Source organism: Lathyrus oleraceus, chromosome 2, assembly GCF_024323335.1.
Source record: "Lathyrus oleraceus cultivar Zhongwan6 chromosome 2, CAAS_Psat_ZW6_1.0, whole genome shotgun sequence".
NCBI lineage: Eukaryota > Viridiplantae > Streptophyta > Magnoliopsida > Fabales > Fabaceae > Lathyrus > Lathyrus oleraceus.
In genome coordinates, this window is record NC_066580.1 from 474,942,498 (window position 1) to 475,014,586 (window position 72,089).

General features: G+C 38.4%; 5 protein-coding genes across 7 annotated transcripts; 2 read left to right on the plus strand and 3 right to left on the minus strand.

The window, feature by feature from the left end:
- Positions 1 to 3,517: 3,517 nt before the first annotated feature.
- LOC127120537 (protein NRT1/ PTR FAMILY 7.3) lies at positions 3,518 to 7,894 on the plus strand. Its single transcript, XM_051050999.1, has 5 exons — positions 3,518 to 3,676; positions 3,874 to 3,994; positions 5,604 to 5,821; positions 5,921 to 6,483; positions 6,694 to 7,894. Exons 1-5 carry the CDS (start codon positions 3,644 to 3,646, stop codon positions 7,562 to 7,564), a joined length of 1,806 nt encoding a protein of 601 aa, XP_050906956.1. The 5' UTR covers positions 3,518 to 3,643; the 3' UTR covers positions 7,565 to 7,894.
- LOC127120538 (pyruvate kinase isozyme G, chloroplastic) lies at positions 7,851 to 13,346 on the minus strand. Of its 3 annotated transcripts, none has more exons than XM_051051002.1 (12): positions 12,800 to 13,346; positions 12,554 to 12,719; positions 12,331 to 12,465; positions 12,096 to 12,206; positions 11,933 to 12,021; positions 10,750 to 10,812; positions 9,740 to 9,915; positions 9,267 to 9,369; positions 8,961 to 9,109; positions 8,603 to 8,711; positions 8,372 to 8,518; positions 7,851 to 7,997 (listed from the first exon to the last, which is right to left on the minus strand). In XM_051051002.1, exons 1-11 carry the CDS (start codon positions 13,226 to 13,228, stop codon positions 8,405 to 8,407), a joined length of 1,644 nt encoding a protein of 547 aa, XP_050906959.1. In that variant the 5' UTR covers positions 13,229 to 13,346; the 3' UTR covers positions 7,851 to 7,997; positions 8,372 to 8,404. The 3 variants fall into 3 exon arrangements, with proteins under 3 accessions (XP_050906959.1, XP_050906958.1, XP_050906957.1); XM_051051001.1 differs by having other exon boundaries at positions 7,863 to 8,010; XM_051051000.1 differs by lacking the exon at positions 7,851 to 7,997 and having other exon boundaries at positions 8,186 to 8,518.
- Positions 13,347 to 27,306: 13,960 nt separating this feature from the next.
- Positions 27,307 to 28,861, plus strand: LOC127120541 (uncharacterized). The gene has a single exon (XM_051051004.1). The coding sequence runs from the start codon at positions 27,497 to 27,499 to the stop codon at positions 28,664 to 28,666; it is 1,170 nt and encodes a 389-aa protein (XP_050906961.1). The 5' UTR covers positions 27,307 to 27,496; the 3' UTR covers positions 28,667 to 28,861.
- A 21-nt stretch (positions 28,862 to 28,882) lies between these two features.
- LOC127120542 (peroxidase 20) lies at positions 28,883 to 30,465 on the minus strand. The gene is made up of 4 exons (XM_051051005.1): positions 30,080 to 30,465; positions 29,771 to 29,962; positions 29,386 to 29,551; positions 28,883 to 29,316 (listed from the first exon to the last, which is right to left on the minus strand). The coding sequence occupies exons 1-4, from the start codon at positions 30,290 to 30,292 to the stop codon at positions 28,883 to 28,885; spliced, it is 1,005 nt and encodes a 334-aa protein (XP_050906962.1). The 5' UTR covers positions 30,293 to 30,465.
- Positions 30,466 to 30,555: 90 nt separating this feature from the next.
- LOC127120540 (type I inositol polyphosphate 5-phosphatase 2) lies at positions 30,556 to 33,806 on the minus strand. The gene is made up of 9 exons (XM_051051003.1): positions 33,557 to 33,806; positions 33,370 to 33,475; positions 33,185 to 33,283; positions 32,909 to 33,104; positions 32,011 to 32,827; positions 31,659 to 31,843; positions 31,457 to 31,565; positions 31,096 to 31,244; positions 30,556 to 31,005 (listed from the first exon to the last, which is right to left on the minus strand). Exons 1-9 carry the CDS (start codon positions 33,584 to 33,586, stop codon positions 30,789 to 30,791), a joined length of 1,908 nt encoding a protein of 635 aa, XP_050906960.1. The 5' UTR covers positions 33,587 to 33,806; the 3' UTR covers positions 30,556 to 30,788.
- Between the last annotated feature and the right edge of the window lie 38,283 nt (positions 33,807 to 72,089).

The window sequence follows — 72,089 nt, forward strand, 5'->3', positions numbered from 1 at the left end:
GTTATGTTCTTCCCGCAAGTGCTTATCAGCAATGCACTCTCACTTTGTTCCATTACAAGTCTTTCTTCTTCCTGAACACACATGGTCATTAATTCATTGATTGATCATTTTTCTTTATGTGTGTTGTAGGAGATCTTGAAAGGCCCATACTCAGACGGAAGAGAGTTCAGAATATAGTGCACCAGGAAGGAGTCAGACATATCAACCTCAAGTTTCTTAAGTTGAGCTGAAATGTCACGCATTTTCATTATGTGCTCACGCACATCTTTCACACTAGTGAGTCGGTAGGAGGAAATTTTCATAATTAATGTGCTTGCCAAAGCCTTTTCAGAAGTGACGAACTGATCGTCAATGGCTTTCAGCAAATCACAAACATTCTCATGCTGATCGACAGAACCACACATTCCACCTGTGACCTTAGTCTTAATGAACATCACACTGAGTCGGTTGGATCTCTCCCACCGCTCATATAGTGTGATTGCAGCTGGAGTACTTTCATCTGTAATTGCAGGTGGTTCGTATTTCCTAATAGCATAATCTATGTCCATCCATCCTAGATGGAGGAGAATTCTTTCCTTCCACACCTTATAGTTATCTCCTCTGAACTCGGGAATATCACATCGGATATCAGAAAAATTAGCAGGTTGAGAAGCTAAAAAGATAAACAAAATTGATGTCAAAATTTGAGACATAAATATTATCCAAATTGTATGTATTATCAATATAAACATACCATAAAATAAATCTTGCAACATAAAAATTACCTGTGGACTAAATTTTAATGTAATAAGATTTTAAAAAAAAAAATTGCGATAGATTTTTCAAACCTCACACTTTACGTGCATAATATTATTTTGTTTTTCTATCCAAAATTAATACTTTATGATAAAACTATCAAATTATGTACCAATTCATAATTCCTGTGGGCAAGTTATGAAAATATTTTGACATTTTATCCTAATTAATCATACAGATATAATAAAAATTCATGTAGGATAAAATTCATTATACCACGTATAATTAATTACAATTTTATGTCTAATAATTTATGTGATCTCCAAACTTTAAAAAAATAATCTCAATTAATTTAAGGATGTTGTGGCTAATCCAAATTAATCAAAATTATAACGATCACTAGACATAGTAACTCAATTATATGAGAGAACAAAATTAAATAAATAAGATCTCTTATACAATTGCTTAACAAAATAATAACATTATAAATCAATTTTAATTTATGCACAAATTTAATTCAAAGATTAAATAATAAGGCATAATGATCAGTAAAAATGAAATCATATGGATATGAACAGAACTAAAATACATGTTTAACAAAGCAACTCAATGGTAATACTCATGAATGTTATGGATTAGGATTTGGGTTCAGTACCCAGTTATAGCAAAAACAAACAATTAATCTTAGAATTCATCAACACGACATGATATTTTATAATAGTATAAAATTCAACAAGACACGTTATTTTCATAAAATACATAAGTTGAAAATGATACAAAAGAAAATAAGAAATAACATTTAATCTTAGAATTACGTAAATTTATTGGTCTAGTAGTATTATTGATGGAGAATAATTTTTTTTGAAAAAATTATGGTTATTAGTGAGATATTAATTTTATATTTTTATTTAAAATAATAATAAGAAATTACTAAAGTCACATCAATGAGTTTGGTCAACGGGTTCGCGGGTTGCAAAACTCAAATCCGATACCCGAACCAAAATTGTACGGATTGTTATAGGTTGGGTTGAGTATATCCGCAAATGAATGAGTTCGGATAATTTATGAATTATGATAGTTTGGATAAGTGGGTTCGTGAATAGATGAACACCCCTATTTTTCACAATGGAAAAAGACAATTTTAATCATAAATTTATTAAATTTAAAATATTTAGATTAATTATCTGTTACCGATTAATTATCTGTTACCCCTAGATAACTTGTTGAATTTTTATTCAAAAATTAATTGTTCTTCATCTTCATCAATTGTAGTATTCTTCATGATTTTCAACTTTCTTTATTATACTGTTCATCATCTCCACCTTTTTTTTTAAAAAAATGTTCCTATCTAAATAACTAAGCAAAAATTAAATCTAAAAACTCATTGTGCTAATATTGAAACTTTTAGTTCATGTTAAAGTTGTTCATCACTCACAACCCAAAACCCAATTGTTATGGGATTGCATCACATTGACTTAAATTACATGAACAAACTTTCATCTTTAGTCCATGAGTTGCATTTTCATCTTTGTTGTCTTTAAAAAAAATCATATTTGGATAACCACAAAAAAAATCCAGATTTGGATAATCACAAAAAAAAATCTAAAAAAAAATTTATCTTAAAAGAAACAGAAATCAATTGATATTGTAGTTTTAGTTCAACCGAATTCGTTGTTGGTGTAGTTTTCATATCCAAAATCGATTGTCGTATATCGGATTTGTTGTTATTGTGGACTTTAAATTTAAATTTTTTATAAAAAAAATTGATTAAGATGAAGAACATTAATTGATGAACATGAATAAAAACACATAGAATCCAACCGGATTTGGATTTGTTATTGTTGTAGTTTTTCAGATCTAAAATCAATTGTTACATATCAGATTTATTGTTGTTGTAGTTTTCAAATTCAATTTTTTTTAACAAGAAAAATTGATTAATATGAAGATGAAGAAAGATGATGAAAAACAAGAAAGAATGCAAAATGAAGAGAGAACTTTGATTTTTGATTTTTTTGAAAAAATCAGCAAGTTAAAAAGGACTCAATAAAAATCAAACTTTCCTAGGGTGGTAAATTATTATGCTTTTCCATATTAAACACCACCTTTAATATACAAAAATTTATTATAAAAAAATCTTTTAAACTTTTTTAGATTTAAATGTCAGAATTTTATTTCTTAAAAATAAATAATTAAAAAGATTAATTAATAATATTGTCGTTATAAATAATTTTACGTCATCACTTTTGTGATTAATAAATACTACGTACATTGATTATTAAATGAATAATCAATATATATAAAAAAAAAATTAATTTTTAAATTCATTGAATAATTAATATATTTAGTTCAATTTATGGATTATATATTGATTATTAAATGAAACTAAAAATAATGTGTAATTGTCTTTTATATAATTGAATGGGAGTAGCATTTTAGATGTCATTAAAAAAAATTAAATACAAATAAAAATAAAAAATGGATAAGATTAATTAACCATATATTATCACTATATATCAATCAAATTCTTAATTAAAATATTATAAATTTTTAAAAAAGAAATACAATTAAATATTTGTATACATTTTCAACTGAACTACCTTAACAAAATACATTAATCTTATCTATATAAAATCTCCCTAGTTTTAAACACAAGCTCTAAGATATTTTTCCATTGAACCTAAGGTGATGATATTTTATAAATTTTGCATTGTGATGCAATTTAGGTACTTTTGGATGATAATGCCATGTGGACCCTAAAATCTCCACCGTTGATGCCACACACTCTTCCTCTATTTATACAATATCACTCCCACTCTCCTCCTTAACATTTATTTCTCCTTCCCTTTCCTCTCCTACAGGACACTACCCTCTCTGCATTTTCCTACCATCCCACTATTTCACTTCAACAATGTCTTGCTTAGAGTTAGAACTCTCTAAAGAGGTTGGTATAAAAAATATATATAAAAATTCCATTTCCAAATAAACATTCTTAAAAACATCATACTACTTGTTCCTTGTCGTATATATTTGAATTGGAACATCCTTTGTTGTTTTTGTTACTATATGCATTTTTGGAACATGCATAAATAAGTGTCATCAACAATGGATGTAACTTTTTGTTGAAAAATCTCTTTGCAGAACGAGTTCAAACAAGACTCAGAATCCCAAGAGTTGACTCTTGATGGAAGTGTTGATTTCTATAACCGTCCGGCAATCAGAGCCAAGTCTGGAAGATGGAGTGCTGCAACCATCATACTCTGTAAGATTTTTTTAAACATTTTTTATCTTACTATTTTAGATTTATTTGTGAGATATTACAGATTCGAACCATATCAGATGTATAACTGCGGTATTTCTTAGTCTTATAATTCAGTTTAAAAAAATCTAGATAATGCAAATGATAGATATATAAGCACATCACATGCTCATTTTTCTTTGAAAAACAATTGAATCTTCATCAACAAGATATATACAATAGTACAATAAATTGTGAATAATCTTTTTCTACAAGCTTATTGATTCCCCAGAATTTGAGGAAAAGAGTACACATGCAAATACATATATGTATATCATGCGTATACGTATAGTTTATGATAGCTGGAGAGAGAGAGAGAGAGAGGGGCATTGGTGTTGGTGCCGTAGAAGTTTGAGAAACCTTGTTAGTTAGTTATAAAGAAATTACCTTGTTTGCGTATATAAAATTTTAGATAGCTTATCATAAAGAGTGGTAAATGAAAGTTGAAGTTGCTTTTTGTGTTATGTTGTTGAAACTTTTCTAGCTTATCATTTTTATAGATAAAAGGAAAAAAAAACGACAAGTTTCCATACAAATTCCCATGTGACATTTTTTGTCAGCTTTGTTGCATGCAAAATTGTATGGAGGAAGATTGTGCAAGTGCCACCGAATTCACCTGCTTAAACATTACTCTTTTTTATCATCACTTATTTTATAAGTAGTTAATATTTTGTAATAAAAAAAGAAAGAAAGGGAGAAGAGTGTGTGAATGTTGAAAGGGGGTTTTGGCTGGGTGTGAACTGTAAAAGACAAGAGGCCTGAAATTTTGGTAACTTAGAAAAAGACAAATTGAAGAAATGAAGCATGCAATTCATAGAAATATGTTTATGACACGTAATGAGTGATAAGATTTTGCACTACTTTGGTGGATGACATGTGTCATGGACAATAGACATGTAAACAATCTAATATATTAATCCTGAAATGGAAGAGTAAATTTTTTTACTTTTAGTATTTACTTCCTTAAAAAGGATAACGATAGGTAAGTATATATGCTTATAAGTTAAAACTACCTAGTTATTGAGGAAAAAAGTAGTTAAGCTTATAGAATAATTTCTTTCCGCAAAACTTGCTTTTCACAAGTGTTATATCACCTATGAAACCATTAATAAGAGGTTGTTCATACCTAAGCATACCTAACAATATATTATAAAATAAACTTGTTTTAACATCTTGTGTGTTAATATTATAATATGAATATGATTATTGTTTTTCCAACACTCAGCAAAGACATGAAAACAAATGCATATATTTTTTATACTATATAGTATTTGAAAAGGAACTTAAGTAAATGATGTTAATTCTTAACTGATACTATTTGCTTCCTTGTGTAGAAGTCTTTCATTCTGCATAAAAACAGAATCCAAAACAACATAAACACAAGACTGAAAAAAGAACATAACCTCATCATACATGAATACTTGAACATGAAAACAGAACACTAATTCAGCAGTATGCGTCTCTGCGCTTGGCAAAATGCGTGCAGACGTATTTAATTCGCTCGATTCATTATAGTATTAAGAACATGTTGCTAATGCTGTTCGTTTTGTTATTCATTGTATCTATTTATCAGTGAACCAATGCCTGGCAACTCTGGCATTCTTTGGGATTGGAGTGAACCTGGTGGTATTCCTGACAAGGGTGGTAGGACAAAGTAATGCAGAAGCCGCAAACAATGTGAGCAAATGGACTGGAACGGTTTACATCTTTTCTCTTGTGGGAGCTTTCCTTAGTGACTCTTATTGGGGAAGATATAAAACATGTGCCGTCTTTCAAGTCATTTTTGTAATAGTAAGTAGTTTCTCAGATTTTCTCTCATTTTTCATCTCCATACTCTCTTTTATTTCTAGATGATACATTATTTCCTTGACTGATCGATATACATGACAGGGTCTAATGTCCTTATCACTGTCATCATACCTCTTCTTGATTAAACCAAGAGGCTGTGGAAATGAATCGATTCCGTGTGGAAAACATTCAAGTTTGGAGATGGGGATGTTCAACCTCTCAATCTATCTCATTGCCTTAGGGAATGGAGGTTATCAACCAAATATTGCCACATTCGGTGCTGATCAGTTTGACGAGGAGCATTCGAGAGAGGGTCACAATAAAGTGGCCTTCTTCAGCTACTTCTACCTAGCTTTGAACTTTGGGCAACTCTTTTCAAACACCATTCTGGTGTATTTTGAAGATGAAGGAATGTGGGCTCTTGGTTTCTGGCTGTCTGCAGGCTCTGCCTTTGCTGCACTGATACTGTTTCTAGTAGGCACCCCAAGGTATCGACATTTCAAGCCTAGTGGCAACCCTCTCGCCAGGTTTTGCCAAGTTCTTGTGGCCGCGTCAAGGAAAGTGAAAGTTCAAATGCCGTCAAACGGAGAGGATTTGTATAACATGGATACAAAGGAGTCTTCCGCCAATATGAACAGAAAAATCCTCCATACTCACGGGTTCAAGTAAGTAGTAGAAGCTACCTTCAGCAGCAACAACAATACTTTCATATGCAGCTGATGTGTATTTCCGTGGCTGCGAGCATGAACTGCTCCTCCCTTATTATTTGCTAACTTTGTTACTTTGTAAACAAAATTGATTTTTCAGCATTACTTGTCATTCTTGATTCTAGTAAACTATAACGAGTTGATCAATTTTCCTTCTTTTTTGTGAAGGTTCTTGGATAGGGCAGCGTTTATATCTTCAAGAGATTTTGATAACCAGAAATGCGCAAGTTATAGTCCATGGCGTCTCTGTCCTGTAAGTCAAGTTGAAGAAGTGAAGTGCATACTGAGACTTCTTCCGATTTGGCTCTGCACCATAATATACTCGGTGGTTTTCACACAAATGGCATCTCTTTTTGTGGAGCAAGGTGCTGCCATGAAAACTACTGTTTCCAATTTCAAAGTGCCACCAGCTAGCATGTCTAGCTTTGATATTATCAGTGTGGCTGTCTTCATTTTCTTTTACCGTCGAATTCTTGATCCATTTGTGGGAAAGCTTAAAAAATCAGATTCTAAGGGTCTTACCGAGCTTCAGAGAATGGGAGTTGGACTTGTTATAGCTGTGATAGCAATGCTTTCAGCTGGAATAGTTGAATGCTATAGGCTTAAGCATGCAAACCAAACATGCACCCACTGCAAAGAGTCGAGTACTTTGAGCATCTTCTGGCAAATCCCTCAGTACACATTTATAGGAGCTTCTGAGGTGTTTATGTATGTAGGGCAGTTAGAGTTCTTCAATGCTCAGACACCAGATGGCTTAAAGAGCTTCGGAAGTGCACTTTGCATGACATCCATTTCCCTTGGCAACTATGTAAGTAGCTTACTTGTCAGTATAGTTATGAAGATATCTACCGAGGATCACATGCCAGGGTGGATCCCAGGAAACCTCAATAAAGGCCACCTGGATAGGTTTTACTTCCTCTTAGCAGCCTTGACATCGATGGACTTGATCGCCTATATTGCATGTGCAAAGTGGTACAAGAGTATACAGCTGGGCGAGAAACCCAAAGAAAATGATGACCCAAGTAGCTTCACAGTCTAATTTGCATGAGGCATAACTCAAAGGCAATGCTAATAAGAGAAAGAAGGAGCAACTGGTAGAAATAATCTTGATTATATATTCCATTGGAAGAAACGCTTTGCAGGTTTGCAGAAAGAGAAACCCTTCTTACACAAGTCTCTGATTCTCTTCCATCTTTAACCTGTATTTAGGACACATCCGGATTTTCAGTTTATGTTCTTCAAGCCCAGTTGTGTAAACTAAACCTCAATGAGACAATGACTGTTTTAGGGTCCCAAGAAACCTTCCTTCTTTCCCATTTGTAAGTTCCATTGATAAATAATGAGTTAAATATGTTGTTTGGATTTCCAACTGTGATGTCTTCTTAATATCTTGGACAATCAACCAATGCAAATCTGAATTGTTAGCAGCATACCAAAGTCATTCCTACAGTATTGTGGACTGGCAACGAATCCTGCATAAGATCACTTAGGAAGAACAAAGTAAGGCATTAATTAAATTATACTGCTTGCAGTATATTTGATAGAATAACTTCTGTATAAGATCACTTACAAAAAGGATAACATAAACATGTGATTTAAGAAATTTACTAAATGCACTCAAAGGTTCCAACAATTCCCCCAGAGCAAAACAACATAGGAATTTATAGTACTAAACAGAGGACTTAACATGCAATATTTAGTGAAAGTTTGCTCCACAAATCATTATTTGCGTTACAGAAGCTTCTAAACTATTCAACTAGCTTTTTCAAATATAGAACAATAAAAATTACAATTAATAGCAAGACTTAGGTACAAGTGAGCGAGAAAAGAAAAGGCTATTGCATACTCGAGAGAAAGAAAGACCCTTTACAGAAGAATTTTATCCATGAACCTCGCGAACTTGGATATGATGAATGGATTCGTTGCGCCAGATTGGTTGTGCTCCACTTTGAACAAGAGTAACATATTGCCCCTCTTGTAAATGACCTTTACTCTGTAGCATGAAGTCTTTCAGAAACATTTAAAAAATATTCATAAAAAAAGGATGATGTGTGCAATTGATCGAGATATCACTCACCAATAGTAGCTTGAGGGCTCTAGCAAAGGTCTCCTCTGAATCATTTGAAAATTGCATGTATATAGGCAGAACACCATGATAAAGTCCCATCCTTTGCTTAATCCTACCTCTGTAATAGTAAAATAAAACATTATAGATGCAAAAGAATGCTGACTTAAGTAACCTATTACCTCAAGATAATAAACAAAAGGATCAAGCCTGGAAATTTTGATATTCATTTTCAAAACCATAACAAGTTCTGTTCATCTTAAAAACATAGCAAGCATAAGTTCATCAACTAAACTTTATTTTTCTGGTTCGGTGCAGATAAGATCGATATAAAAACATAACATGAAACATACATACTGCTACTACTCACTCATTTGTGAATGCAAATATTGTTGAGTGGGGTCTATAATGGCTCAAAAGAATAGCCATGGATCCAGTTCTGGTGAACACGATAATAGGAGTATTTAGAGTGTTGGACATAGTTGTTGCATGGAAAGCAAACATTTCTCCCATATGACTCTGCCAAAATGTAAACACAGATCAATTAGGTTCTAGGATATTATCAGTCAAATCCATGGCAGTAAATTTTCTACACTCTTTTGGGCATGAAACAAAACTTCATAACTGGATATGTAACGAAGTAAGTCACAAGGAGGCTTATTTCCAAACTAAGTACCTTGTGGAAACTCAAATGATTTGGATAGGCAACACTTCTAAAAACACTGGATTCATTCCTCAGAGCCACCGCATGCATAACTTTAACAGATTTCAGTGGATATCTGAAGCAGTTGTAATCCTTTTAAAATAAATTTACTAATTTAAAAATATATGAAAAGAAATACATCAAATGCAGAACTCATCGCACTGTTAAATGAACGGCATACATTGTAAATGAAAGCAGTTATATAGTGAAGGAATGGCATGCATCTTCAAATGAAAGCAGTTATATAGTGAAGGAATGGCATATATCTTCAAATGAAAGGGAATGAACCACCCAAGAAAAAATGGGGTAAATAGTTTAATAAAAAAAAGGAGGGGTTAAAAGTAGTATCTCTTATGCATTACAAACTGTAAATTTGAAGTTTAAGAGAAGGTTTGAACTGATAAAATGAAAAAGGAACCAAGGTCACCAAGGAGCAGCAAACACACTTTCCATGTGCAGTTTCTCCTGAAAGCATGACAGCATCGGCACCTTGTCTTACTGCAATTGCAATGTCTGAGACTTCCGCTCTAGTTGGTGTGGGATGAATAATCATGCTTTCAAGCATATTTGTAGCCACAATAACTGGCTTTTGCATTCTGTTACATCTTCTAATGATGTCCTCCTGTTTTATTAAAAATGGGAATGAACTACATAGAACATGGAGTTAAGCACAATTCTACTTCCTATATATCAGTGAAATGATATATTAAAGAACAACTAAATGAACACAGCTCATTTATGCAGACTAGGAGAAACAGAAAATATAAGTTTCATGTAAAATTTTACATGGATTCTAAACAACCAAAGACATCCAATTTCATACACAACCTTTACTGTTTCAAAGTTAGAAAAGCCATCACTTACACACAAACACAGACAGGCCATAGTTAGTTCACTGCATTCTAGAACATCATCAAATTTTGTAGTGTGACAGCTATACAAGTAGTAGAGAAGGGTTTTCCCCAAATCAATATGATACTCCATCAGTCTCGTTATTATAAGTGCTCTATTTGGAATATTTCTCTGTCTCAAATTCTTAGTTACTTCAGAACACCAAGACAATATTTCTTATCTTCTGCAATACCTCATTTATCTATCCACCTATCTACTCCTACTCTAAAAAAACTCCATTTTATGTAATGTTTTTTTACTCCTTTATAAAGGTATTTTAATCAACATATTTTACTATAGAAATCAACATAACTAATCATTTTCTTAACAAGTGTGTTACCTTAAACAACACTTATGAGAGGGAGGGAAACTACAAATGAATTTTAGAACAGGTACCTAAATTACTATTTTATTAGATTTTTCCCTGACAGGCACAAAGATATTGAATCCATAAACAAATGTACAAAAACATTGTTTATCAAACATTTTTTTGTAGATTGTCTAATGAAAGAACCTATATACATGTCACTATGGCATACATATCATGTTCTGAGAATCAGATTACCTGCAATAAAGGAACATCTTCTATCGGAAGTTCAGCTCCAAGGTCCCCACGAGCAACCATGGCCTGCAAAATAAAACGAACTCAAACAATGACCTAGATGCTACACACGGATAAATATCATACTTTGATCCATACAATTGCATAACTTTTAATGATTGCTCCAAAATATAGACTATGAGAGAGTTGAAAAACCTATCAACAGGTTCAAACCAGTTCAGGTATACCAAGTGTCAAATCAGCCATAAGAGGGAGTTTTCAGCAAAACTTGGTTAAAAGGTGTGCAATAGATTTTCCTAATTTAGCCTTTTCCAAAAAGATTGATTTTCATACATTATCAAGTCTATCAGAATCTACTACAAAGCCTGCACAGAGAATGTGATTATGTTTGGATATCTGTAAGCGCAAGGTTAACTAGTCTATGACTGTTAGAGTTGAAAGCACATCAGCATACTTTCCAAAACATAATAGTATCTTCAATCTACCTAGTAAGCTTGTATTTTGATATTGTAAGAAAACAAGGAAATTATCAACCACCAATAGTGCAGAAACAAACAAGCACCAAACCCACCATCGTTCCATTATTTGACCTGAAGGCTAAAACTATGCATGTAGTGTATATGTTATTATCAGACAATAGCTACCATAACATGTTTGCATGAAATGACAACCTAAATTAAGAGAGATAGAGATCATAATCCATGAAATGCACACAGTTTGATGCAGAGCAGATATCATGAATGCACAACACTAAGAGGAGGGGAAAACTATAGCTTCTAGTCATCAGCTAGAGGTGAAGTTATCTTCTTTTTAAGTCCTGTGAAGAATACAAGCCTTACTTCAAATTTGAAAAATAAATCTACAAAAACGGCAAACATATTCTATTTGTGTGTATATAAGGTCAACCATATTTGTATCTTGAAAAGTTCCACTTTTTGTTTTTTACTTTCTCTTTCAGGAACTATGTTCACAGGCTTCCCATTGAAGTATAGAACTGTTAATCATAGTAAATACTTTTCCTCCCTAAATAAAATTAGTTCCAGTTTTTATATGTTCAATGGTAATATGGACCGAAAGAAAGAGGAAAAAAAAGGCGTCCAAAATAGCATAAGTTTCGATAGTTTTAACAAAAGGTGTTAAAATATGTAATATCTATAATACATAATCTGAACGGTAAGGAACTAACCCCGTCTGAAGCTGAAAGTATAGAGTGAAGATTTGGTATGGAATCAGCACTTTCAATTTTTACAATGACATGTATATCAGCATTGTGTTCTGCAGAAAAAATGTACAATTAGCGTGTTCCTCAACAAGCACAAAAAAGAAATTAGACAGCAAGAAAAAATTACTTTTGAGGTATTCTTTTAACCCGTAAACCACTCTAGCATCCTTGACAAATGACACAGCATAGAAGTCTACTTGATTATCCACCCCAAACTTAATATCTTCCCAGTCCTTCTCTATGAAGTTAAACACATTGCAAAGTAGAATAAAACTGTCAACTACATTAGCATACTAACAGTAGCCGAAAAACCTATTGCCTCCCTGCAACGGGGATCCACAACAAATACAAAAGAATTATACCAGTTATAGAAGGAAGTGTTGCACTTTTTCCACGAACATTCAAATGACGCCTAGATTTCAGTTCTCCCCCGTCAATAACTTCACATTTAACCATGTCTTTTGTCTTTGACTTAACAACAAGTGACATCATTCCTCCTAAAATAACAATGGGGAACAGAAAATCAAACTAGGTGATTATGCAACAATTGAACAATTAAATACAGATTGTATCCTACATACACACCGTCAACGAGAAGTACGTCTCCATCGTCGACATCATTGATAAAATCATCATAATTGACACTAACAGTATCTTGAGTGCAAACCCCTCTGATAATAGTGAAATTGAAAGTTTGTCCCTCTTTGAGCAATATTGGTTGGGGCACATCCCCACTTCTAACTTCAGGACCCTGCGAAGAAAATCAGTGAATGGCGCGCAATGTGATTATATTCAGTGTTGATGATTAGAGATGAAGGGGAATGAATTGACCTTGGTGTCAAGCATGATGGAAATAACTCTGTCTTGAAATAGAGAATTGTATTGTTTAACGAAATCGATAGTTTTCTGGTGCGATGCGTGATCTCCATGTGACATGTTCAAACGCGCAACATTCATTCCGGTTTGGGCGAGTTTTGAAATCATGTGAGGTGAGCTGGTGGAAGGACCGATTGTACAGACGATTTTAGTTTTGGTGCGTTGTTGATGTGATCCTTCTGGTGTTGGTTCCATGGGGTAATAAGGCGAAGAAGAGTTAGTGTGAGAGGCGGTGGAGGAGGTTACGGTGGGTGAGCGTTTGGTTGGGGGGTTAGAATGGAATGGTAGTTGAGAGACGGAAATGGAGGAAGAGAGATTGAGATTGAGATTGAGATTGTTGGATTTGAAGAGAGACGTAGGGGGAGAAAAATGAACAGTTGCCATGATGAATGATGAGTGATGTGTATGACACAAGCAAACAACTCGTAGAGCTGTTGAGAGTTGAGAGTTAGCAGGTGCCACAAGAATATCCTGTTATACTTCTAGTGGTCAAGTTGGGGGGAGTTTTGGAGCTTAGCGGCTTAAGTAGTAAATACGTTTTCAGGATAGCCTTTATTTAGTGAAATGTACATTGGGCATTACTTTTTCCACATCTACGGGTGCGTCAAAAGTAGTTTTTCTAATGCATTCAATTCAAGCGCTTTTCAACCTCCATTCAATCCAATTTATTTCATTTTCTTTGCACATTTACTAGGTGTTTCAGTCCAAAAAAAATTATTTTCTAGACATGCATTAAGAAATAGGAATATTAGATGATGCAATCTATGTTACTACATAGTTACATGCACTCTATTTTGTCCCATTGTAATTTGTCGTATTTTCGTTTCCTGCGTTTTTGTCATTTTTGTTTATGTCGTTTTTATTCTTTTGTATTTGTTCGGAATTTGGTTTTTCAGGATTATGAAAGTGCATTTCTGTATTTTGTTGTCTGCATTATTTGATTTGATTTTGAATGTCTCTCATCTCAGTTTGACTTTTCTATTTTGTCTAGTTTAATTATAGGTAATATGATTGACAACCAAGAACGAATGGGGCTTGGTAGAGTGTCCCAACATGTATATGTTCAAAGGGAAAGAGCCTGACCCTCGCGGCCACTGATCGATGTCAATTCATTTGACGCGAAAGCGTCAATTTTTAGAATTCAGGTGTCTCTAACTTCGTCTTCTCAAAGGTCGGTGTCGCCTCCTGAGGAATTCAGAGGAGGTCTGTGTGACACATCATTGTTGCCTTTGTATGAAGACCATGTTGCTAGGTACGTGTGGGATGGAGATGTAACATTTATCTGTATTTATTCTTTGAAACACATGTGTTATAATATTTGAACTATCTGATGATGATGTACTTTTTACAGTACTATGATGCTTTAAAATGCATCAACCATGATGGGAAGATTCTGAGGCTACATCATCTTGACGAGCAATAGTTTCATGATGCCATGCAACTATCTAGGTTGCGGAATTTATACATGACTGGTTATACTACTATTAACCATGGTGTGTTGTCAACGTTCATTGAGAGATGACACTTTAATATATCATATTTTCATCTTCCGCATGGTGAGATCCCATCACATTGGATGATGTGTCATTCTGCTACATCTTTCAATCAGGAGAAGATAATTATACCACTCTAGGATGACTAGAACTAATGCACTGGAGATAATTGTGAACTATTTGGGAGCTAACTTAGAGGATGTCCTAAAGGAGATAGAAGACACTAGAGGGTGTCGTGCTAGATTTGGATTCAAATAGAAGTTATATGTACACCAACTGCGACAGTGGATGTCGATGGTAATGATGCACAAGTTATGCATCATAGAGCATGTGCATTAAGGTCATACCTCATGTACTTGGTTGGCACGTCTAAATTTGTGGACAAGAGTGCCTATTACGTCTATGTGGTTTACCTTAGATACTTCATTGATTTGGAGTGAATTCATGAGTACAACTGAGGGATCACTTATTTTGTTTACGTATACTCCAAGTTAGATGGATATTATCTTTGGAAGACCAAATAGATGACAGCTAGTTGCATGCTGTTTACGGTAATATATTTGCGTCATTTATTGTTATCGTACCATTTTCATAACACTTGTGCTACGCCATTACTAATAATTCATTTGTACCATTTTTAGGCATGGATCCTTCAACACTTTTCACGCATCTTCGATTAGTCATTTGTTGATGACTACACTGAGGATCAGCCACATGCTTGTGAATTCGTCCCGCTTAGAGGGAATCAGTCGAACGAGCCATTTAAAGTGTTTCTTAACCGCACTGCACCAAATGATATACGTTTCTGGTCGTACGAAAATCACTGTCAGATGCGTCCCTTGGATGACATAACCTTCTACTTTATATGGTTAGCTTGTGGGTCATGTATGATGTATCATTATCTTCTTAAGTGAGTCTTGCGCCAATTCATGTATCTACAGGTTGTTCCAAGAGAACCCTTTGTATTTGGTCCTCTCGCTATGGTCCGCAAAGATGTTGATGTGATGTATGATAATTTCTATAATTATCTGGTACTGGATGAAGCATAGAGTGTGGTAGTTTCTCGCGATTGGAGTAGTGTCACTACTACAAAAAGCACATTTTGTAACCATTTCTAACCACGACCACATAATCAACCGAGGTAATATATGTTCATTAGGCGTCTTTCATATTTTTTAATTACATATAACCACAATCACAATTAACAATTGTTGTGATATGTTAAGAGTGACACGCTTCGAAACCCAACACTTGTATTTTTTGTGTTTTTCGTTAATAAAATGGTGTATTCCCTTAATTTCTAATTTCAAATAAAAATTAAAAACTTATCACCATGGTCCAGATTAATAACCGTGGTGAAATATTAGGACAAATCACCACAATTATTTTTAACAACCGTTGTGAAATATATTGCCTATATATGCTAACTTAATTCACTTCATAATAGATTGTGTTGTAAGTGTGAAACCCTAACTTCTCTCGCCTTGACATAATCTCTCAAAACTCTATCCTAACTTTTCAAAACTCTAACATAACTTCTCAAACTAGTATGAATCAAGGGAAAGTGTCACGAAACAAGTAGCAAGCTCATATCTTTGTTTTCATTTTTCATAATTTTTTTAAGTAAAAGTGTATATGTGAATTGTTTTATGAGATATGATATCATATTATTCTTGTTGCTCAAAATATAAGTCTTATTTTTATTATTTTTATTGTTCAAAAGCTACGTCAAACATCTGTCTTTGTCCAAAATAGGGTATATTCTTCTATTGATATTAAGATGAAATTATAGGTTTAAATTGTTGAGGTATGTAAATTGTTTAAGTTATTGTTGAGGTATGATGTTGTTTTGTTAAAGTATTTTGTTGTTTATGTTAAGGTTACTTTATGATGGTTTTGTTTATAAATATTGTTGTTGAGGTATGTTTGATAAATGTGTTGTTGTTTATGTTAAGGTTAGTTTATGTTTTTTTCATAAATGTTGTTGTTTGTATTATTTGTTTGTAAATGATTTTATTTTGTTCATAAGTTTATGATTTAGTTTACATATTTTTTGTTGAAGTATGTTGATGTTTTTGTTAGGCATGTTGAGAAATGTTGTTGTTCAGGTATGTTTGATAAATGTGTTGTTGTTTATGTTAAGGTTAGTTTATGATTTTGTTTATGTTAAGGTTAGTTTATGATTTTGTTTATAAATGTTGTTGTTTATGTTTTTTCTTCATAAATAATTTTATTTTGTTCATAAGTTTATGATTTAGTTTACATATTTTTTGTTGAGCATGTTGATGTTTCTTGTTAGGTATGTTAAATGTTTTTGTTTAGGTAGGTTTGATAAATATGTTATCGTTTATGTTAAGGTTAGTTTATGATTTTGTTCATAAATGTTGTTGTTTATTCATAAATGATTTTGTTTTATTCATAAGTTTATGATTTAGTTTATGTTGGGGGAGTTTTTCACTAGGAAGCATTGAACATTGTGGGACATCTTCTTCTAGAGCAACACCTTTGTGAGAGAAACACCACATATTCACCCAAAACCTTAAGGTGATATGTGGGTGGATTATGTAACTTACAAATTCTCAAGTCTCCATATTTCCAACCAATATGGGACTATTACTCACAATACTCACACTTTCTACATTCTCAACACTCCCCCTCAAGTGTGAGTCAACAATGTCTCCCTCAAGTGGAAACTCTTTTGATCACATACACTTGTATCACCGTTGACACCTCTTTCTGGACATTTCGATACACCTCTTCCTAGGCATTTCGATTTAAACGGGACACCTCTTCCTATGCATTTCGATACAAGTAAGTCGGCCCCTTTACGAACCAAAGGCTCATGATACCATGTGTTAGGGGAGTTTTTCACTAGGGAGCATTGAATATTATTGGACTTCTTCTTTTAGAGTAACACCTTTGTGAGAGACACACCACATATTCACTCAAAACCTTAAGGTGATAGGTGGGTGAGTTCTCTCACTTATAAATGCTTAAGTCTCCATATTTTCAACCAATGTGAGACTATTACCCACACTACTAACACTTGCTACATTCTCAATAGTTTACATATTTTTTGTTAAAGTATGTTGATGTTTTTGTTACGTATGTTGATAAATGTTGTTGTTGAATGTTTGATAAACTAGTTGTTGTTTATGATAAGTATAATTTATAATTTTGTTCAATAATGTTGTTGTTTGTGCTCTTTGTTCAGAAATGATTATGTTTTGTTAATAAGTTTATGATTTGGTTTACATATTTTTTGTTGAAGTATGTTGATGTTTTTGTTGGTAATGTTGATAAATGTTGTTGTTTAGATATGTTTGGTAAATGTTGATTTTTTGTTATTATATGGTGTATTTGTATAGGTAAGTTAACATTTATGTTATTGTTTATGATATTGATAATATTATTAATGGTACATTGCAACTAATATGTTTTACCAACCTTTCAAATTGAATTAGAAATTAATAATATGAAAAATTAAGTTATGTTACAAAATAACTCACATTAATCAATGTTTTACGTGCTTTCTTCATCCCGTTATCCGTATTTCACTCTTTGACGGTTAGAATTTGGTTTAGTGCTTATACTTATTCAATCAACACTTCTTTTTTTACTAGTTCATTTGACAAAGCTAATACTTTGCAGAATGAACTAGTAAAAAATAAAGTGTTGATTGAAGAACTACAAACATTAAACCAAATTCTAACTGTCAAAGAACGAGATACGAATAATGGGATGTAGAAAGCTCGAAAAACATTAATCAATGTAAATTGTTCTTCTAATATAACACAATTTGTCACATTATTAATTTCTAAATCAGATAGAAAGGTACTACGTTTATTGACAAGTTTGTGAAATAAGCATTCCACATAAGTTATAATAAACTCAAGTGAACATATCACAACACTTGCTAGTTATAACCGTGGTGAAATATTGTATGCTAAGTATTTCACTACAGTTGTAACTTTCAAACTGTGGTGAAATGTTGAAATATCTTTTAAAAATCTGCTGATGGATATCGAACCTATGACCTCCACATTTTAATACGATTTCTTTCTATAAATTTAGTGTTATGTAATGCACTAATGGGTTTTTATAATGGTTACCAATATGTGGTGGTAAAGCGAACACATATTAGTACACCCTATGTTACCACGAACCACCATCCGTGGTGGAATCCTTCTCCCAACTGTTGTGAAATGTGTAGTAGTGTACATTCAGCTACATCCAATGGTATTTTAAAGTGTCACATTCATACACGACACCAGATGCTCACAGTGATCCGCCTAGGTTAGCTCATCATGAGATATTAGAGAAGGAGCAGGCTATGGCAGATCTTGTCATTGATGTGTTACCTGCATGTCGTTATATTATGGATATTATGCGAGCGGGTATATGAGGCTTGAATTTATCATAGTAAGTCATGATTATTTTCTTCATAAGCATTGACTAAGATATCCATAGTTAACTTTAGTTAAGAAATTCTTCGTATTTTCTAACTTTGGTTCAGAATCTAATGGTGTTTAGAGTCTGGTGAAGTTTAGAGTCTGGAGTCTCTTTATCTAGAGTCCAAAGGCTCTCTTTGTTCAAAGTCTGTTTTGTTCAGCTTTGCTCAGTGTCTGGCTTGTTCAGAGTCTGCTTTATCCAGTATATGGCTTGTTCAGAGTATGCTTTATCCAATATATGGATTATTCAAAGTATACTTTATCCAACATATGGCTTGTTCAAATTCTTCTTTATTCAGTATATGGCTTGTTCAAAGTCTACTTCATCCAAAATCTAACTTGTTTTGATTCTGCACACTTAACAAACTATTAGAGTACAAAATTATTCTTTATACTTTGTTATCATCAAAACTCAATGATTGCAAATGTAGAACCAAACTTGTTCGAATAATCTCCCCCTTTTTTTATGATGACAATTACTATATTTTTGATGAACAAATTTGACTTAACAAATAATCAACTAAAAATTAAATTTAGGTTTGTAAGCTCCCCCTGAGTTTTATATCTTTAAAATTTTCTTTGTTTAAGTTCACAAAGTGAGATTTACAAGCTTTCTCTGAGTTTAAGACTTAGATTTTTTTTCTTCAATCAGCACAAGTAATCTCATAGTTTATCCAACAAATTGTTAAAATGTTTGAGATTTATATTGGGATAAAAATGAATCAAAATCAAATTGTTTCTCCCCCGTTGTCATCAATAAAAAAGATACAGATAAAACTAAAGACAAAGTTAAGAAGATTTAGAATGAAAAGAAACACTTCATTTATCATTCAGAATTACAAGATATGAACTGAAGAAAATAAAAATATATAAGAAAAGATTGTTCAGAGAAGAATATGGTGGAGACAAGAAGGGAAAAGGAGACTAAGGAGCGAAGGGTCCAACTCCATAAGCAATCTTTTTGGACTTTTGACTTTGGCCATCAGTGGTTTTAGCTACATCAAACTTCAAGCTCCAATGGGTTACAAGAGCCTTAGTTAAGTAAGCTTTTTTTCACATTCTTCATTATTCCTTCTTGAGAGAAGAGTCCTGAGAGAACTCATCCATAGGGAAGGAAGAAAGACATTTCTTCGCGATAAGCCATGATCTTTGACTTCATGAAGTTAAAGATGGTGAGAGGTAGGATAACTTAAACCCTTGATAGGAGGAAGTACAAGAGATGTTTATCATCATAAGTAAGCAAGTCCATATCCTTTTCTCTTGGTAAGAAATTTGACACCAATAGTTGATGCCATATTTTTCCATGGGAGGTAGAGAGAGAGAGGAGACATTCTCCGGCTTATCAAGGTTGGCAAGAATGCGCTTAGGAATGATGGAGAGGAAGGGGATGTTGCTTCTGAATTATAAAAGGAAGAATGCATCTGAAAGCAATAAATTTCCAAAGGGCATTTATAGTATGAAAGTGAAATGTTCTTTTAGGCTGAGATATGTGTCGAGTGGTAGCGGTTGGAAGGTGATAGTTAGGTGTGGGTTGAATAGTCATAAACTATCTAAGGATTTAGAAGGACATGGCATATTCGGTCATCTAAAAGTTCATAAAAGACAATTTGTGAATGATATGACAAAGTACAACATGGCTCCACGATACATAGTTGCTGCTTTGAAAGACAAAGATCTAGAAAACCTAATTAGTGTTACCCAGGTGTATAAAGTTAGAGCTACATACAAGCAGGAAAGAGAGGTCCATTGACGGAAATACAAATATTGTTGAGTCTTATTCATAGAGAAAAATACACACGCTGAACTAGAAATACGGAAGACTCAAATGTTGTTGCTGATATCTTTTGGACACATCCTGATTCAGTGAAGTTGTTGAATATGTTTCATTTGGTGTTGATTTTTGATTATACATACAAGAAAAATAGGTAATGGCCAGATGTTGATTTTTGATATCTTTTTAACATACTTTGATTTATCATATTTTTGATTATGTGCATCGTGATCATACAGGTATCGACTACCATTGCTTGAGATTGTTGGTGTTACATAAACAAAGTTAACGTTTTTGATAGGCTTTGACTATTTGGAAGATGGAAGGGAGGAGAACTTCAAATGGGAACTATGGAAGCTCAAAAAGTTGTTCTCTTCCGAGAATTTACTACTGAAGGTTGTGGTGATGGACTGGGAACTCGCGTTGATGAATGCATGAAAGTTGTGTTTCCAAATTCAACTCATATGTTGTGTTCGTTCCATATTTCAAAAAATGTTAGTATGAAATATAAAAAGTATGTTAAATCAGTAAGACAATAATATGTTGTGGATCTTTGGAACAACATCATGTATGCTAATAGAAAAAATGAGTTTGTCGAACACTTGAAGCACTTTGAGACTGTTTGTGTTGATATTCCTTTATTTGCTAACTATATGAAAGAAACACGGTTAACACCTTATAAAGAAAGGTTTGTTGTTGCTTGAACTAATAGGGTCACTCATTCAGGGAACACATCAACGAACATGTACAAGGGCGTCATTTTGATGTTATTACATTACTTTACATAATTTAACATATATTTCTAGTTATGGTTTTTAGGGTGGAATCTGCTCATTAGAGACTAAAAAACATGTTGACTACAAGTCAGGGAGATTTATGCCGAAGTTGGGATGCTGTGAATACCATGTTGAAGTTGCAGCTAGGTTCAATTAGGGTATCGTTTCAAAAATGTATTATCAACATTAATCATCGGTATAAAACTCCATTCTATACCAACTTGCACGATTTTGTTTCAAAATAGTGTATACAACACATTGGAAAGGAACTAGAAAGGGTAAAATTTATTGGTGCAAGCAAAGATGCTTGTGGTTACTTCATTAGAACTACACATGGGTTACCATGTGCATGTCAACTTGCCGATTTCCAAATACAAGGCAATCTTGTTCCTTTTGAACCAATTCATGTTTTTTTGGAAGAAATTACACATTGAAGAGCATGATGTCAGTCATGAAGAAAGTGGTACACAATTGGATTTAGAAGTAAAGTGTGAAGAGTTGAAGACATATTTTATTACTTTGATACTGTATGCTAAAGGGTGTTGAAAAAAAAGGTTTGGAAACTAACACATCCATCCACAACTTCTATGTGACCACCGTCGGTGAAGTACAAGCCAAATAGGGGAAATAAAAGGAGTAAAAAGGGTGAATAAAGTGATGTGAATCGTGATAATTCATAGTGGAAGCATGGTGAGGGCTCGCGGGGGAGTCAGACTACAAAGAGATCATGCACGAAACCAACTGGAAGTCAACCGTCAAGTATGTGGGGTAGAAGTCAACCATCTACTACATCTTCGAGGCATCTTTACTTGTCTCAATTTCCTGATTTCTTACATTCATACATTAATGACATTGTTGATGTGAATGACGATAAAAATGGTGGTTTTCAGGCTATTGCAACTTTACTTGGATGGGGCAAAGAGTCATGGTCTTTGATTCAGACACAATTAGATACTTAAGTTCAATCAACACCTTCAACTGTTTTCCAATTTATTCTATGACACAGTCTCTGAAGTTAGGAATGTGTTACGAGTAAAACACTTGGGCGTGCAGGATATTGATAAATGGATGATGATTCAAGATATGATTTACCCTATTGCTTGTAGATACAATGTCATATTTGTCTCCCTGTTAAAGAGACTTAACATTACATTTTCCCTCTTACCTTAGCTCCACATATATATACGAGTAGACATAAAATTATTGTTGTTGGTTTTATCAACAACAATCATTGAGTTCAGGTAAAGTTGAAACCTGATTGTCCATTATCTTCCATCATTGATAGTTGGAGACAGGATTGTACTAAAGATGCAAAAAAATGGAATCAACATATGCAAGACGCATTAGGCACTGAGAAGATAGAAAGTCATCCTAATTTGTTTTGCAATATTGTATGTAGCATAATTTTTATTATATGTATATATTTTATCGGGTAGTTTTTTTATCGAATCAGTTATGCGGGAAAAATTGAACAAGTTTCACTCACTTAAGTTAATACCAGCAATTTCTCAAATTTCAGATTTATGTGAAAAATACCAAAAATTTCAGTATTTTTGAAATTATGTGGCACATACTAGAAATTTCAAATTTTCTGAAATTTAGTGGTGATTTTCGAAAATTTCATAATTTTCGGTAAAACACTCCATATCCCTACTAGAATTTTTACAATTTTCGGTATGTTTATATAGGAAATTCTAAATTCAGGTACAAGTGTCTTTGTTGCGATAAAAAAAATTTTGAAATTTGAAATTTTCCAATAAAAACAAATAAATTTTAAAAAATTTCAATATTTACAAAAGGGTATAACAATAAAAATACTCTAAATATAGGGGTGTCACAAGTCTAGGTGGCAAGTTAAAGAGCCTTTAACTTGTCACCCCCCACTTATACCTGACACCCTCTCCCCATTTAGAAACAATTTTACTGTTATACCCTTGGATGAATTTAGGAAATTTTAGAATTTTATAGATTTTTATTGGAATTTTTTAGATTGTAGCAAAAAAATTTGGAATTTTACGGTGTTTTATGCAAAATTACCGAAAAATTTTAAAATTGAGGAAGTTTTTGTTTTTTCTAGAAAATTTTCAGTATGGGTTAAGATTTCCCGGGAAAATACTAGATTTTTTGAAATTTACGGTATTTTTTACCATTAATTTTGAAATTTCCGGTATTTTTTACCATAAATTTTGAAATTTTCTGGTATAAATGTGAGAATTTCTAGAAATGCAAAAAAATTGAATTGTAAATTTCAATTGTACTACTGGAAATTCTGTTTTTGGTATATGTTAAAAGAAAAGTAAAATTTGATTGGTAAATAATAGCAAGGACATTTTTTGAAATTTTAAAATTATGAGGGGTGTTATTTCCAAAAACGACACTGCCCTCGTAAAATTATTTCCAAAAATTTCAAAATTTACAGTCCAGACGCGTGGATTTGAAATTGCTGGGGCGATACCGAAAATTTCAAAAACAGTGAGTATTTATATCGATTTTTTCAAAAAATTCGGTATTTTGTATCGGAAATTTCAAATTTTCCGGTATTTTCATGAAATATTTACCGAAAAATTCAATATTTTAGGTATGGAATCCCATTGACTATACCGGAAATTTCATAATTTCCTGTAGTTATAAAAACTCGATTTTGTATCGGAAATTCTGAAATTTCTGGGATATATACCATGGGAATTTATATCGGAAATTTTGAAATTTCTGATATGTACCAAAACTTTGTTTTATATTAAAAATTATGAAATTGCCGGTAGTTGCTAATATATATATTTTTTAATTTTTCCTTCTTTTGCAGTGAAATACAGAGGCAGAGACAACACTATTGCAGGGAGAGTTGTTGATCGAGCGGAAGACCAGGCTAGGGCTTCCAAGGGTGTTAAGGGTGAGTCTTCCCATATACGGTCTGGACGAGTGGGCCCAACCGGTTCACACCGGAAGTGGTTGGCTGAATAGGGTCAGTTTTGGGCACCTCGTATCACTCGATGTCGATTGGTACAGTGAGTATAGTAGCCTAGAGATGAGGTGGTGCCAGATGTTGCTGTTGTTGATGGAGTGGTTGATTTGGTGGTTAAGGAGGTTATAGATCCGGTTGTTGTTGTTGACGAGGCTGGTTTGGAGGAGGTTGCTCGGGTGGTCCAGCCAGATGCTGATGTTGTTGATTAGGTCTCATCGGTTACTGCTGACACAGAGGTTATAACTCCTTCGATCGATTCCTCTATGCACACTAATTAAGGATTCTCTAGAGGACCCATTGACCGGTCAGTGCTTACCGAGTATGTTGACCACGTGGTGTTACGAGTATGATAGAGAGAGGTATATGTCTTTTATGTTTAACTCTAATTTGTTTATTATTGTGCCATGAAAGCTAAATGCTAATTTATTTATATTTGTTTATCGCAGGAGCGTCTCACATTAAAGGTGACATCACACATGTCAAAGATGAAAGACTTCCCGAAGATTCTGATGCCTGAGCAGGTCATCCGAATTATATAGGACTTTCAGCTGCTTGATTTTGCCCATTGCTCCCTCACCATGCTTGACGCTCCACTACTTAGTGCTTTTATTGAGAGATGGAACAATGAGACATCTTCATTTCATCTTCTGTTGGAAGATGACTATCACTCTGGATGATGTCTCCTCATTGTTCAATTTTCCCATCGGATGCCTGAGCAGGTCATCCGAATTATATAGGACTTTCAGCTGCTTGATTTTGCCCATTGCTCCCTCACCATGCTTGACGCTCCACTACTTAGTGCTTTTATTGAGAGATGGAACAATGAGACATCTTCATTTCACCTTCTGTTGGAAGATGACTATCACTCTGGATGATGTCTCCTCATTGTTCAATTTTCCCATTGGTGGCAAATTCTGGACGACTCTCGTAGTTAGCATGTCCCTTGCATGTCAGATTGTTGCACGAGATTTTGGAGTGTATGATGTGGCCGTGCAGGAGGATTTTGGCGTCAACAAGGGCGCACATCTTTGTATGTCTTGGCTTCAGAAGATGTACGACGAGCTTGTAGCGGATGAGAGTTATGAGGTTGCTGCTAGGGCGTACATGCTACATATAATAACATATACTCTTTTTGCGGACAAGTATGATGTTTATATTGATTCCCAATATGTGTGCCTCTTCAGTAGGCTCGAGGAGACCAGTTGGGCTCGGGGGTGTGTTGCATTGCCACTTTTGTATACAACCCTTAGAGTGACGATGGTCTTTGAGACCAAACAACTTGCTCGCTATTTGAGTCTGTTACATGCATACTTGAAATTATTAGTTGTTGTTGATTTCTTATTTAATCCTCATGAATATCATTTCTTATTAATTATGTATTGTGTCTTTGTTTTGACATCAAATTTGGATATACGAGCATTTCTCCAGCATCTGTGATAGGAGTGTGCAACATTTCCTAGTGGGGTTCCCACAGGCAGAGATACGGAAGGCCAGACAGGCACATCCCGGTGGTGTTGCTGAGTACATAATGAGGCTCGGTGCATTGACTATAGATGATGTCATCTGGACACCATATACTGGTCATAGAGTCCTCTGTGAGTTCGAGGAGTCGTCATTATATTTAGGATATATGCGGTGGGAGACCATGGTCGCTAGACACTTGTGTGAGAGGTGTTTGTGACAGTATGATTACGTTCAGAGTATCCCACGATCAGTTCCAGATATACCATCTGCGGGCATTGATGGATGGTTTTATAGTAACTTCATCAGCTTCGGTCGTGCCATTAGAGATTAGGCAGTTAGGGTTTAACACTCATCACAATGTGAGGATGATTACTTAGAGTGATACATCATTGTATCACACGCTCACATCATCCCACCTACTACTGATGTGGGGCCTTCTGGAGCTGGGGTACTTGTTGATGACGTGTCACTGTCTCCTACAGCTGATGTTGATGTCCAACAGCGTCTCTACATGATTGTAGTTATTATGGAAAACCTCATGAGTTTGGTAAACCCAGATTTATACTAGATTATCTCGGACTGCAGACATAGCCAATGGGGGGCATATTTAGATATCTTTTGTATATCATGGATTTCGTATATTATGTATTATTTGTATACTATTTAGACTTTTTCATCATAACTTTTTATTGAATAATATTTTTGATGACATAACTTAAACATCAACATTGAAATACAAATATCACATCAACATTAACTTAAACATAACTTAAGAAAAAAATAATAAATAAGAAAAACCTAAACATTGTCTTATGATTATGGACGTTTCAACATCTCCATTATGTCGTCAACAAATCTTGAAAGCCTAACATATCATTCGTATCCTTTGTTATCCTACGGCGAAATGAACTCCACATTTTCTTCACATCTTCGTCGGTCTTCAACTCAATAAGGTTGTATTTCACTCTCCCGTCAGTATTAGTCCAATCTTCACGAAACTCGATTTTTCTCACCTTCCTAGTTTCAATATTAATACAATAATTCATTCAATTTGGACGTCAGACTGGCGAGAGATGCGGTGCAATCCGGAAGCCTAAACTCTATGGGTGGTGTAGCTCCGTTAAAGTACATTTCTGACTTAATCAAAAATTGAGGAAAATATATTTTTTGAGATGTTTTTATCAAACATGTGACCCTCTATTTATACAACTTTGCATTTATTCTAGATTACACAAAATTGTCGGTGCAATCATAGAACGTCCAAAAAATCAAAAAAATAACCCTTCCAAAAATTTCATTTAGGTAGAAATTTCCGATAATCACGTGTAAATTTCAAAATTTCGAAAATTAATGAAACAAATCAGAAAATTTTGAATATCTGATATATCAAAAATTTAAAATATCCTACTGAAAATTTTGAAGTATATCAAAATTTTGTTAAAACTGTAAAAAATTTCATTCAAATTTTTTATTCAATTTTCAATTAGAAACAATTTGGATAATATAAAAATATGGGTGCCAAATATAATTTGGGTTTGACATAAAGAATTTTCCAAGTTAAATCCTCGTAATGGACCAAGCTTAAAGCTTCAAAACTTGAGCCCATAAGTTGCTTTCCTCTCCTCCACGTCCTCCTCCATCTTCCACCAAAAACAAAAAATCATCACCTCTCTGCAGCTACCTCTTATGGTTCTTCTTCTAGCTTCCAACTTCTACAACCCAACAACATCTCACCATGAAGCTCTCCCTCAAATTCCACAACACCAACGAAAATCAACAAACCCAAATAATGACAGCAAAACTACCCATCACCATTTTCAATCATCCCTTACTTTCAACCATCACCGCCACAGGTAACTCCACTTCCGATTTCTCATTCTCACTCTCAACTAACTTCCCAACAGGTCCAACTCTCAAACTCTCTTACACTCCCACCGCCACAAATGCCTCATCTCTCCCCTTTTCTCTCTCCCTCAAATCCGGTTTAGGCCTTTCCGGTTCACCTCGTCATTCTCCTCTCGTCTTCTCAGCTAATCTCTCTCTCTCTACTCCTTCCTCTACTATTCCTCTTCTTCTCCCTTCTTTCTCTCTTCACTTTAAACCCCAATTCGGTCATTTCTCTCTCCATAAAACTGTTTTCTCTGATTCTAACCCTAACCCTAACCCTAATACTAACAACATCACCAAAACTATTTCTGATTCTAACCCTCTTTCTGTTTCGCCTCAATTCGAAAAGGGTTTTCTTCCTGTTCAAGATGGATGTTCCTCCGGTTGGCAAAATTTGAACTTGGAACCATTTGGCCATAGAGACGACAATAACAATAACAACAACGTTGTTGTTGGTGTTGGTGTTGTTCCAGATGGTAAGAACAGTGAAAAACATGGTCTTTCACCTTCTGTTGCTGTTATGGCTAGAACTATTCTACCTGTGACACAAGGGTTATTGTTGAAATTTCGTTGGGGTGTCAATTTTCCGGGGAATAAGTCTGGTTTGAAAATACCATATTTGACAGTGAATAAAATTGGATTGGAGCGGGTTGAGGAAGTGAAGCTAAATGAGTTGAACCGCGCTCAGGAAGGCGATTTGCAGATGGTGAAGGATGTGTGTTTAATGGCAAAAGGTGATTTGGAGAATGTTGAGAAGGAAAATAAGGAGATGAAGAAAGTGTTGGATGAAATGAAAATGAGAGTTTCTAGGGGTGAAGCGAAGCTTGTGAATCCGAAGAAACATCTTTCAGGCGAGAGCTTTCAAACTCGGGCAAGCTATAACAATAACAATGACAGAAAGAAGAGTGAGAAAAAACAACCAAACAAGTCACAGAATGTTGGAGTAGTGAGTGATTTGGAATCTGAATTGGAAAAAGCTATAAAAGCCGCCACTGCCACCGCTGCTTCTTCTTCCTAGCAACGACTCGAAGATCATCACTACTACCACTTTACATTGTTATAGAGAATTCTATGTATTGTAGTTGAAGTATATAATCGTTGACTAGTTAAGTGTAAATGTGTAACAATCAGATTGTATAGTGCTTTGTATTTGGAAACACATATTGTTATTATTCATGCAAGCAATAAAGGGGAGAACAAGTTTGTATTACAAGTCATCCAAAATACATAATACCTAAGTGTTCACAAACCTACAATTCCTTCTTATTTCTCCTGCATCTCCTGTAAGAACATTGATGTTTCCCATCTTAATCATAGACTTAGCAAATGAAGTAAAGAAAAGTTTTTCATTGGAGGCATAGCTCCACACCTGCTCCCTGATCTTTCCATCCATGTCTTGGCTGATCAAAACATTATCAGAACCTAACAATCCCTTTCCTTCAAGAATGTTTATGAAGTAGTGGTTATCAAACCTTTTCGGTGTTTGAAAATCAAGGGGTGCGAATTTGTTGTCCCTTCCTTTAACAGGACAAATTGACCCTAGGATTCTTCTGAAGGTTGTGTATCTTTTGTAGTGATCGTAGTCGTAGCCGTAGTGATATTCTTGTTTTGTTTCGTAGATCCTTTGCCTGAAACTAACACATCTTGCCCTTCCTATAGTATGGCTACCTGTTTTTTTTAATCGAAATTAGTAAAATTGGTGAGTTTGAAAACTTATTTTCCGAATCGCGAATTTACCTGATAGAACCACCAAGTCTTCGACATCAAGACCTTGTTGCTTAAAGTTGTTGATTAAAGTATGTAAAGAAGAATTTGGAGCAGGGATGAATAGGTTGGCTCCACTGAAACTTGACTCAAGGGAATCCTTCCTCCCAAGCCACACATCCCATCTTAGTCCTCCTCTCTTCAAAACAAACAATCTAATCATTGGTAAGAAAAAAAGTTATGAATGATTTGAATCACAAATTCTCGCAGTCAGTACATCGGTGATCATTGGATCAAGATCAGACGATACAAAAAACTCTAAAATCTCGACAGACTAATCAATGATCATTGATGTCCTGTCTCTGTGAATGCGTGAGATTTGTGATGCAAATAGAATGAGTAGAGAGAAAATGTGTACCAATTCAACAGCATCACGAGCAGCCATAGCAAGAATATCAGCACATGAAACAGTGAGAGGACATTCCTCCTCAAGTAAATACTTTATCTTGTCGATGACTTCAAATCCTCGTAAAGAATTCAAATTCGGTCCAGCTTGTTTCTCACTCGTCATTCCCTCAACACTATCCAAAAGTACTGATGCATCACATCCCTTATTTTCATTTCAACAACCAACAGTATAAGACCAAATAAAAATTAAAACGAATAAAGAACAATCGAATGAAAATAATCGAACATTGAAATGCTTATATATGGTTAATTTAATTACCATGACAAAACAATCGTGGAAGTGTAATCGAAGTAATGACGCTGCTAAACGTGGATCTTTGAAAATCGCTACTTCCATGTTATGTCTCACTATCTCTTCAGCTAAGGGACACTTTTCCTTGTAATACTCGTGAACAAGAAATTCACTACTCTTCATAGTGTGAATATTGGACAAAACAGCAATTAGGATCAGTAACAGTTTCAAAAGCTCCATTGGAAGAAAATGGTGAAGAAAAAAAAGGAAATGGGATGCTGCAGAAGTCTTAAGTTGAATGTGCTTATAGAGTTGAAAGGTTTAATAAAGATGTTTTTGTTGCATTGTTTGTTGGTGTTTGTTTCTACATTTTCAAACCAACCTTAATGTGGAGAATTTTGTCAGGTGCTTTTGTTTCACCTAGAATTGGTGCAACCAACTTGACCTATTGTTTTTTTAATTCCATTTTGCAGATAAGTACTCAATCTGCTACAAACCAGAAAAAAATGCATGAATAATTTAAAACATCATTCCACAAAAATCAATTTATTAGGTTACATAGAACTTGTCTATTGTTACAATTACAACAAAACAACCAAGACACATGTCTAATGATGAGGCCAAAATTGAATAATGGTTTTTACTGTGAAAAAAGAAACAAAAAATGTCAAATTCCTCCTATATACTATATTGTATAACTATATACACTTAGCTTCCTCCTATACAATTTTTAGTTCTAGTAAAATTGACCATCTTCTTCATCAGGGAAAATCTCAGGATGAACCGCAGCAGTACTAGTAAAATTTAGGGCTCTTCTTAGTTTGCGATGATCGAATACTTCGACTTCAACCGAGAAAATTGAACTAACCGGTCTATGATCCGAGAGCTTAATTTCCGCACGTTCGTATTGTAGTTGCTTTATTCCTTTTCCTAGCCATAGTATACGGTCACACCTGCATATACATAAAAACTAACAGTATCAATATTTGTCGTTTAAATTAAAGAAACATATCTATTACCATCGTTATAAATATCGAAATTACCATGCAGGAGCTCGTTTTTTCTCGCCTTCCTTCGGAATCTCACCAACATATCTATCAGAGTTGATTTCGTATTTGTAAGTAGGTGCAAAGTTTATGAACCCTTCTTTCCATCCTTCAAATACGCGTCCAACACGCAGTTCGTTGCTTAGCTACATACCGAATTAACAGATAAAGTAATAGTTAGTTACAAATTGTTTAATCTAGGACAGCAAAAAGAACAGAACATAAACATATAAATATGGAAACTTGTTTGTCACTGCTCAGAAATAGTCGAGATATCATAGCTTATCCAGTCAAGTAAAATAAAAGGTTTTGGTAGAGAGTCAGTAGCCAAGATAATGTTTTCTAACTGAAATCTTACCTGATCATAATACATTAGTTCATCCCATTTTTTTAGAGCCACCAATTTTCGAACTTCGGAGTCTAACATGCTGATCCGATAATTCAAATCTCCGAACCAGAAAATCTGACTGTTAGCAATAAACCAAACGCGAATTAATATAAGTTTTGTGCAAAAAAAAGCTTTACTATGGAAAAAAAATTCGACTTATAATAAAGCTTACTCGTGCGATGGTATTGTTAGTGCTTGATCTGTATCAAAGACGGACGAGAAGCATGTGCGACGTAGAATTTCATTAACGTCAGAGTTTCGTCTTTGTTCGGCTCCATCTTTCGTGCCAGAAGTCAGATGAGAACAAACAAAGCACATACGCGACTGAAAGAGTGACATGCTGATTGAAACAGAACCCTGCATCGATGAAAAACGTGTCTGTCAAAACCAATCATAGACCAAAATAAGAAAATTGTTCACGAGTTTGGACCTCGCTGATAAAGATCGGTCGTTGAATTCATACATTTGATTCCAATGACCGGCCTTTATTCAGCGCGAGGATTCGCAATATAAACATGTGTTACCTTGTTTCCCATGTAGCCCATAAGACCAACTCCAACAGGAGAAACTTTCAAATTATTAATGTGTCTTCTCAACCTCCTCTGCACCCAAACAGATACATATATTCCCACCATTTGCTTGCTGATAATCCGAACATACCTCGCATGCAATTTCGTCGCGCATAATCCATCATCATCTTGGTTCTCAGGTAGTTCAATAAAAGCATCATCGTCCTCATTAGACAACATCTCAGATACATCATCTAACGAATCAACTACTTTCGGTATAACCTGTTGCTCTTTCAGTAACAAGCCCAAATTTCCCGAACTATGGTGCGAGCGTCTCAATCCACCACCTCCACCACCACCGCTGTATATGAAAGCATTCTCATTCAAGTCAAACCCAATTCTAGCTGAACTACTTAGTACTCTCCGCAACTTCGGATTCGAATCAACAATTTGTGAGATCGCGTCTAACGGACGTTCAGGCCAATCAAGATCAATACCATAAACTTTCCTCACATGTATATCATTTCCGATACTAATTACATTATTCGCTTCCAACTGTTGTTGCAGATCATATTTCTCTACAACATTTTCCATGTACTCATCATTCATCATGTCAATTGGATTATCAGTATCCATATTTTCGGCTAGAACATCCGCAGCAGAAGAAGTTCTCAAAACCGGAGAAGGAGGCGCGCTATGGCTTTTATGTTTACTGTCAGGCTCCGAAGACTTGTTCAGAGATCTTCTAATGATCGCTTCCCATTTCTGGATCGGCGTATTATCCTCAGCTCCAAGTACATTTCCAGCATTCAGTGGAACAACTTCCTGAAAACTGTGAATAGCCATAAAGAATATAAGTTTTACAAACATCGCAAACGCAACAAAAGCATTTACAGTTTGATGAACTACTCACCCGAAAATGTAAATATCACTCGGCTCTTCGGCACAAATCCAGTCGTCGATATCAAGATCCTCGGACGGATGTCTTCCAGCAACATTCCAAGATCCAATTGCTACCCTCACTTCCTTAGTGTTTATGTACTGAGCACGCAGAGTTTCCGATTTTCCTCTTCTGTGTTTTGTTTTGTATGCTTTCTTAAAAGATGCATCTGAATAATCACAAATATGAAATCAATTCTAAAACCGAAACAAACGTAATTGATAACTCTGAAATGGAATGAATCCTTACCTGGTATTTGACTTGAGAATATAGACTGAACCCCTTGTGTTCTAAATGGATTATCTTCGCCGCATCGAACTTCCATTTTTGATTGTTTAGGAGAGAAAACTGAGGAGAAATTGACATGAATCAAAAAGTGATAAAAAAGAATCACAGGAAGAAATAAACTACATAGAATGGAATCAATTTCTTACCATCATCTTCACTCTCAGTTTCAGTATCAACTTCATCTTCACTAAAATCATTCACCTTAGGCTTAATATTAAGCCATTTTTTCATCACAATAGAAGGCCAAAAAGCCTACAAACAAAAAATCAGCAACTAAGAAAAACAACTTATTAACAACTTACTCAAAATCATCTCTTTTTTTCCAAAGCTTACCTCTGATCTTTTTCCTCTTCTTCCCTTCATTGTTCCAAGTCAATGAGTCTTTAACCAAACAGAACCTTACAAAAACAGTTGTGTATGCAAGAGTTTGAAAGAACACAAGCTCTTAAATATGAAATCAATCACTGACATTTAGTTAAATTAAATGTTTAAATATAAAAAAAAAAGATTATAAAAGTCCAAAAAAAGAGATTATTTGAATGATGATGAGATGGAACATCCTTTTTAAGACCAAATAGAAAAAGACAGAAAAATATGTGAACATAATATCAACAAGACAGTCACAACCGCAACTTGTAGAAGAAAAACAAAATCACTGGTCCATGCACAATGTCACTAGTTTTTATTTTATTATTATGATAATACTAAACATTAGTATTAAACATTATTAATAGTAACTTGATCCAACTAAGTAAATGTCCCTGTCATTAAACACTTGTATAACAATTTCTGAGAACATTAATTATCAGAGACAAGTAGCAGAAAATTATGATATTCAATCAATGAATTAGGTTATGACAAATACATATTTTGATAGAAAAAGAGTGGAAAATATGTGGCATGACCCTACAAAGATGTGTTTGACAAGTTAGGAACAAAGAGTTATTATGAATTAAAATGATTATAATATTAAGCAAAAGTTGACTCTTAGAGAAATTATAAAAGTGTATTTGGCTCAAATATCAAATTTAGAAAATGAGAAGCCATGCAATGAAATAATAGAAATAGATAATTATATTATGTTTGAGGAAAAACAGAAGAAGGTTGTGAATGTAGGTCCAATGGAGTAAGCACTATGTGTGAAGATGAAAAATGTGAATTTTCAAGTAGAGACATATCATTATCAGATAAAAGTTGTAACGCATTTTATGCCGACTTAAATGAAATAATAACGCGTTGAGGAAGAGCAAATGAACTTCTCTGACTTCAGCTCTGACTATCATTTGTTTATGGCAGTGCACATGCTTGGACTTTGAAACCTTTGAATATATTCCGTGCGAGTATAAATACGGTATTTAAAAAATCATAGTACTCAGTTTTATTCTAAAATGTATAAATTGTTAGGTTTGCAATAAATATATTATAATAAAAAAAATTAAAAGTATTGTTAAGATATAATAATAAAGAAATTTAAATACATAAAAAATATATTGATATAGTATATGTAAATAGATAAGTTAAGATAAAGTAATCTAATGTTACTGCAGAATTGTTTGGGGCGAATAAGGAATGGGAGATTGAGAGAATGAAAAGTAATTTGTTGTTGAAAAATTGTTTTTGCTATTATTACACTATATACATGTATATATATAAGTAATTAAATTTCAACCCAACCCAAGTAATTAATTTAGGTTTATGTTTGAGCTTGGATTATATCACAACACCTCTCTTATAATCCAAGTTATTGAACATTAATTAATCATAATTGATCTGAATTATTTCTAATTTCATTCTCAAAATTAGGAATCTGTCGATCTTCAATCCTTTGGTAAAAATGTTGGCCAACCGTGTTTCGTTCAAGTAATGTCTCACTTCAAATTCACATTGATTTATCTTCTCCCTTATGAAGTTAAATCTAGCCTCAACGTTCTTACTCTTTCCATGCAAAACTGAATTCTTTGCAAGATTTATGGTTGACTTGCTGTTGATCTGCAACACCAGAGGTTTCTTCACTTCAATCTCCATCTCCATCTCCTCCAACTATATACTCAGTCTCACATGATGATAATGCCACCACAAGTTTCTTTCTCGAGCATCATGAGATTGAGGCACCAAATACTTGAAAGAAATGACTAGTTGTGCTTCTTTGATCTTTCTTATCTTCACACCAATCAACATCTGAATAACAATTAATCACAACTTCTTTGCTTTCAAACTCTCGTGGAAACAAAATTCCACAACTTATTGATCCTTTTAGGTATCTCATGATTCTTCTTGCAATCTTCATGTGTGACACTTTTGGTTCATCCATGTATCTGTTTACCAATTCGACTGAGAAACCTATATCAGGTCTGTTGTTGCACACGTACCTCAGAGATCCTACAATTTGTTTGAACAAAGTAACATCGACCTTGTCCTCTTCTCCATGTTTCTCCAGTTTCAAATATGGTTCGATAGGCGAGGATGCAAAATTCGAATCATTCATCCTGAATCTCTTGAGTATTTATTTGACATACTTCCTTTGATGCAACATCATACCTTGCTTGGTAATTTGAAATTATATGCCTAGAAAATACGACAAGTTTCCCATATCCGACATTTCAAATTCCTTCTTCATCAACTCCTTAAATTTCGAAACTTTCTCCATGTTATTTCCAATTACTAGCAAGTCATCGACATATAAGCAAGTGATGGTTATATCTTATGCCATGACCTGTACATAGACATCATACTCATACCTGTATTTGATGAAACCCAATTTGACTAAGTACGAGTCGATCTTCTTGTTCCATGCCCTAGATGTCTATTTGAGACCATAAAGAGCTTTGTGCAACTTGTACACTTTCCTCGCTTCCTCTTGTATCACAAACCCATGAGGTTGTGTGACATACATGACTTCATCTAGGAGACCATTTAAAAATGCTGATTTCAAATCTAAGTGAAATATCGATCAACCTTGCTTGCATGCCAAGGCTATCACTAATCTAACAGTCTACAATCTTGCTACTGGTGCATATACCTCAGAATAGTTGAGTCTTGCTCTTTGAAGAAATCTTCGAGCTATTCATCTTGCCTTATTGTCGCATTACGCGAAAAACCGGCGGGAAAACAAGAACAACAGAGCCGCCACCGTGCGTTATTTATCCCAAAAGAGGGAAAGGAAACGCTCAGAGTAAACCTGGAAAAAGCATGGTCTCGCGACCAAAGAGAATGGGATCGGGAGTCGGTTATGCGAATGGAAGGTATTAGCACCCCTACGCATCCGTCGTACTCGACGGGATCCACGCACAATAGGAAGGAAAATGGTTGCTAAAACACTGCTCAAACACACACACACTGGCTGAAAGAGACACAAGAAAACAAACAAGACTGACTCGGCAGGATACCGCATCCTGGGCCTACTTAGTCTATCAGGCATAGACATCAGAGTCAAAGTAGTTCGAACTGGGGCAACGACACATGCTCGCTAGGATGTCGCATCCTATGCATACGTATCTCCTTTGGACGAAGGAGAATCAGAGCATCCGTAGCTCGGCTAACACGCACACAAACAAACACAGGCAAAGGCAAACAGGGAGCCCGAACGCCAATCACTGGACTTACATCAGCATCCGAACCAAAACACACACAAGAAGACAAACGCGGAGCCCGAATGCCAATCACTGGGCTTACATCAGCATCTGAACCAACAAACCCACACTAGAACCCGAATGCCACTCGATGGACTTACATCAGCTTCCAAGCACGCAACAACACAAAACAAAGACACAGGCGCCCGGAGAGATCTGCTCATCTCCTGCCTACGTACCTCATCTGGTATGAGGATCAGGGCGACGTAGTTCCCCTACGGAGGGACACAGGACTAGCCTAACCAGATAACAGAGGGAGACACAACTAGGGAGCCTAACTCGAGCCTAGATGTTATCATACAAAATCATCCCTAAGTCAAGGTTTCTAGCTAACTTGCACAGGAAGCAAGCCTATCCTAAAGCACAAGCAATAGCAAACAGTCACAAACAGCACACACTATATGCACACAAGTGAGGCTCAATCAAAGGGTAAGACTGCAAGAGCAAGTCGTCTGTACAGGGGTAAAGGTGGCTCTTAACCTTGACATTGAGAGCCAAGGTGAAGCCGATGAAAGGTGAGTGAAGATAAGACTTCACAGCTCTTATCCCTGGCCAGGGAGAGCTTCAGACAAAGAAGTGTGGGTTCAGAATGTGGGAACCCTTCTACACTCAAGACACGGACTCAACTGTACAACTGTACAAGATCTTGGGTTACTGTCCTCAATGCGTCAACACAGTGGTGTGAGCAGAGGGACGACTCAACAGAATAGCGGGAGATAGATTGCATATCTCTTATATCCGCCAATTGCCTCATAGAGGTCTTTACCTGCTTGGGGACAAAAGTAAACAAGCACAAACATCGCCTCTTAAGGAGGACTTCAGACAGGTGCCTGGCCAAGTAATAGGCCAGGTCTTCCAGACTACATGGAGACAAGAATGTTATACCTCAGTGCAAATTGCTTATCAAGCAAAGCAAAGCAATATTAGCAACTAATGTACCTGAAATCAATCAAATACAATCAGTATACCAATCACAAAATCAAAACAAACAACATAAGAATCAACAAACAATGTACAATCAAACAATGCAAGGTGCAAGGCATAATCAACTCAAGTGAACCAAGCATCCTACAAAATAAACCAAGTTAGTTCATAACAAGTATATAAACCAAACTCAATCAACTTGCATCCTTACAGCATTTTGCTTCATAACCTGAAAATCACATTCAAACATGAGATACAGGACCACTAGGACAAGCCTAGGGTCAAAAGGAGATAAAAAACTCAAAACAGCAAGTGAAACATGATCAAAACCAAGATAATTCAATTAAGAAGAAAGACCAATTGGCCCCATACCAAAACAATACCCCAATTTCATTTTATGCACAATTTAGGTCAAAGTAAGCAAGTGTGAACCACATATGAGTAAACAGAATGATCACAATCAAACAAATACCAAAACAACTCAATAAATTCCACAAAAATTCCATCTCAAACAGAACATATTCAATGAGCTACATGTCAAGTTTCATGTTATTTGGACAAGTGGAAGTGGGGAAATTAAATCCAACATGTCATGGCATGCAAAAATCAACCTAAACTAGGTCACAAAACAAGTGTCAACTTCAATCAATTGTAAAACAGTGAGAACAACTAAGAAATGAATGGGTCCAAAGCCAAAGTGAACTCAAACATGTTAGGAACCACTCCATCAAATTTCATCTTCATATGATAAGGTATGAGCATTTCATATAGCATATAAGGCAATCACTCAAGCAAAACCCTAAAATGTCTAAACAGCAAGCAAAAATCCCAATCAAATAGGAAATGAATCAACAATTCCTACAAGAAATCATGGCAAAACTAGACATACAGATGATATCACATGCAAAAATTGGGAGCATTTGGCAAAGCATAGGCAGGGAAACAAAATTCATGAACACAGCATAACATAGTGTGACACACATTGTCACACTCAACTTGAACACATCATATCTTGCAAACCATAAATCCAAAATCCACAAACTATACATCAAAATCACCAGCAATGAGTCAAGAACAAGCATGTGAAATTTCATTCATTTTGGATAATGCATCAAGATTTCATGATCAATATGGTGAAACATACATCAAATGCATACATGAACAAGATCAATAGGCAAAGTCAAAAATTCACCAAGCACAACTTTGACTATCATACCTAAAAAAAACTAGAGACAATTTGGAATCCCACTCAAATTTGATTAAAATTGGATTTGTTATGATTTTTTGAAGTTTATTGAAATGATGAAATATTTATTTAAGTTTTTTAATTGAATTAATTAAGTCTGATGGCAAACTTGTAATTATTGAAGCCCTGGCCCAAAACGCTGCGCATAACTTAATGTGGTGGCGCGCTCTGATTCGCTCGGCTTGGAGGGAAACATGATTTGAAAATGGCAAGGCACAAAAGCGGATCAAACACACGCGTTTTCCAGAATTTCTTGGAGCTTCGTCGTGTTCATCATCTCCAGAATCCATCATGAACAAATTGGCACGAAAATGGACAAGTGGCGTATGGTTGGAACCGTCTAAGCACATACATTCACAATATACAAACGAAATTTCCTAATTCCTACTGTGCTGGACGGATCGAGCGAAAAAAGATTTTGCATCAAAGCTTCGATTCACAATTTCTCTCTCAAATCCTAATGATTTTCAATTCTATCACTTGCACTGTACTCTATGATCTTCATTCTACCAAAGCCACATCATGATTTGGAGAATGATGGAAATCGGATTCTAACCTTGGATGATGACAGCTGTGGAATTCAGTGAAGTTAAGCTCCCTAACGCCAAAACAGATCCAGTACACTGCTATGGCAATTGATTGGAGTGATTTGCTCAGCTCGAAACAGCTCCAGATGCTTGAATCTTCAATTCGCCATGGTTGAGCAAGCTTGGACAGTTATGGTTTAGGCACGATTTTGGCTCCAATTGCTCCAACAGTTCTTGCAAATTACCTGCAAGTGAAGATTCAACCAAGATCTTGCAAAAACAATGGTGAATTATGGACGAATTGATGAAAAAAAGCTTATGAAAAATGGAGAAAAAAGTGAGAGAATTCTTGTGATTTTCTGTTTGGATCTGAGAATATGATTTGTGATTATGAAAAACAGTTACAATTATCTCTTTATACCTCTCCCTAATCAAAAATTAATCAAGATTAGCAAAATTAGGATGATTAGTACAAAGTGCATTTTCAATCAAAGTGGCCAAAATGCCCTTTTCCAAACCAGTCCATATATCAGCTCAAAACCAGTCCAAGCAAGTTCTAAATGATATTTTGGATGTGTTGCAATTGGTCCCATGTGCATATGGCTTGTATTTTTGAAAATCACCATTTCATGCTAAAAAATGCAAATGAGTTCACTTGAAAAATGCCATTTTGCTATGAGAGTTTTTGATAAAATGTGATTATGCACCATGAAAGATCACATGAAATGTGGTTTGCTCAAAGAAAAATCAGCCAAATTGGCCTTTCCATGTGAAAGTTATGGCACTTTGAATTTGGGCATTTTCTGAAAATGAATGGACCATATCTTGCCAACCACACATGGGAATCTCAAGTTCTTGGACTTTTTGGAATGGTGAGATCAAGATCTTCAACTTTCATGTTGGACAAAATTCCATTTGAAGCTTGTATGATGAAGTAATTTGAAGGAGCAAAACTTTCCATTTTGGGCAGTTGAAATTACAGGTCACCTGCCAATTTAGGAAACTTTTGATCTGACTTTATTTTCTTCAACCTTGATCTTTGGTATGTCAAATGAGACTTATACGGACATGAATGAAGCCTTTCAAACCATCTCACACCTTCCAATCCATAAAATCAGGCACAGTTGACCACAGTTGACCACAGTTGACTTTCTAGGATTTCAGCTGAAATTCAGCTTGACTGATGAGCTTTGATAATCCAATCTTTGTCCCAATCACTCCACAATGATCACATAATCACATGAACTTGATAAACCAACCCTAGGGCTTTGTCCCAATGAAAATAGCACATGCTTGCTTGTGTGACCTGATCTCCTGACCAGTTTGACCTAATTTGTCAACTGAACTTGCACTTGGGTAAATGGCTATGCAATGCTATGCAATGGACTATGTTATGTTAATGACCTAATGATGAAAATGTATGTACAATGGTAGGTGCAAATTTGAGGTGCTACAGCTGCCCCTATTCAATCAACTGGGAACCCGAATGGATGAGAGCAACGGCTGTCAGACTTTCAGGGTAAACAGGGATTGAATACCAAGGACCGTAGAATTTGCACAATGCTGGGAATCCACCAACGGAAACATCCACTGGGATCTGATATTTATTCACTGGGATCTTTTTTTTTGTTTCTTCTTCTTCTCAAAGGTACAGTCACATCCAGACATCTCAAGACGATAAATGGGAACGGAGAGGTGACCAGACATCAACGGACGACGGATGAACTGGGAAAGATACAACCACATGTCAGCGGACATAGTGGGAAAAACTCAACGTTTACCAAAACCAACGGAGAGGTAACTCTACTGGAGGACGACCAGGAAAAACTCGACGTTTATCGAAACCAACGGAGAGGTAGCCAGACATCAACGGACGACGGATGAACTGGGAAGACTCGACCAGACGTCATAGGACGAAAGGGAGAAGCTCGACGTTTATCGACACCAACGGAGAAGGAGAAAGCCACTTCACGAGGGAAAGGCACAACAATCAGAAACCGAATAGGACGTCTACTGGGGATTCTGGCTGGGAATCAACCAGACATTAATGAATGACTGGGAACAGGGTATACAATCAGACGTCATCGGACGAATGAGAAAAACTCAGCGTTTATCGAAACCAACGGAGAGGTAAATCCGCATGGGGAAGGGTACAACTAGACGTCATCGGACGAATAGGAAAAACTCGACGTTTATCGACACCAACGGAGAGGAGGAAATCTTCTGGGGAGAGTGAACACAACCAAATCATCAATGGATGATCGGGAAAAACTCGACGTTTATCGACACCAACGGAGAGGAGAATCAACTGGGGACGACCCTGTGGGGAAAGATATCAACTATACGTCAACGGACGCATAGGAAAAACTCGACGTTTATCGACACCAACGGAGAGGAGGAAACTCTTCTGGGGAGAGAGAACAAGACTCAACCAAATCATCAATGAATGATCGGGAAAAACTCGACGTTTATCGACACCAACGGAGAGGAGGAAAGCTACTAGGGAAGGAGAACGACGTTACGAACATCGAAAGATGATGTTTACCAGACACTTACGCATGACTGGGAAACACCGAAAGATGGTGTTTACCGACACCAAAGAAGACCAGACACTACACATGACTGGAAAATCACCGAAAGATGGTGTTTACCGACACCAAAGAAATAACACACGCGGGTGTTAACAGAATACTGACATCTACATGTCTGGGCAAGGCTACACACTTGCAGGGGATCTCACTGGGGATCAAGGTCACGACAGCGAGCAAACGGGAAGGAACACCAAGGATACCGGGTTGTAGGTATGAAAAAGGTGGCCGACCAAAGCGTGAATTGGTTTGTGTTCCAAAACACTCAACATCCTGAAGAGGGCTAGAAAAGCAGTCTTGTTAAAGGATGGACATTCGATTCCACAAGGAATACGAATCTTACTCAGCTGGTGAAAACAATCAAAAGATTGACCAAAGAGTGCATGAGATACATTATCTATAGCCGTCAAAACGTAGATAACATACTCGCATGGAAGATTATCCATAACCGGGTTGGTTGTTAGATGGATAAATCGACCGACATCATCCTAAAGAGAGCGAAAGCACACTTGTTAAAGGATGGACATTCGATTCCGAACAAAGGAATACGAATCTTACTCAACTGGGGAGGACGACTTCGACCCAAGAGCGCATGAGATATATTATCTATAGCCGTCAAAACGTAGATAACATACTCGCATGGAAGATTATCCATAACCGGATTGGTTGTTAAATGGATAAATCGACCGACATCATCCTGAAGAGAGCAAAGACAAACTTGTTAAAGGATGGACATTCGATTCCGAACAAAGGAATACGAATCTTACTCAACTGGGGAGGACGACTTCGACCCAAGAGCGCATGAGATATATTATCTATAGCCGTCAAAACGTAGATAACATACTCGCATGGAAGATTATCCATAACCGGGTTGGTTGTTAGATGGATAAATCGACCGACATCATCCTGAAGAGAGCGAAAGCACACTTGTTAAAGGATGGACATTCGATTCCGAACAAAGGAATATGAATCTTACTCAACTGGAGAAAACAATCAAAAGATTGACCAAAGAGTGCATGAGATATATCATCTATAGCCGTCAAAACGTAGACAACATACTCGCATGAAAGATTATCCATAACCGGGTTGTAGGTTTTTAAATGGATAAATCGACCGACATCATCCTGAAGAGAGCAAAAGCAAACTTGTTAAAGGATGGACATTCGATTCCGAACAAAGGAATACGAATCTTACTCAACTGGGTAGGACGACTTCGACCCAAGAGCGCATGAGATATATTATCTATAGCCGTCAAAACGTAGATAACATACTCGCATGGAAGATTATCCATAACCGGGTTGGTTGTTAGATGGATAAATCGACCGACATCATCCTGAAGAGAGCGAAAGCACACTTGTTAAAGGATGGACATTCGATTCCGAACAAAGGAATACGAATCTTACTCAACTGGAGAAAACAATCAAAAGATTGACCAAAGAGTGCATGAGATATATCATCTATAGCCGTCAAAACATAGATAACATACTCGCATGGAAGATTATCCATAACAGGGTTGGTTGTTAAATGGATAAACGACCGAAAAGAAAGGCATCGGGGTACCAGACTAGGTATGCAAAAGATGACCAATCAAAAAGGAATAAAGTTGCTTACTCAAAGCAAATATCCGAGAGGTGAAAGGAATATCAATACCGAGACAGGATAATGATAACCACAAAGAGGGGATTACATCTACCGGTTAGTAGGCAGAAAACCACGGAAACAGAAACCGTCATCAACTAGGATGAGCACAGAGGGTTAACTCCACAACAAAGAGAACAGAGGATTCACATCTACCGGCTAGTAGGTAGAAGACCACAAAGATCGGACTTACAACTATCGTGTTGTAGGTAGAGGCCACAAAATCCGCCAACGATCAGAATGAACCACAGAGGTTACCTCTGCTAGGGGACGAAAGTGGGATTTTACAACTACCAGGAGTAGGTAGAAAACCACAAAGATAGGACTTACAACTACCGGTTTGTAGGTAGAGGCCAACAAACAGAAACCGTCACAAGGAAGCCAATTCAGGATCGATCCAAAAAGGCAAACTGAACCAAGACATCCTAATGAGGAAAGAACTCGCTAGGGAAAACCCATCCCATTATGTGTGGGAGGGAACGGAAACAACCGTCATCCACGAGGATCTAACTCAGTGGGGAGCGCAGAAGGAAATGATCGACACTTTCTGCTTAAGGGGTCAACTTTACATGGAGAGATCAGACACACCCACATCTGCTGGGGGAATGGATCCAAGATGGCCAGATGCTACCAATCGGGGAGTAACAATGCTGGGGATACCCACTCGACTAAAGAGTCACTTGTTGGGGAAACACTTCTCTCGACCCTGCTGGGGAACCCAATTCTGAAATCGATCCAAGCGATGCTAAACTCTTTCCAACAATCCATTCTCGGTCACCACGGCCAAGGGCTAATGGATATGCGTGCAATGCAGATGCATGAGAGTTTTTTAGCGCAATGCCCCATGATCATGGAAATGCTACGCACTAGTGATGCAATATGCTATGCTTATCTAAATGATGAATGCATAAAACACACGTCTCCTCCAGAGACAACACCGGGGAGCTCCAGGAACTGTGCTGAGGATTTCGATACCACATCTATTTCCACCCTGCTGGGGAAAGACAACCTTTGCTGGGGATGACCTCCATCGGACCTGAACTGCATGGGATTACTCTGCTAGAGGAGGCAACCAATCCTTACCTCTACTGGGGATAGCCCCGCCGAACCCGATTCTCTTGGGGACCTTGTTGAGGGAAAACCATCAACACAACCTCTGCTGGGAGGACAGCTTCAGACTTGGAAGACAATCACAACTCCGCTGGGGATATGGTAACCTTCAGGCTGGCTGAGGAGGCACCGATCTCGAATCTGCTAGGGAGATGACACTCTCAAACCCATCGGGGAAACACGGCCTATCGGTCACGGGCCGCCCTTCGATTCGTCGAACACTGGTGTTCACCATCCTACCACAGTGTTGACTTTCCACTTTGGAGAACTACCAGACTCATCTGGACTCTTCTGATTCATCCCACGAAGATCGAATTCCTGGGATCCATACAAACTTTCCAGTCCTCAGACTTTGAAGAGTCTTGTTGATTAACTCTCCAGGGATTGTCGTCACAACTCTGTCACGGGCTTTTCACCGTTCGTCTGCCCATTGCCCCTGGTTGGACTCTGTGGGGATTTCTTTTTTTCAAAAGGCTTCATATCACCACCTGTCAGCGAATGAAGATATCTAACAGCGCCTGCACAAGAGATTGTTAGATAAAAGCGTGCCCCAGGCGTGCCAACACTTCAACATCTGGGTCACTCAAACCTCCGAATAAGATTTCCGGATTTCAATCTTATAAGCATGCATCGGAAGGGACCTCTATGTTTCAAAATGCAAATATTCTTATCAAAAATGAACGGATGTTTTCGTAATCAAAGCGGTAATGAAAACAAAAACAAAACTATTTGACTGAACGCATTTATTGACTGAAACAGAAAAGGTGGCTCAAAACTGAGCAACACACGGGAAGCAAACCCTGGAAAGAGGTGATTACGCACAAAAGGAAAAATCTATCCTAATGGCAATGTGAAACCGTGATCTCATCGGGTTCCAACTCGGTTACACCCCATATGTCCTCAAGACTTTCCGCACTTTCGGCCTTCTGAACCAGACGCTTCCGATCGATCTTTGTCGGATCTTAGCCGAGTCATCTAAAGCTCAAACGATCATGCTAGACGCAGTTGTTCGTTTCAATCCCTCTTTTGCCTGGACCGCCCTTTCGAGTTTCAGTCCACCGGGATACCCTTTTTTGCCCAAGCCGCCCTTGTGGGGTTTTCGACTTGCCGGGTGTACAGTTCTTTTCTTTTATTATCCCTAACTTTTGCCCGAACCTTTTCTCTTTTTCTTGGTTCGCCGGGATGCCCTTTTTTGCCTGGACTCTGTTATTCTTTTTGTCCAGCGGGTCTCTTTTTTTCCACGAAGTATCTTTTAACTGCATCCGCATTCACAGGGGGTGGAAAATCTTCGCCACTCATGGTCGTCAGCAATCAAGGCTCTGTCAGAGAAAGCCTTCTTGACCATGCTGGGGATCCATGACTGTATATCCACTTGCCCCACGATCGTCTCGAGGAGGAAGGATCCTTTTCAACACCAATTCTCTTACATGGTACGCACGAGGTCGCACTCTTCGGTCAACAACACGCTTCATTCACTAGGTACAACAGCCCCATGACAAGTAACTGTCAGCCTCTTTTCTCCTCGGTCAGGCTCAACGTGTCATACTGAGTCCTTGTCCACTTATCCTTTTTCAAGTTTACGTCCAACGGGACCCCATGACGAAACCTGAGTCTCAAATGGTAGTACAACCTTCATCCCATACCGGAGTGAGAAAGGCGTTGCCCCAGTAGATGCACACTCCGAAGTACGATACCCAGGATACCAACTTCGTACTCAGCCACCATAGTTGGTGCATTCAAATGTTATCGGGGAAGCACTAGTTCACTCACTTTAAACTCTCCCCATCAGACATCAGAATCCGTTCGGATTCAGGGTCAGGCCCCTCCTCCGGGATCGGTCACTCTCAATCTTTCGATTCGAGTACCTCGAGATGTCCTCATCAGGGACTTCAGATTTCCTTGATTGAGAATCATCAATGGGTTGTTGGGCGAGATAACCATACAATACCCTCCTCTTGATTGCTTTCTGGGAGATATACTGAACATCGTATTCAGTCGACACCATTCGCCCTTTCGCAACCTGTCCGGTCATGCTGACTTCTCAAACATATACTTGATCAGATCCATTTTGGACATCCACAAAGTGGTATGAATCAGCATACTGTCTCAGTCGGCGAGCAACCTATGCCAAAGTACATCAAGTTTTCTCGAGCAGTGAGTGTATTGTTTCACAGTCGATAAACTTTTTGCTTAGGTAAATTGCATGCTCTTTTCGACAAGACTCGTCATGCTGACCTAATACACACCTCATAGACCCCTTGAGGGCTGTCAAGTACCAGACCAACATTTATTCCTTCCACGGGAGGCATTAGAATCGGAGGTTCCTGCTACTCATTCTTTTATCTTTCCATGCCCCTTGGCAATCATTGTTCCACCTGACCGTTTGATCTCTTTTCGTTTTCGGTTCAGGCGTTTCTTGTACTGTTTTTCTTTTTCTTTTCTTTTCTTTTTTTTTTTGTTTTTTTTAGCAGGATCGACCTCGACTCCTCCTTCATTCTCAACATGCCTCGGCAGCTTGCCGGACAGCACTCCATAAGTGCGCGACTTCGAACTCAACAGTATGAGTTATCTCTGCCTGTCAAACAACTTGGTCCACCGGATGCCCCTCTTCTGCTTGGGACTTTGCCATCATGTCATCAACATGGCATTCTCTTTCACGATGAGTCATATCATGAAACAAAGTCACCGTAGCCCTTTGACCCGTGGCACCGGCCTTCTTCTTCACCTTACAACAAGAAGGTACTCTTTGGTGTGATGACATTGTTTACTCCATATCATCTGGCGACAATTCCACTTGACTTTGGCCAAGCAAGCCATCCATGAAGGTAAACACTGAGAACTGAGCTGTACTATCAACCAATACGTCAATGTGAAGTACCGGGAATTCATCTCTCGAACTAGCTCCATTCACGTCTCGATAGTCCACACACATTCTCATCTTTTAACACCGGTTTCCGCTTCACTGGAGGACAGTCTTCTCTCCATGGTAGCTCGTGCCCCACAACATGGGTATTCCACCCTGGTGTATCTTGATGCAACCAGGTGACGATATCAAACTGCTCTTTCAACAGGGCTACCATTCTGTTCTCGACTCGCCTCTGAAGCGGCCTCAACTTTCATTTCCCTTCTGACCTCGGCGGTACTTGGGATGACAATCTTGACTCGCTCCTTGTGCAGTTGAATCACCTTCTCCTCTTATTTCAACAACCTGGCTAATTCCAGCAGATCACAATCTTCTTCGCCTTCTTCTTCGGCATGATAGATTGGGTCGTCGAAGTCATACAGAGATGTAACCAAATTGTTATCGATGAGATCAGGATGGTAATCACTTTTGAGGTCGGAACTAAATGAAAAAAAAGGAAAGAGAATAAAAACATTGCCATTTTTATTTTTTATTTTTTAAAAACTGCAAAAAGTGAAAAACAAGGAACACCGCTTTTAATCACAAAAACATCCATTTATTACTGATGCAAAATGTTGCACAATGAAACACATGAGATGGCCCTTACAATGGACCATTACGTTTCGGGCAAAACGTATGGCTTTCATGCAAACAAAATAAAACCAGAAATCCTACACCTCAGGATGAGTGACAGTGGTGATCTTGGAGGCCTTCCAATTGCCTGGTACGCACGACTTTATCCACAACTCGAGCTCGCGATCACGGTCGGTCTCTTCACTCACTGAACAAGCATGATCAGAATCCAGCATTCCTGCACTGACAAAGATGTACGGCGGACGACGTCCTCTGTTTGGTCTAGACGACTCTTGATCTGGATAACCAATCTCGAACATGTCTGCCTTTACCACTATGTCGATGATCCTTCCCCAGCCTCGAGCCTCTTTGTTCTTCACCGCCTCCAAAGCTTGTTTATAAGAAGAAATGGACAACTTCTTCTCCTTCTCAGTAACAACAGCATTCTCCACCTTGACGGTTTCAATTGCTTGACTGGGTGTTTCAAATTTTTCACTATCCATTTCCACCATCTTCTGGGTCGTGCCCCTCATCAATCCCTCTGTGGTGGCAGCCGCACAACAAATATCAACAACAGGGAGAGCTCCATCCTGTACCAGAGGTTTTGGGACCACAGCTATTGGAACCTTTAGCTGATCTTCCTCAGTCACCCCCATTCCTCTCTTGACCTTTTTCACCATCTTCATCTTTACAGGACCCTTCTTGGGTACAAGGTTGACATCCCCATCCATGATCTGTGCCAAGCTGATGGTCTTGGAGTCTACCATGTCCTGGACGACATGCTTGAAAGCCCTACAACCCTCAACATTGTGTCCGGGTGCCTCAGAATGGAACTCGCACCTGGCATTCTCATCATAGTGTGCAGGCCTCTTCTGTTGTGTTATGGGAATCAAAATCCTTGGCCGGACTAACCCCAAATCCCTCAATCTCCTGAACAGAAGGGTGTAGGTCACAGGTGGTTCCTCAAACTGACGCTCCTCCTTTTTCTTCTTCACCTGGCTCCTAGCTCTCGGTGCCTTCTGTTGAGGTGGTGGTTGTTGCGGTGGTACAAGTGGATTACCGACAGGAGCGGTTACAGCAACAGCATAAGGATGATAACGATCCTTACTGCGTTCTTTCTTTGCTGGCACACCACTTAAGTCAACCTCCTTCTTGAAGGGACCACTGTCAGAGAGTTTCTTTACTACAGTGCCAGAGGGATTTGTCACTTCGGATGATGGAGCTTTCCCTTGAACTTTCTCCACTGTCAGCCACTTCTCAATCTTTTCCAATCTCTTAGCCATGGCTTTCTGCCCCAAGGCAAGCCCTTGCACAACACTGAACAAATCCCTCACCATCTCTTTCAGTTCGAGGATGTCGGTGTTGGGAAGATCCATCAGTTTGGATTTGTTGCCCCTAGCAGGATGTTTGAGCAAACGAGCTATGCGCACCGGTTGACACCTACAAAACAACAAAAGGGTTAGTATGACTCACACATGCAATGTCTATCCGTACCAGGAATATTCCGTCCTTTGATTCTAGCATCACTGAGACAGATAATTTTTCATCAATAACAATCTGACATCTGAATGTCTCTCAACCAGAATCTCAATCAAAAATGGACCCTGAGTACGGACAGACATGGGTTGAATGCAGATGAATGCGAAATGGGACGATGCAAATGCATGAATGCAGGTCGCTGTGCCATCTAGTCCTCTGAAGACCCATTCTCTGAACCGGTCACAGTCAACTGAGTCACCATAAGTCCAACTTGGGGAGTTCCGAAATAACGGAACTGGAGATTACATCACTATCATCACAGGAACATCCACCGAACAGATGACAGCCAGATCCTCTGAACAGGTACTCTCAAATTCAACTCGGGGATCCGAAATAGACGGAACACGCTGATAAACCACGGACAGAACTCCGAAGTCCCAGAAATAAATGTCCATAATCCATAGTCACCATCAGTACCAAGAGTCACCAACAAGTCACCATCAGAACATGCATCTGTAAGAATCAACCCTCCCCTCACAGGTAAATTCTAATCAGGTCATCCTAAGGCGGACAATGATCTCGACAATCGGGCAAAGATACTCAACGGGTTTGCCCTTTCGGGTGTGCCGTTGTAGCTCTCTTAAGATCGTCTCAATCAAAGATCCGGGAAAGAACGGTCACCGAAGTCAACAGTTCAGATGAAGTGACTCAACCAGAGTGGAGTACCCCACAAAGGAAGAGCACTATCAGGTGAACCTCGTCCGGCTTGTGGTACATCACATTGCCAAGCACATGTTGACCTAACATGAAAGAGGCAACATGAGACCACACTAATCCTAGGTGTATACTCGGGCCTGGGTTTTAGCCCCACTCAGAACACCCACCCCAAACAGAAGAACCACCTGTACAGAAGACAGCTCAATGACAGTATGATGCATGCAAACATATATGCACATATATACAACATAATAATCATGCATACAATAAATAACAGCAATTAGCAACCAAAACCCTAACCTAGAGAGCGCTAGGAGAGACTCGCTTAGGGAAGATGGACCAGCAAGAGGTCAACATCTCAGTATCCCCAGCAGAGTCGCCAGCTGTCGCATTACGCGAAAAACCGGCGGGAAAACAAGAACAACAGAGCCGCCACCGTGCGTTATTTATCCCAAAAGAGGGAAAGGAAACGCTCAGAGTAAACCTGGAAAAAGCATGGTCTCGCGACCAAAGAGAATGGGATCGGGAGTCGGTTATGCGAAGGGAAGGTATTAGCACCCCTACGCATCCGTCGTACTCGACGGGATCCACGCACAATAGGAAGGAAAATGGTTGCTAAAACACTGCTCAAACACACACACACTGGCTGAAAGAGACACAAGAAAACAAACAAGACTGACTCGGCAGGATACCGCATCCTGGGCCTACTTAGTCTATCAGGCATAGACATCAGAGTCAAAGTAGTTCGAACTGGGGCAACGACACATGCTCGCTAGGATGTCGCATCCTATGCATACGTATCTCCTTTGGACGAAGGAGAATCAGAGCATCTGTAGCTCGGCTAACACGCACACAAACAAACACAGGCAAAGGCAAACAGGGAGCCCGAACGCCAATCACTGGACTTACATCAGCATCCGAACCAAAACACACACAAGAAGACAAACACGGAGCCCGAATGCCAATCACTGGACTTACATCAGCATCCGAACCAACAAACCCACACTAGAACCCGAATGCCACTCGATGGACTTACATCAGCTTCCAAGCACGCAACAACACAAAACAAAGACACAGGCGCCCGGAGAGATCTGCTCATCTCCTGCCTACGTACCTCATCTGGTATGAGGATCAGGGCGACGTAGTTCCCCTACGGAGGGACACAGGACTAGCCTAACCAGATAACAGAGGGAGACACAACTAGGGAGCCTAACTCGAGCCTAGATGTTATCATACAAAATCATCCCTAAGTCAAGGTTTCTAGCTAACTTGCACAGGAAGCAAGCCTATCCTAAAGCACAAGCAATAGCAAACAGTCACAAACAGCACACACTATATGCACACAAGTGAGGCTCAATCAAAGGGTAAGACTGCAAGAGCAAGTCGTCTGTACAGGGGTAAAGGTGGCTCTTAACCTTGACATTGAGAGCCAAGGTGAAGCCGATGAAAGGTGAGTGAAGATAAGACTTCACAGCTCTTATCCCTGGCCAGGGAGAGCTTCAGACAAAGAAGTGTGGGTTCAGAATGTGGGAACCCTTCTACACTCAAGACACGGACTCAACTGTACAACTGTACAAGATCTTGGGTTACTGTCCTCAATGCGTCAACACAGTGGTGTGAGCAGAGGGACGACTCAACAGAATAGTGGGAGATAGATTGCATATCTCTTATATCCGCCAATTGCCTCATAGAGGTCTTTACCTGCTTGGGGACAAAAGTAAACAAGCACAAACATCGCCTCTTAAGGAGGACTTCAGACAGGTGCCTGGCCAAGTAATAGGCCAGGTCTTCCAGACTACATGGAGACAAGAATGTTATACCTCAGTGCAAATTGCTTATCAAGCAAAGCAAAGCAATATTAGCAACTAATGTACCTGAAATCAATCAAATACAATCAGTATACCAATCACAAAATCAAAACAAACAACATAAGAATCAACAAACAATGTACAATCAAACAATGCAAGGTGCAAGGCATAATCAACTCAAGTGAACCAAGCATCCTACAAAATAAACCAAGTTAGTTCATAACAAGTATATAAACCAAACTCAATCAACTTGCATCCTTACAGCATTTTGCTTCATAACCTGAAAATCACATTCAAACATGAGATACAGGACCACTAGGACAAGCCTAGGGTCAAAAGGAGATAAAAAACTCAAAACAGCAAGTGAAACATGATCAAAACCAAGATAATTCAATTAAGAAGAAAGACCAATTGGCCCCATACCAAAACAATACCCCAATTTCATTTTATGCACAATTTAGGTCAAAGTAAGCAAGTGTGAACCACATATGAGTAAACAGAATGATCACAATCAAACAAATACCAAAACAGCTCAATAAATTCCACAAAAATTCCATCTCAAACAGAACATATTCAATGAGCTACATGTCAAGTTTCATGTTATTTGGACAAGTGGAAGTGGGGAAATTAAATCCAACATGTCATGGCATGCAAAAATCAACCTAAACTAGGTCACAAAACAAGTGTCAACTTCAATCAATTGTAAAACAGTGAGAACAACTAAGAAATGAATGGGTCCAAAGCCAAAGTGAACTCAAACATGTTAGGAACCACTCCATCAAATTTCATCTTCATATGATAAGGTATGAGCATTTCATATAGCATATAAGGCAATCACTCAAGCAAAACCCTAAAATGTCTAAACAGCAAGCAAAAATCCCAATCAAATAGGAAATGAATCAACAATTCCTACAAGAAATCATGGCAAAACTAGACATACAGATGATATCACATGCAAAAATTGGGAGCATTTGGCAAAGCATAGGCAGGGAAACAAAATTCATGAACACAGCATAACATAGTGTGACACACATTGTCACACTCAACTTGAACACATCATATCTTGCAAACCATAAATCCAAAATCCACAAACTATACATCAAAATCACCAGCAATGAGTCAAGAACAAGCATGTGAAATTTCATTCATTTTGGATAATGCATCAAGATTTCATGATCAATATGGTGAAACATACATCAAATGCATACATGAACAAGATCAATAGGCAAAGTCAAAAATTCACCAAGCACAACTTTGACTATCATACCTAAAAAAAACTAGAGACAATTTGGAATCCCACTCAAATTTGATTAAAATTGGATTTGTTATGATTTTTTGAAGTTTATTGAAATGATGAAATATTTATTTAAGTTTTTTAATTGAATTAATTAAGTCTGATGGCAAACTTGTAATTATTGAAGCCCTGGCCCAAAACGCTGCGCATAACTTAATGTGGTGGCGCGCTCTGATTCGCTCGGCTTGGAGGGAAACATGATTTGAAAATGGCAAGGCACAAAAGCGGATCAAACACACGCGTTTTCCAGAATTTCTTGGAGCTTCGTCGTGTTCATCATCTCCAGAATCCATCATGAACAAATTGGCACGAAAATGGACAAGTGGCGTATGGTTGGAACCGTCTAAGCACATACATTCACAATATACAAACGAAATTTCCTAATTCCTACTGTGCTGGACGGATCGAGCGAAAAAAGATTTTGCATCAAAGCTTCGATTCACAATTTCTCTCTCAAATCCTAATGATTTTCAATTCTATCACTTGCACTGTACTCTATGATCTTCATTCTACCAAAGCCACATCATGATTTGGAGAATGATGGAAATCGGATTCTAACCTTGGATGATGACAGCTGTGGAATTCAGTGAAGTTAAGCTCCCTAACGCCAAAACAGATCCAGTACACTGCTATGGCAATTAATTGGAGTGATTTGCTCAGCTCGAAACAGCTCCAGATGCTTGAATCTTCAATTCGCCATGGTTGAGCAAGCTTGGACAGTTATGGTTTAGGCACGATTTTGGCTCCAATTGCTCCAACAGTTCTTGCAAATTACCTGCAAGTGAAGATTCAACCAAGATCTTGCAAAAACAATGGTGAATTATGGACGAATTGATGAAAAAAAGCTTATGAAAAATGGAGAAAAAAGTGAGAGAATTCTTGTGATTTTCTGTTTGGATCTGAGAATATGATTTGTGATTATGAAAAACAGTTACAATTATCTCTTTATACCTCTCCCTAATCAAAAATTAATCAAGATTAGCAAAATTAGGATGATTAGTACAAAGTGCATTTTCAATCAAAGTGGCCAAAATGCCCTTTTCCAAACCAGTCCATATATCAGCTCAAAACCAGTCCAAGCAAGTTCTAAATGATATTTTGGATGTGTTGCAATTGGTCCCATGTGCATATGGCTTGTATTTTTGAAAATCACCATTTCATGCTAAAAAATGCAAATGAGTTCACTTGAAAAATGCCATTTTGCTATGAGAGTTTTTGATAAAATGTGATTATGCACCATGAAAGATCACATGAAATGTGGTTTGCTCAAAGAAAAATCAGCCAAATTGGCCTTTCCATGTGAAAGTTATGGCACTTTGAATTTGGGCATTTTCTGAAAATGAATGGACCATATCTTGCCAACCACACATGGGAATCTCAAGTTCTTGGACTTTTTGGAATGGTGAGATCAAGATCTTCAACTTTCATGTTGGACAAAATTCCATTTGAAGCTTGTATGATGAAGTAATTTGAAGGAGCAAAACTTTCCATTTTGGGCAGTTGAAATTACAGGTCACCTGCCAATTTAGGAAACTTTTGATCTGACTTTATTTTCTTCAACCTTGATCTTTGGTATGTCAAATGAGACTTATACGGACATGAATGAAGCCTTTCAAACCATCTCACACCTTCCAATCCATAAAATCAGGCACAGTTGACCACAGTTGACTTTCTAGGATTTCAGCTGAAATTCAGCTTGACTGATGAGCTTTGATAATCCAATCTTTGTCCCAATCACTCCACAATGATCACATAATCACATGAACTTGATAAACCAACCCTAGGGCTTTGTCCCAATGAAAATAGCACATGCTTGCTTGTGTGACCTGATATCCTGACCAGTTTGACCTAATTTGTCAACTGAACTTGCACTTGGGCAAATGGCTATGCAATGCTATGCAATGGACTATGTTATGTTAATGACCTAATGATGAAAATGTATGTACAATGGTAGGTGCAAATTTGAGGTGCTACAGCTGCCCCTATTCAATCAACTGGGAACCCGAATGGATGAGAGCAACGGTTGTCAGACTTTCAGGGTAAACAGGGATTGAATACCAAGGACCGTAGAATTTGCACAATGCTGGGAATCCACCAACGGAAACGTCCACTGGGATCTGATATTTATTCACTGGGATCTTTTTTTTTTGTTTCTTCTTCTTCTCAAAGGTACAGTCACATCCAGACATCTCAAGACGATAAATGGGAACGGAGAGGTGACCAGACATCAACGGACGACGGATGAACTGGGAAAGATACAACCACATGTCAGCGGACATAGTGGGAAAAACTCAACGTTTACCAAAACCAACGGAGAGGTAACTCTACTGGAGGACGACCAGGAAAAACTCGACGTTTATCGAAACCAACGGAGAGGTAGCCAGACATCAACGGACGACGGATGAACTGGGAAGACTCGACCAGACGTCATAGGACGAAAGGGAAAAGCTCGACGTTTATCGACACCAACGGAGAAGGAGAAAGCCACTTCACGAGGGAAAGGCACAACAATCAGAAACCGAATAGGACGTCTACTGGGGATTCTGGCTGGGAATCAACCAGACATTAATGAATGACTGGGAACAGGGTATACAATCAGACGTCATCGGACGAATGAGAAAAACTCAGCGTTTATCGAAACCAACGGAGAGGTAAATCCGCATGGGGAAGGGTACAACTAGAAGTCATCGGACGAATAGGAAAAACTCGACGTTTATCGACACCAACGGAGAGGAGGAAATCTTCTGGGGAGAGTGAACACAACCAAATCATCAATGGATGATCGGGAAAAACTCGACGTTTATCGACACCAACGGAGAAGAGAATCAACTGGGGACGACCCTGTGGGGAAAGATATCAACTATACGTCAACGGACGCATAGGAAAAACTCGACGTTTATCGACACCAACGGAGAGGAGGAAACTCTTCTGGGGAGAGAGAACAAGACTCAACCAAATCATCAATGAATGATCGGGAAAAACTCGACGTTTATCGACACCAACGGAGAGGAGGAAAGCTACTAGGGAAGGAGAACGACGTTACGAACATCGAAAGATGATGTTTACCAGACACTTACGCATGACTGGGAAACACCGAAAGATGGTGTTTACCGACACCAAAGAAGACCAGACACTACACATGACTGGAAAATCACCGAAAGATGGTGTTTACCGACACCAAAGAAATAACACACGCGGGTGTTAACAGAATACTGACATCTACATGTCTGGGCAAGGCTACACACTTGCAGGGGATCTCACTGGGGATCAAGGTCACGACAGCGAGCAAACGGGAAGGAACACCAAGGATACCGGGTTGTAGGTATGAAAAAGGTGGCCGACCAAAGCGTGAATTGGTTTGTGTTCCAAAACACTCAACATCCTGAAGAGGGCTAGAAAAGCAGTCTTGTTAAAGGATGGACATTCGATTCCACAAGGAATACGAATCTTACTCAGTTGGTGAAAACAATCAAAAGATTGACCAAAGAGTGCATGAGATACATTATCTATAGCCGTCAAAACGTAGATAACATACTCGCATGGAAGATTATCCATAACCGGGTTGGTTGTTAGATGGATAAATCGACCGACATCATCCTGAAGAGAGCGAAAGCACACTTGTTAAAGGATGGACATTCGATTCCGAACAAAGGAATACGAATCTTACTCAACTGGGGAGGACGACTTCGACCCAAGAGCGCATGAGATATATTATCTATAGCCGTCAAAACGTAGATAACATACTCGCATGGAAGATTATCCATAACCGGATTGGTTGTTAAATGGATAAATCGACCGACATCATCCTGAAGAGAGCAAAGGCAAACTTGTTAAAGGATGGACATTCGATTCCGAACAAAGGAATACGAATCTTACTCAACTGGGGAGGACGACTTCGACCCAAGAGCGCATGAGATATATTATCTATAGTCGTCAAAACGTAGATAACATACTCGCATGGAAGATTATCCATAACCGGGTTGGTTGTTAGATGGATAAATCGACCGACATCATCCTGAAGAGAGCGAAAGCACACTTGTTAAAGGATGGACATTCGATTCCGAACAAAGGAATACGAATCTTACTCAACTGGAGAAAACAATCAAAAGATTGACCAAAGAGTGCATGAGATGTATCATCTATAGCCGTCAAAACGTAGATAACATACTCGCATGGAAGATTATCCATAACAGGGTTGGTTGTTAAATGGATAAACGACCGAAAAGAAAGGCATCGGGGTACCAGACTAGGTATGCAAAAGATGACCAATCAAAAAGGAATAAAGTTGCTTACTCAAAGCAAATATCCGAGAGGTGAAAGGAATATCAATACCGAGACAGGATAATGATAACCACAAAGAGGGGATTACATCTACCGGTTAGTAGGCAGAAAACCACGGAAACAGAAACCGTCATCAACTAGGATGAGCACAGAGGGTTAACTCCACAACAAAGAGAACAGAGGATTCACATCTACCGGCTAATAGGTAGAAGACCACAAAGATCGGACTTACAACTACCGGGTTGTAGGTAGAGGCCACAAAATCCGCCAACGATCAGAATGAACCACAGAGGTTACCTCTGCTAGGGGACGAAAGTGGGATTTTACAACTACCAGGAGTAGGTAGAAAACCACAAAGATAGGACTTACAACTACCGGTTTGTAGGTAGAGGCCAACAAACAGAAACCGTCACAAGGAAGCCAATTCAGGATCGATCCAAAAAGGCAAACTGAACCAAGACATCCTAATGAGGAAAGAACTCACTAGGGAAAACCCATCCCATTATGTGTGGGAGGGAACGGAAACAACCGTCATCCACGAGGATCTAACTCAGTGGGGAGCGCAGAAGGAAATGATCGACACTTTCTGCTTAAGGGGTCAACTTTACATGGAGAGATCAGACACACCCACATCTGCTGGGGGAATGGATCCAAGATGGCCAGATGCTACCAATCGGGGAGTAACAATGCTGGGGATACCCACTCGACTAAAGAGTCACTTGTTGGGGAAACACTTCTCTCGACCCTGCTGGGGAACCCAATTCTGAAATCGATCCAAGCGATGCTAAACTCTTTCCAACAATCCATTCTCGGTCACCACGGCCAAGGGCTAATGGATATGCGTGCAATGCAGATGCATGAGAGTTTTTTAGCGCAATGCCCCATGATCATGGAAATGCTACGCACTAGTGATGCAATATGCTATGCTTATCTAAATGATGAATGCATAAAACACACGTCTCCTCCAGAGACAACACCGGGGAGCTCCAGGAACTGTGCTGAGGATTTCGATACCACATCTATTTCCACCCTGCTGGGGAAAGACAACCTTTGCTGGGGATGACCTCCATCGGACCTGAACTGCATGGGATTACTCTGCTAGAGGAGGCAACCAATCCTTACCTCTACTGGGGATAGCCCCGCCGAACCCGATTCTCTTGGGGACCTTGTTGAGGGAAAACCATCAACACAACCTCTGCTGGGAGGACAGCTTCAGACTTGGAAGACAATCACAACTCCGCTGGGGATATGGTAACCTTCAGGCTGGCTGAGGAGGCACCGATCTCGAATCTGCTAGGGAGATGACACTCTCAAACCCATCGGGGAAACACGGCCTATCGGTCACGGGCCGCCCTTCGATTCGTCGAACACTGGTGTTCACCATCCTACCACAGTGTTGACTTTCCACTTTGGAGAACTACCAGACTCATCTGGACTCTTCTGATTCATCCCACGAAGATCGAATTCCTGGGATCCATACAAACTTTCCAGTCCTCAGACTTTGAAGAGTTTGTTGATTAACTCTCCAGGGATTGTCGTCACAACTCTGTCACGGGCTTTTCACCGTTCGTCTGCCCATTGCCCCTGGTTGGACTCTGTGGGGATTTCTTTTTTTCAAAAGGCTTCATATCACCACCTGTCAGCGAATGAAGATATCTAACAGCGCCTGCACAAGAGATTGTTAGATAAAAGCGTGCCCCAGGCGTGCCAACACTTCAACATCTGGGTCACTCAAACCTCCGAATAAGATTTCCGGATTTCAATCTTATAAGCATGCATCGGAAGGGACCTCTATGTTTCAAAATGCAAATATTCTTATCAAAAATGAACGGATGTTTTCGTAATCAAAGCGGTAATGAAAACAAAAACAAAACTATTTGACTGAACGCATTTATTGACTGAAACAGAAAAGGTGGCTCAAAACTGAGCAACACACGGGAAGCAAACCCTGGAAAGAGGTGATTGCGCACAAAAGGAAAAATCTATCCTAATGGCAATGTGAAACCGTGATCTCATCGGGTTCCAACTCGGTTACACCCCATATGTCCTCAAGACTTTCCGCACTTTCGGCCTTCTGAACCAGACGCTTCCGATCGATCTCTGTCGGATCTTAGCCGAGTCATCTAAAGCTCAAACGATCATGCTAGACGCAGTTGTTCATTTCAATCCCTCTTTTGCCTGGACCGCCCTTTCGAGTTTCAGTCCACCGGGATACCCTTTTTTGCCCAAGCCGCCCTTGTGGGGTTTTCGACTTGCCGGGTGTACAGTTCTTTTCTTTTATTATCCCTAACTTTTGCCCGAACCTTTTCTCTTTTTCTTGGTTCGCCGGGATGCCCTTTTTTTCCTGGACTCTGTTATTCTTTTTGTCCAGCGGGTCTCTTTTTTTCCACGAAGTATCTTTTAACTGCATCCGCATTCACAGGGGGTGGAAAATCTTCGCCACTCATGGTCGTCAGCAATCAAGGCTCTGTCAGAGAAAGCCTTCTTGACCATGCTGGGGATCCATGACTGTATATCCACTTGCCCCATGATCGTCTCGAGGAGGAAGGATCCTTTTCAACACCAACTCTCTTACATGGTACGCACGAGGTCGCACTCTTCGGTCAACAACACGCTTCATTCACTAGGTACAACTGCCCCATGACAAGTAACTGTCAGCCTCTTTTCTCCTCGGTCAGGCTCAACGTGTCATACTGAGTCCTTGTCCACTTATCCTTTTTCAAGTTTACGTCCAACGGGACCCCATGACGAAACCTGAGTCTCAAATGGTAGTACAACCTTCATCCCATACCGGAGTGAGAAAGGCGTTGCCCCAGTAGATGCACGCTCCGAAGTACGATACCCAGGATACCAACTTCGTACTCAGCCACCATAGTTGGTGCATTCAAATGTTATCGGGGAAGCACTAGTTCACTCACTTTAAACTCTCCCCATCAGACATCAGAATCCGTTCGGATTCAGGGTCAGGCCCCTCCTCCGGGATCGGTCACTCTCAATCTTTCGATTCGAGTACCTCGAGATGTCCTCATCAGGGACTTCAGATTTCCTTGATTGAGAATCATCAATGGGTTGTTGGGCGAGATAACCATACAATACCCTCCTCTTGATTGCTTTCTGGGAGATATACTGAACATCGTATTCAGTCGACACCATTCGCCCTTTCGCAACCTGTCCGGTCATGCTGACTTCTCAAACATATACTTGATCAGATCCATTTTGGACATCCACAAAGTGGTATGAATCAGCATACTGTCTCAGTCGGCGAGCAGCCTATGCCAAAGTACATCAAGTTTTCTCGAGCAGTGAGTGTATTGTTTCACAGTCGATAAACTTTTTGCTTAGGTAAATTGCATGCTCTTTTCGACAAGACTCGTCATGCTGACCTAATACACACCTCATAGACCCCTTGAGGGCTGTCAAGTACCAGACCAACATTTATTCCTTCCACGGGAGGCATTAGAATCGGAGGTTCCTGCTACTCATTCTTTTATCTTTCCATGCCCCTTGGCAATCATTGTTCCACCTGACCGTTTGATCTCTTTTCGTTTTCGGTTCAGGCGTTTCTTGTACTGTTTTTCTTTTCTTTTCTTTTTTTTTTGTTTTTTTTTAGCAGGATCGACCTCGACTCCTCCTTCATTCTCAACATGCCTCGGCAGCTTGCCGGACAGCACTCCATAAGTGCGCGACTTCGAACTCAACAGTATGAGTTATCTCTGCCTGTCAAACAACTTGGTCCACCGGATGCCCCTCTTCTGCTTGGGACTTTGCCATCATGTCATCAACATGGCATTCTCTTTCACGATGAGTCATATCATGAAACAAAGTCACCGTAGCCCTTTGACCCGTGGCACCGGCCTTCTTCTTCACCTTACAACAAGAAGGTACTCTTTGGTGTGATGACATTGTTTACTCCATATCATCTGGCGACAATTCCACTTGACTTTGGCCAAGCAAGCCATCCATGAAGGTAAACACTGAGAACTGAGCTGTACTATCAACCAATACGTCAATGTGAAGTACCGGGAATTCATCTCTCGAACTAGCTCCATTCACGTCTCGATAGTCCACACACATTCTCATCTTTTAACACCGGTTTCCGCTTCACTGGAGGACAGTCTTCTCTCCATGGTAGCTCGTGCCCCACAACATGGGTATTCCACCCTGGTGTATCTTGATGCAACCAGGTGACGATATCAAACTGCTCTTTCAACAGGGCTACCATTCTGTTCTCGACTCGCCTCTGAAGCGGCCTCAACTTTCATTTCCCTTCTGACCTCGGCGGTACTTGGGATGACAATCTTGACTCGCTCCTTGTGCAGTTGAATCACCTTCTCCTCTTATTTCAACAACCTGGCTAATTCCAGCAGATCACAATCTTCTTCGCCTTCTTCTTCGGCATGATAGATTGGGTCGTCGAAGTCATACAGAGATGTAACCAAATTGTTATCGATGAGATCAGGATGGTAATCACTTTTGAGGTCGGAACTAAATGAATCAAAAGGAAAGAGAATAAAAACATTGCCATTTTTATTTTTTATTTTTTAAAAACTGCAAAAAGTGAAAAACAAGGAACACCGCTTTTAATCACAAAAACATCCATTTATTACTGATGCAAAATGTTGCACAATGAAACACATGAGATGGCCCTTACAATGGACCATTACGTTTCGGGCAAAACGTATGGCTTTCATGCAAACAAAATAAAACCAGAAATCCTACACCTCAGGATGAGTGACAGTGGTGATCTTGGAGGCCTTCCAATTGCCTGGTACGCACGACTTTATCCACAACTCGAGCTCGCGATCACGGTCGGTCTCTTCACTCACTGAACAAGCATGATCAGAATCCAGCATTCCTGCACTGACAAAGATGTACGGCGGACAACGTCCTCTGTTTGGTCTAGACGACTCTTGATCTGGATAACCAATCTCGAACATGTCTGCCTTTACCACTATGTCGATGATCCTTCCCCAGCCTCGAGCCTCTTTGTTCTTCACCGCCTCCAAAGCTTGTTTATAAGAAGAAATGGACAACTTCTTCTCCTTCTCAGTAACAACAGCATTCTCCACCTTGACGGTTTCGATTGCTTGACTGGGTGTTTCAAATTTTTCACTATCCATTTCCACCATCTTCTGGGTCGTGCCCCTCATCAATCCCTCTGTGGTGGCAGCCGCACAACAAATATCAACAACAGGGAGAGCTCCATCCTGTACCAGAGGTTTTGGGACCACAGCTATTGGAACCTTTAGCTGATCTTCCTCAGTCACCCCCATTCCTCTCTTGACCTTTTTCACCATCTTCATCTTTACAGGACCCTTCTTGGGTACAAGGTTGACATCCCCATCCATGATCTGTGCCAAGCTGATGGTCTTGGAGTCTACCATGTCCTGGACGACATGCTTGAAAGCCCTACAACCCTCAACATTGTGTCCGGGTGCCTCAGAATGGAACTCGCACCTGGCATTCTCATCATAGTGTGCAGGCCTCTTCTGTTGTGTTATGGGAATCAAAATCCTTGGCCGGACTAACCCCAAATCCCTCAATCTCCTGAACAGAAGGGTGTAGGTCACAGGTGGTTCCTCAAACTGACGCTCCTCCTTTTTCTTCTTCACCTGGCTCCTAGCTCTCGGTGCCTTCTGTTGAGGTGGTGGTTGTTGCGGTGGTACAAGTGGATTACCGACAGGAGCGGTTACAGCAGCAGCATAAGGATGATAACGATCCTTACTGCGTTCTTTCTTTGCTGGCACACCACTTGAGTCAACCTCCTTCTTGAAGGGACCACTGTCAGAGAGTTTCTTTACTACAGTGCCAGAGGGATTTGTCACTTCGAATGATGGAGCTTTCCCTTGAACTTTCTCCATTGTCAGCCACTTCTCAATCTTTTCCAATCTCTTAGCCATGGCTTTCTGCCCCAAGGCAAGCCCTTGCACAACACTGAACAAATCCCTCACCATCTCTTTCAGTTCGAGGATGTCGGTGTTGGGAAGATCCATCAGTTTGGATTTGTTGCCTCTAGCAGGATGTTTGAGCAAACGAGCTATGCGCACCGGTTGACACCTACAAAACAACAAAAGGGTTAGTATGACTCACACATGCAATGTCTATCCGTACCAGGAATATTCCGTCCTTTGATTCTAGCATCACTGAGACAGATAATTTTTCATCAATAACAATCTGACATCTGGATGTCTCTCAACCAGAATCTCAATCAAAAATGGACCCTGAGTACGGACAGACATGGGTTGAATGCAGATGAATGCGAAATGGGACGATGCAAATGCATGAATGCAGGTCGCTGTGCCATCTAGTCCTCTGAAGACCCATTCTCTGAACCGGTCACAGTCAACTGAGTCACCATAAGTCCAACTTGGGGAGTTCCGAAATAACGGAACTGGAGATTACATCACTATCATCACAGGAACATCCACCGAACAGATGACAGCCAGATCCTCTGAACAGGTACTCTCAAATTCAACTCGGGGATCCGAAATAGACGGAACACGCTGATAAACCACGGACAGAACTCCGAAGTCCCAGAAATAAATGTCCATAATCCATAGTCACCATCAGTACCAAGAGTCACCAACAAATCACCATCAGAACATGCATCTGTAAGAATCAACCCTCCCCTCACAGGTAAATTCTAATCAGGTCATCCTAAGGCGGACAATGATCTCGACAATCGGGCAAAGATACTCAACGGGTTTGCCCTTTCGGGTGTGCCGTTGTAGCTCTCTTAAGATCGTCTCAATCAAAGATCCGGGAAAGAACGGTCACCGAAGTCAACAGTTCAGATGAAGTGACTCAACCAGAGTGGAGTACCCCACAAAGGAAGAGCACTATCAGGTGAACCTCGTCCGGCTTGTGGTACATCACATTGCCAAGCACATGTTGACCTAACATGAAAGAGGCAACATGAGACCACACTAATCCTAGGTGTATACTCGGGCCTGGGTTTTAGCCCCACTCAGAACACCCACCCCAAACAGAAGAACCACCTGTACAGAAGACAACTCAATGACAGTATGATGCATGCAAACATATATGCACATATATACAACATAATAATCATGCATACAATAAATAACAGCAATTAGCAACCAAAACCCTAACCTAGAGAACGCTAGGAGAGACTCGCTTAGGGAAGATGGACCAGCAAGAGGTCAACATCTCAGTATCCCCAGCAGAGTCGCCAGCTGTCGCATTACGCGAAAAACCGGCGGGAAAACAAGAACAACAGAGCCGCCACCGTGCGTTATTTATCCCAAAAGAGGGAAAGGAAACACTCAGAGTAAACCTGGAAAAAGCATGGTCTCGCGACCAAAGAGAATGGGATCGGGAGTCGGTTATGCGAAGGGAAGGTATTAGCACCCCTACGCATCCGTCGTACTCGACGGGATCCACGCATAATAGGAAGGAAAATGGTTGCTAAAACACTGCTCAAACACACACACACTGGCTGAAAGAGACACAAGAAAACAAACAAGACTGACTCGGCAGGATACCGCATCCTGGGCCTACTTAGTCTATCAGGCATAGACATCAGAGTCAAAGTAGTTCGAACTGGGGCAACGACACATGCTCGCTAGGATGTCGCATCCTATGCATACGTATCTCCTTTGGACGAAGGAGAATCAGAGCATCCGTAGCTCGGCTAACACGCACACAAACAAACACAGGCAAAGGCAAACAGGGAGCCCGAACGCCAATCACTGGACTTACATCAGCATCCGAACCAAAACACACACAAGAAGACAAACGCGGAGCCCGAATGCCAATCACTGGACTTACATCAGCATCCGAGCCAACAAACCCACACTAGAACCCGAATGCCACTCGATGGACTTACATCAGCTTCCAAGCACGCAACAACACAAAACAGAGACACAGGCGCCCGGAGAGATCTGCTCATCTCCTGCCTACGTACCTCATCTGGTATGAGGATCAGGGCGACGTAGTTCCCCTACGGAGGGACATAGGACTAGCCTAACCAGATAACAGAGGGAGACACAACTAGGGAGCCTAACTCGAGCCTAGATGTTATCATACAAAATCATCCCTAAGTCAAGGTTTCTAGCTAACTTGCACAGGAAGCAAGCCTATCCTAAAGCACAAGCAATAGCAAACAGTCACAAACATCACACACTATATGCACACAAGTGAGGCTCAATCAAAGGGAAGACTGCAAGAGCAAGTCGTCTGTACAGGGGTAAAGGTGGCTCTTAACCTTGACATTGAGAGCCAAGGTGAAGCCGATGAAAGGTGAGTGAAGATAAGACTTCACAGCTCTTATCCCTGGCCAGGGAGAGCTTCAGACAAAGAAGTGTGGGTTCAGAATGTGGGAACCCTTCTACACTCAAGACACGGACTCAACTGTACAACTGTACAAGATCTTGGGTTACTGTCCTCAATGCGTCAACACAGTGGTGTGAGCAGAGGGACGACTCAACAGAATAGCGGGAGATAGATTGCATATCTCTTATATCCGCCAATTGCCTCATAGAGGTCTTTACCTGCTTGGGGACAAAAGTAAACAAGCACAAACATCGCCTCTTAAGGAGGACTTCAGACAGGTGCCTGGCCAAGTAACAGGCCAGGTCTTCCAGACTACATGGAGACAAGAATGTTATACCTCAGTGCAAATTGCTTATCAAGCAAAGCAAAGCAATATTAGCAACTAATGTACCTGAAATCAATCAAATACAATCAGTATACCAATCACAAAATCAAAACAAACAACATAAGAATCAACAAACAATGTACAATCAAACAATGCAAGGTGCAAGGCACAATCAACTCAAGTGAACCAAACATCCTACAAAATAAACCAAGTTAGTTCATAACAAGTATATAAACCAAACTCAATCAACTTGCATCCTTACAGCATTTTGCTTCATAACCTGAAAATCACATTCAAACATGAGATACAGGACCACTAGGACAAGCCTAGGGTCAAAAGGAGATAAAAAACTCAAAACAGCAAGTGAAACATGATCAAAACCAAGATAATTCAATTAAGAAGAAAGACCAATTGGCCCCATACCAAAACAATACCCCAATTTCATTTTATGCACAATTTAGGTCAAAGTAAGCAAGTGTGAACCACATATGAGTAAACAGAATGATCACAATCAAACAAATACCAAAACAGCTCAATAAATTCCACAAAAATTCCATCTCAAACAGAACATGTTCAATGAGCTACATGTCAAATTTCATGTTATTTGGACAAGTGGAAGTGGGGAAATTAAATCCAACATGTCATGGCATGCAAAAATCAACCTAAACTAGGTCACAAAACAAGTGTCAACTTCAATCAATTGTAAAACAGTGAGAATAACTAAGAAATGAATGGGTCCAAAGCCAAAGTGAACTCAAACATGTTAGGAACCACTCCATCAAATTTCATCTTCATATGATAAGGTATGAGCATTTCATATAGCATATAAGGCAATCACTCAAGCAAAACCCTAAAATGTCTAAACAGCAAGCAAAAATCCCAATCAAATAGGAAATGAATCAACAATTCCTACAAGAAATCATGGCAAAACTAGACATACAGATTATATCACATGCAAAAATTGGGAGCATTTGGCAAAGCATAGGCAGGGAAACAAAATTCATGAACACATCATAACATAGTGTGACACACATTGTCACACTCAACTTGAACACATCATATCTTGCAAACCATAAATCCAAAATCCACAAACTATACATCAAAATCACCAGCAATGAGTCAAGAACAAGCATGTGAAATTTCATTCATTTTGGATAATGCATCAAGATTTCATGATCAATATGGTGAAACATACATCAAATGCATACATGAACAGGATCAATAGGCAAAGTCAAAAATTCACCAAGCACAACTTTGACCATCATACCTAAAAAAAACTAGAGACAATTTGGAATCCCACTCAAATTGGATTAAAATTGGATTTGTTATGATTTTTTGAAGTTTATTGAAATGATGAAATATTTATTTAAGTTTTTTAATTGAATTAATTAAGTCTGATGGCAAACTTGTAATTATTGAAGCCCTGGCCCAAAACGCTGCGCATAACTTAATGTGGTGGCACGCTCTGATTCGCTCGGCTTGGAGGGAAACATGATTTGAAAATGGCAAGGCACAAAAGCGGATCAAACACACGCGTTTTCCAGAATTTCTTGGAGCTTCGTCGTGTTCATCATCTCCAGAATCCATCATGAACAAATTGGCACGAAAATGGACAAGTGGCGTATGGTTGGAACCGTCTAAGCACATACATTCACAATATACAAACGAAATTTCCTAATTCCTACTGTGCTGGACGGATCGAGCGAAAAAAGATTTTGCATCAAAGCTTCGATTCACAATTTCTCTCTCAAATCCTAATGATTTTCAATTCTATCACTTGCACTGCACTCTATGATCTTCATTCTACCAAAGCCACATCATGATTTGGAGAATGATGGAAATCGAATTCTAACCTTGGATGATGACAGCTGTGGAATTCGGTGAAGTTAAGCTCCCTAACGCCAAAACAGATCCAATACACTGCTATGGCAATTGATTGGAGTGATTTGCTCAGCTCGAAACAGCTCCAGATGCTTGAATCTTCAATTCGCCATGGTTGAGCAAGCTTGGACAATTATGGTTTAGGCACGATTTTGGCTCCAATTGCTCCAACAGTTCTTGCAAATTACCTGCAAGTGAAGATTCAACCAAGATCTTGCAAAAACAATGGTGAATTATGGACGAATTGATGAAAAAAAGCTTATGAAAAATGGAGAAAAAAGTGAGAGAATTCTTGTGATTTTCTGTTTGGATCTGAGAATATGATTTGTGATTATGAAAAACAGTTACAATTATCTCTTTATACCTCTCCCTAATCAAAAATTAATCAAGATTAGCAAAATTAGGATGATTAGTACAAAGTGCATTTTCAATCAAAGTGGCCAAAATGCCCTTTTCCAAACCAGTCCATATATCAGCTCAAAACCAGTCCAAGCAAGTTCTAAATGATATTTTGGATGTGTTGCAATTGGTCCCATGTGCATATGGCTTGTATTTTTGAAAATCACCATTTCATGCTAAAAAATGCAAATGAGTTCACTTGAAAAATGCCATTTTGCTATGAGAGTTTTTGATAAAATGTGATTATGCACCATGAAAGATCACATGAAATGTGGTTTGCTCAAAGAAAAATCAGCCAAATTGGCCTTTCCATGTGAAAGTTATGGCACTTTGAATTTGGGCATTTTCTGAAAATGAATGGACCATATCTTGCCAACCACATATGGGAATCTCAAGTTCTTGGACTTTTTGGAATGGTGAGATCAAGATCTTCAACTTTCATGTTGGACAAAATTCCATTTGAAGCTTGTATGATGAAGTAATTTGAAGGAGCAAAACTTTCCATTTTGGGCAGTTGAAATTACAGGTCACCTGCCAATTTAGGAAACTTTTGATCTGACTTTATTTTCTTCAACCTTGATCTTTGGTATGTCAAATGAGACTTATACGGACATGAATGAAGCCTTTCAAACCATCTCACACCTTCCAATCCATAAAATCAGGCACAGTTGACCACAGTTGACCACAGTTGACTTTCTAGGATTTCAGCTGAAATTCAGCTTGACTGATGAGCTTTGATCATCTAATCTTTGTCCCAATCACTCCACAATGATCACATAATCACATGAACTTGATAAACCAACCCTAGGGCTTTGTCCCAATGAAAATAGCACATGCTTGCTTGTGTGACCTGATCTCCTGACCAGTTTGACCTAATTTGTCAACTGAACTTGCACTTGGGCAAATGGCTATGCAATGCTATGCAATGGACTATGTTATGTTAATGACCTAATGATGAAAATGTATGTACAATGGTAGGTGCAAATTTGAGGTGCTACACTTATATCTTGCAAACTTTTCATCTTCTCCCATCAGCAGTAACTCATACTGCATTCGTAGTGTTTGCAATTTGATAACTTTAACCTTCTCACCACTTTCATAATACTCGGCAAGAATATCTCATGCCTCATTCGCCGATTCAGCATGAGAAATTCAGTCAAAGTTCGTCGTATCTATTTCATATTCAATATAAAATGCAGCCTTGCAATCTTTCTTCTTGGCTTCCTTATGAGTGATTCTCTGAGCATCATTTGCGTTGCTAGCAAGCTCGGGAACATCATTAGTAACCACTTCTATGGTTTCATAAAAACCAAACAATGATTGCATCTGTTTTCTCCATCAGATTCAATTTTTTTCATTAAGAATTAGAAGAGAATTGGGAATATCATTGATACTATTCATCTTTGCAGCAAACACGATTCACGATCCCTGAAAATACGACAACCGATGTGCATTTCTTGAACTTTCGATCAAGAAAGTGAACCAAAAGCTCTATATACCAATTTGTTTGTGATAAAATGCTTTGGGTGAAGAAGGGATGAGAGAGAATGAAAAGTAATTGTTGTTGAAAAACTATTATTGCTATATGTGAATTATAGTCTAACTGAAGCAACATTCCCAAAAATAAAATTAAGGAATCTTTCAATATATCCATATGATTTATCAAGGGCCATCTAAATTGTTATTTTAACCCTTTCTGAAAGAATCAATATATACACCAACCTCCATTCCCCATTATATCCTTTCAAAACCCATGTAGCTTGCACTCTAGATATATCCTTTAAAAATGACAATAATGTTTTCCATTTCTTTCACTGCATTTACTTTTCATTTTGTATACGTTTTACCATGTTTCTCATTTTTATTTAAAATTAAAGAGAAATGTATGATGGTCAGGAACAAACACAACACGATAGAGTAATCCAAAATGCATTTGTGCGCATATGGTAATTGTTGCAACCGAACATACACAATTGGAGTTAGGGCAGACGTTTAATGCTCAACGTTCCTTGTACAAGTCAGGATAGTCATCTCAGAGTCTCGGTCTCAGGGAAGGTCATGTGCTCGTGCTCAACCACAAGTTCAGCCTACGATACCTACTAAAGCTCAAACTTCAGCACCTGAAGGATTTTATAGGGGGCATCCGACATATCACAGATTTCCCCTTATCAAGACCATGTTATTTCTCGCATACGAATTAAAGAGGTAAATATTTAATTTAATTATAATGATCAACTATATAATTAAAACTAGCATAATATGATATATTGATTAGATGCCCAACTTTATTGCAGTTATGTGACACTGAAGTGTGTCAGCCATAATCTGAATACATTTACACTGAAACAATCTAAGGAGGCATGTTTTTAAGATATATTATTAGCATTTAGGCTGAAGGATTTTGTGCGAACCAAATATACATATATAGATCACATATTATTTCTAGTGTTTATTGAGAGATGGTATTCTGAAACACCATTATTTCATTACCATATTGGTGAGACGAGCCTCGTCTTGGACGATGTTTCATGTCTATTAAATATGCCTCTCATAGGCTTACTACTAGATCACTCTATGATTTAGATATTTGGCGTATTATATATGATGGTTGAACAATTTGAAGATGATCCTTAGAAGGACAAATGAAGATTAATTACAATCAGGGATGTAATGCACAAATTAAATGGCTTGAGGTTTTGTACATAGGTAATTTGAATGGTACTATTACTCATCACTATGATGATACACTCTTAGAGTATCATAAACTTTGTGCCATTAAGACTTATTTTTTAAACTTAAATGCGACAACTGTTTTTGTGAATAAGATTGCAACGTACATTGATGTTATATACCTAAAGTACTTTAGCAACAATATTCACGAGTATGGATGTGTAATACATCTAGTTCATTTGTACTTTAGAGACATTGTTCACGAGTATGGATGTGTATTCACGAGTTGGATGAAGCAAGTTCAAGACTATATAGTTGGTAGAAAACAACTGTCTCCTTATGGTAATATTCATGTAACCTAATATTTATATGACCAAATCATTAAATCGCAGGTTATGTTTAAAACAACAACTTTATTTATTTCATATGATGAAGACCAAATCTATTAGGGGGAAATGATAAAGTTTCACAAAAATTATTGATGACTTACAAAATATTGAGGTAAAAGTTGATGATGATGATAATTCTCTACGCTTGTTGAGCTCATTACCTAAATATTTTGAGAAATTAAAATATTCCC

Excerpts from the sequence above, each read along its gene's own strand:
- LOC127120537 (XM_051050999.1), top strand. The coding sequence starts at position 3,644 with ATGTCTTGCTTAGAGTTAGAACTCTCTAAAGAG. Across the intron at positions 3,995-5,603 it reads TGCTGCAACCATCATACTCT|TGAACCAATGCCTGGCAACT; the intron begins GTAAGATTTTTT and ends TCTATTTATCAG. Across the intron at positions 6,484-6,693 it reads CTCCATACTCACGGGTTCAA|GTTCTTGGATAGGGCAGCGT; the intron begins GTAAGTAGTAGA and ends TTTTTTGTGAAG.
- LOC127120538 (XM_051051002.1), bottom strand. The coding sequence starts at position 13,228 with ATGGCAACTGTTCATTTTTCTCCCCCTACGTCTCTCTTCAAATCCAAC. Across the intron at positions 12,207-12,330 it reads AACACTTCCTTCTATAACTG|AGAAGGACTGGGAAGATATT; the intron begins GTATAATTCTTT and ends TTAACTTCATAG. Across the intron at positions 8,519-8,602 it reads GAGCCCTCAAGCTACTATTG|AGTAAAGGTCATTTACAAGA; the intron begins GTGAGTGATATC and ends TTCATGCTACAG.
- LOC127120541 (XM_051051004.1), top strand. The coding sequence starts at position 27,497 with ATGAAGCTCTCCCTCAAATTCCACAACACCAACGAAAATCAACAAACC.
- LOC127120542 (XM_051051005.1), bottom strand. The coding sequence starts at position 30,292 with ATGGAGCTTTTGAAACTGTTACTGATCCTAATTGCTGTTTTGTCCAAT. Across the intron at positions 29,963-30,079 it reads TCCACGATTGTTTTGTCATG|GGATGTGATGCATCAGTACT; the intron begins GTAATTAAATTA and ends AATGAAAATAAG. Across the intron at positions 29,317-29,385 it reads AGACTTGGTGGTTCTATCAG|GTAGCCATACTATAGGAAGG; the intron begins GTAAATTCGCGA and ends TAAAAAAAACAG.
- LOC127120540 (XM_051051003.1), bottom strand. The coding sequence starts at position 33,586 with ATGAAGGGAAGAAGAGGAAAAAGATCAGAG. Across the intron at positions 33,284-33,369 it reads AACTGAGAGTGAAGATGATG|TTTTCTCTCCTAAACAATCA; the intron begins GTAAGAAATTGA and ends ATTTCTCCTCAG. Across the intron at positions 31,245-31,456 it reads AACTAATGTATTATGATCAG|CTAAGCAACGAACTGCGTGT; the intron begins GTAAGATTTCAG and ends TTCGGTATGTAG.